At 40.6% G+C, this 72,089-nt stretch overlaps 2 long non-coding RNA genes across 2 annotated transcripts in view; one reads left to right on the forward strand and one right to left on the reverse strand.

Moving 5' to 3' along the window:
* Window positions 1–30,568: 30,568 nt before the first annotated feature.
* LOC148325913 (uncharacterized) lies at window positions 30,569–39,894 on the forward strand. The gene is made up of 3 exons (XR_015846100.1): window positions 30,569–30,704; window positions 31,587–31,642; window positions 39,771–39,894. It is a non-coding gene; the product is annotated as an uncharacterized LOC148325913 (long non-coding RNA).
* A 20,109-nt stretch (window positions 39,895–60,003) lies between these two features.
* The window catches only part of LOC148325914 (uncharacterized), a 29,842-nt gene continuing 17,756 nt past the window's right edge, over window positions 60,004–72,089 (reverse strand). Inside the window, exon 3 of the long non-coding RNA XR_015846075.1 lies at window positions 60,004–60,335. This is a non-coding gene — a long non-coding RNA (uncharacterized LOC148325914). The remainder of the gene's footprint in view (window positions 60,336–72,089) is intronic.

Raw genomic sequence — 72,089 nt, forward strand, 5'->3', positions numbered from 1 at the left:
GAGCACAATATGTTTTTTCCACTCATTCCGTCCGTGAAGGAATCTTTTGAACAATTCTTTTTGATGAACTGATTCTAATTCTGATTCAGTTCACTTAAAAGAACTGTCAGGCCCATGCCCATCCATCATCCTGGTCTCCATGGACACCGTCCACCGTGTAGCCAACAGGCTCCAAATACAGTGTTCCACAGGGAGTTTCACACTGACAGGTACGCCGTGACCATGCAAATCAGACACGTAGAAGACAGATTCTTGCATCCATTTGCAGAACCAGATTCTTCTCACTGGCTCGGTGGTGTAAGATTTAATCAGGATTGATGCTACAGCACGTTGCCGCTAAATTTAGTCGGGCCAAGCACATTCGCCGTTGCTGCGAGGTTGCGCCCCCACCCCCACCCCTTTCCTCGGTGGCGGTCACGCACAGGACGGAAGGCAGTGGAGCTGAAACGCACGTCTGAGTCACGCTCGGAATATACACCCGCGATGCCTCGCTGCCGTTTTCATTTCTCTCCCTTCTCCGCACAGGAATCATGTGAAGCGCTTAGTGAGGAAAAACCTCCCACGGTAAACAGAATTTCATATGCAAGGCTCCAGCCACATTGTGAGATTTCCAGGTAGGTCATGAAGCAGACATATATGGGGAGTAGTTTATTTTTTATTTTTTTAATGACTCTTGAGTGCTTGCTGACCCATCAAGTGCGAAATTACGCAACCAGGTGCATTGTTGTGAGATGCCTGTCAGAATGTGGAACTAGTATTACATCACAGCCACAAACTGAGCAGCGCTACATTGTTGTTGGATGCAAGGATCATCTTAAGACAAGTTGAAGTTGTCACCAGGCAGACGTTTGCAATAATGTCGCCGAGCAAGCCGGCTGCTTCATTTTGGAGTCAGCCAGTCCTCCCTCAAGCGCCTCCTGGTGGTGCAGAATGCTACTGCTTGTCTTTTAACTGGAGCTCGGAAGACGGCCTCTCTTCACTGGCTGTTCGTCTTCAAATCTGTAAATGGCCTCGTCCCGGCGTTCCTCTCTGAGCTCCTTCACCCTGACGCACCTGTCCGCTGTGTGAGGTCTGTGGAATAAATGCGGCTGGTTGTGCTGATGATTTTTATTTTTCAGCTTTCCACTCAATATGAGTCGCTGTTCTGCTGGTCTCAATTGTTTATGTGTTTTAATTTGTGTTCTAATTTCCCGCTAATTTATATAAACACCATATGGAAAGCGCTTTGTTAAAGCTGCAGCTGTTGTGAAACGTGCTATATAAATAAAGTTGTATAGTTCGGTATCGTGTGGTATTAATGATGATTACAAAGTGAAACGGTTGCACTAAACCATTTAGAATCTTATTATGATTTGACTTGGAAATTTTGACAAACAACCCGCCATTTTGTCAATAATGCTGCGCAAAATCTGCACAGGTTGTGACAAAGATAAACCAGTTGCAGAAATATTCACTCTCTGGGCCGCTAAATATGTTCATTTGTTTTTGTTTTGCACTGGCGCAGCGCATGTTGCGTCAAAGAGGAGCCACCTACAGAGATACTGAATATCGTTTAGGGACGATAATTACCATTTGAAACGGCGGTACTGTAAAACTCACTGTTTGAAATGTTATCACATGCGGACTTGGGGATATTTAAGACAACCTGCTGTTTTGTCACTGAGCGCATATTGCATCAAAGAGGAGCCGGGGCCCAGACATGTTTTCCTCTCTGATATGCTAAATGCGGTCTCACCAGATCCAATGGCACTATGAACCATATATTGACACCCTCTTAAAATAATCGCGACAACAATATCATTTTTCTGTTTGTTTTTTTTACCTTAAATATCTCTTCTGCTGAAATCAAGTACATTCTGGTCCAAAATCAGAGGCTGACCATTTTCTTGCAGCGCTTCGTTTGATTGACTTTTGCATTATTTCAACAAACATTGTACGGCATCATAATGGGTTGAATGTTGCCCAGTCTGCATCCATTGCAGCCTGGACATCTCGGAAGGGGTATTGACGACCTAGCGTTTCGTCAGTAAAGTTATAATTGAGCACACATTGCTTCCAAACGCTACAGAAATGTTTACTTTTCTGAGTAAACTAACCATATATAATACCGTAGTAACCATCTGAACTCTTATCCAAAGTTGACTTTATTTGTAATTTAGTAGCGTTAACACATTGCATCAAATAGGACCTCTGGTCAGAGCAGTTTTTATCACAGAGAGTTTAAATACAGAATTAATGATAATTACAATTTGAAATGGTCGGACTAACTTTTATGTAATCAGTTTCACTTGAGGATGATTTTGCTAGTAATGTTGCGAAATCTGAGTTTATAAGAGAACCCGACTACAGACACATTCTCTCTCTGAGAAGCTTAATATGCTATTAACGATAATTCAAATAAGAATTGATAGCTCAACTAACAGTTTGGAAAGCTATCAAGGTTTGACTTGGGAATTCATTCCGACGACTCGCTGTTTTGTCAGTGGACGGCTGCTGTTCCCTCTTCCACTAAGTGATTTGCGCGCGACCCCCGCGTCTGATTGATGGAGTCACCGCAAGGTAGGTAGGTGTGAACCAAAGCGGGGACGGCGGCGCAACCTCCCCCAAGGACACCGCAAACGCTGTCGTGCCGTAAAACTGTGGCAGCGTCACATATCTCAATCAAAAACTCGCCGCACACACTCAACGAATTCCATATTGTGTACATTTCACAGAGAAGCGAATAAAACAGTAAATCTCCTTGGGAGTGTTCTCCGGGTTAAACATTAATCTCCCTCATGGTCCCGGCCGATAAAGCTTTTTGTATCAAAGGCGGGAAAATGGCGGTTAAGAGGCGGAGCCAAGTAGGCAGCGGGTCATTTTTTTTTTCATGCAACGGGAGGGATTCCCGCATGGCGCGCTCTGTGATGCGAGGCCCGCGTGGCAAGTCCAGATGGAGCTGTCAGGACGAGCATCCGTGTCGTCTTTAGGAGCCTTTGCTCAAGGCTAAATTAGCGACGCGGCCAAAAAAAAAAAAAAAAAGGCAACATAACCTTGAGTCAAATGATTTGCTCACAGTGAAGGATGACGAAGGAAAGTGTCCTTGACAAATGTGGAAATGAGCACAGTCTGTATCATCCCTCACATATTCTCTTTCGAAATGACCTCATTACAACCGTACCTCGACTTACTACTTTCATTCGTTCTGCGACCAAGCTCGTAACTCAATTGACTTCAATATAGATCAAATCAATTTCCCACAGCAAAATGAAATGAAATGCCACTAATGCATTCCGGCCCTCGAAAAACCGGACCAGTCATGCCCAACCACTGTGCACGTTCCGTTCTTGTGCTGTTAGGTGGGTGTCATGAGGTGAGAAGAAGGAAATTGTGCAATTTCACTTTTTCTTTGAAAACTAGAAAATGTTTGGCATTTCAATGTTGGGATACTGAATGATGTGGAATTATGTTGGTGAAAAATGTGCAATATTTCCATTGGAGGTTGATGGGGAACTTAAAAAATGCGCAAAAACTGGATTGTTGGAATGAGAAAAATAGCAGCCAGCATTGCATACATTTTTGAGAAACAGTTTTGAAAAATAAAATATGATAAAGTTAAATGAAATAGAATGTACCCCCCCAAAAATATTTATTTACTTCAAGTAATGTATATTTGTTCATATAGCAACTGAGTGATGGATAATGACAGCCAGATTGCCCAAATGTCAACTTCCGTTGGGATTCGCAGCAATTGAAATAAATTGAATTGAACGGCCGAAGGTACAATTAACCTGCGTCTCCATCTGCTATCGTTCATACAACAAAAAATGTTTTGTGTTCAACTTAACTGATCCAAATATCTCATCGAGTAAATTAATTTGTAAGTAAATTGAGACATGATCATTATTTTAGGATCATTTTTTTTTCTTGCAGCTTTGATTAGTTTTCAATTGGCTAACTTTTAGATGACTAATGATGAATATTTTTGTTGTGCCAAATAAAAGATGCAGCAGGAGGATAACAGGCGGACTCGCAATTACAAAAGGACGCATTTACGGGTTATCAGCGTTTGGCCTTTGGATAGAGGCAAATAACTTTTCCTGCTTGATTTCAAAATGAATTCTCCTCACTTCCGCAAGCACTTATGTGACTGCGTGTGTTGTTCGCCGCGTGTATCGATCTCTCGGTGATTCACCGCGTGAATGTTTTATGGCGGGGAAAAATGCAACCTGTCAGCCATGGCGGGCTCACTGTGGTCCCATTAACATATTAGTCGACCCGCCTTTGTCTTGTGACCTTGACTTGACAAAGTGGAACCCCAGATGAGCTAACTCAGCATTCCTTTTGGGAAGGGATTGAAGTCTGAAATTAAACAAGCAAGTAAAGCATCTGCCTATTTCCAAAAATGTGTTTGTGAGCCAGCCATTATTCAATCCCACTTTGTTACGAAACAGTTGGGCTAATTACGTATTACAACCATGAGTGTTTCTGCGCCATTGACTTAACAGCTAAGGTGAATCACTTTGACGTAACGGTCAAAGCACTGCCATGTCAATGCCGAAACATAAGCGGAGCTTCGGAGTTTCAGGTTATAGTGTTACAAGCATTACATTGTTATAAACATATTATAACAGTATTTGACTAAGTTGTTGAGTGGGGTGGGGGATATTTGCATCCGAAAATGTCAAGTGCCCCACCGCTACATTATGTAATTAGTGCAGTGCTTCTCAATCATTACGTTAACACTCGCTGTGCACAATAGGCAAGGAGAGCGCCACTGCCAACTACTGGAGTGGATGTGCAATTACACTTTATCGTAGTACGGTGGGAAAAAAAAACATGTTCCCCATGGTCACACGGGCACCCCTCAGCATCGCACAACCAAGATCTTTGACTCCCATTATAAGTTTGATGTGCCGTATCTCCCGTTCAAAGCATTGAATCGACACAAGGTGAGGTGTTACATCCCTGCAGCCTGAAGTCAATGACGTCACATTCGACTGTTGCAGCTCAGGCAACGGCCCAAAAATCAGTGGCTGTCTTGAGGACTGCCACAATGCATGACACTGAAGTATACCCTAAAACGTCATTCGACTTCAATATTTTGAAAGTGTCTCACAGATATTTAATAAGACGCACTCCTTTTAATGAGCTAACAACAGTAATCCATCATTTTTATGGACTAACGCGAGTACATAGCTTGCCTTGATGCAGACAATGGTTTTCCTGCCCGGTTGATGTTTGAAGGTCGAAAATAACGATGCCCACGACTGCATAGCCTTGTTCGTATAGTAACTAGGTGACTAAATCAATTAAAGAGCTAGCATCAGTTAGCCCTTATTTTTACGGATTATATAAGTGCATTGCTTCCTTAGGTGCAGCAGACGCCAATATGGTTGTTTATTAATTTTTTTGACTGATTAAAATGACTATGCGGACAACCACATAGTCTATAAAGGCCACTATTTTGCGGCTACCCAGTGGCACAATTCTGGTTCCATCGACAGTCACTGTAGGGAAACCGTAATGAAACCATAAATCACTGCATCACTGGGCATCTTCCTGACTCTGATATTTCCCCGAGGAATGTTCTCACTGTCTGTTTACGGCATCAAACAGTGACCACGGAGGACAGGGCACAAAATATGACTTTGTACCAGGCATTAGACGAAAAAGGTGAGCGGGGACAACTTGATTTACTTCCATGAGTGTGCATTTGTTGTTGTTGTCGGGCGGCAAGCAAGGTGAATATGGTTTGGAGCTCCAACTTATATTTTACCGCCCACCCAGGTGCTAACAAGTTGGCAAAAAAAAAAAAAAAAAGAAAGATAGAATGTTTGGCGTTATGGGTATTTCCCCCCGACGGTGTAGAAGATGGCAAACTTGGCACATCCCGGGTAATTACCAGTGGGATGCGGTCGGCTGCAGGCCGTGGTGAAAGTCGTTTATCACCTCAGAGACAACGACTTCATAAGAAATGCCAAACAAAGCTGTGCTGAATGTTCGGAAATTACTCTCCTAGGTGTCATGGCGACAACTCTGAGAGGGGTTTTTTTCACTTAGAAAAAAGAATGATATTCCCTTTTGGATATTTTTGTATAATTGATCATTTTTAGATGCACAACGTGTGCCTGTATCACACGCAGACAATGGGTGGTGGGAGCTGACGTTAAATGGAGTTGCACAGTGCATTCGCAAGAATTTGTTAATAGAAAAGACAGTTTGGTATCCAACTGTTAAAGTAATCAGAATGTTATGTTTTCCATCATAATTGCAATGATTGATCTTATTTTTGTGGTTAAGTAGTTGTGGTGTTATTTACAGTACATGGTTATTTCTGATATGAATTCCAATTATGGACCTGACAGTTCAAAACAGAGATGGGCGGAATCAGGGGTGGGCAAACGTTTTGATTGGCGGGCCACAATAGGTTCTAAAATGTGACAGAGGGTCCGGACAAGTAGCAGATGGATGAAGTGTTTTGGTAACCTCACCTCATCTGAGAAAAAAAATACATTTAAATTTAAATGAAAGTGAACAAATGCATTACAACAAAATACATGTCTTTGACACACTACAGTATTTAGAAAATAAAACATTAATAAGGTTTATTCATATCATTTTATTCAAGTTTGGCAGGCCGGATTAAAACGTTTAACGGGCTGTGTGTGGCCCCCGGGGCGTAGTTTGCCCACACCTGGGCTAAATTATGGCAGTGCTCTGGTGTTAATCCTTTACACAACGGATATTTGAACACAAACAGTGAGGCAACACATGTAGACAGCCAATAGGCACAGGCACTTTTTTTTCTATACTCTCCGAAAAACAGCCAATTGTGGCATCTTTCTGAGGCACTGTGACAGACTCCCCGTATAGTCTGTAATATACTGCCCTCGGGGGGCCAAGAACAGAAGGAGCAGCCTAACTAGACTTTACTAGCGCAAAAGATGTGTCAAAACTGTTCAATTATGTAAGAACAAACAATCTTTAGTCGTTCAACCTCTAATACAGTGGCACCTTGACTGACAACAGTTGTTTTGTGACCAAGCTCGCTTCAATTTTTGTCAAATCACATGATCAAATTGAAACGGACCATTCAGCTATAATCCACCAAAACACTTCTAGTCACTTTTTGGTCACATTTCCATTCAATAAATATGCGTAAATGAACAATAAAACACAGTAGTCCTTGTGTGTGCCTTTAAGGGGCGTGGCTTATTGCGTGACACCGCAAGTTGCAGTCAGCCAATCGGGTATCTCAAGTTCAGTACAGTTGATTTTCTTGACTGTTCAATGCACCTTCCAAGTGGGTTACGGTTAACCTAACTTCCAAACCTTTGGGACAGGGTTCCTCAATCCTATTCCTCGAGGTCCTGCCTGTTTTTTATCTCGCCCTGCTGCAACACACCTGGTACAAATGATCAGATAATCGGCATGGTCTGCAGAAGCTCAATAACAATCCGGCTGGAAAACAGGCAGCTTTCGAGGAACAGGATTGAAGAGCCCTGCTTTGGAAGGTGTTTGACTGTTTGTCCTGTTCCATTATCAACTTTTTTTTTTTCGCTGCATATCCAGTACCGATAGTAAATTGGAAAACTCAAAAGACTAGTGTTAGAATAATATTAAGAGGTTATTATACATTTGCAAACCTGACAACTAGGTACGATTATGTGATCACATTTTTTTAATTTTTAACGAGAACGAGAGGGCATTTACGGTGTAGCATGATGTCAAAGCTTTTTTTAGTGTAGGTCAATACCCACTGAGCGTACATGCATGTATGCGCCTCCTTGTTGACTGTACAGAAAAGACATTTAAAGCGAGACAGAAGGCCCGTTTTCCACTGGTTGATCAAGTGTGTGTGATTTATGACCGCCATCCTCTGACCCGCGTGGTCGGGGTCAAACGGTTTCAAGTCCCCTCAGGGTGGGACGCTTAACCTTTAGACGCGGTGCGGGCACATTCCATTTTGGCATCCCTCCACGGACCTTCGCTTCCGGGTGCTCTGTACCCATCGGTGCGATAAAAATTCCAGTGGGGGGGGAAATGGAATGATTTCGGCCCTCAACCTCTTCGAATCGTGCACAGCGACTGTTGTCAATTACCGCTGTCGACTGTAATCTGTGGGAAATATTTCACTTTTTTTCTCCTGAATCCTGCGCAGCAACTTGTCAGTTACTGTTGTCAATTGACCTTCAACTGTAATATGATGGATTTGTCTTTCAAAAAAAAGAATCTTGCACGCAGACTCTTGAAAATTGCTGATGTCAAATTACCATCAACTGTAATCAGAAACCTTTTTTTCCCAAATCCTACAAAGTGACTTTTGTCGATTCTTTTTTCATCTGTCCCCCTTTTCCCTCCAAAATGTGCACAGTGACTATTGTCAAGTGCTGTGAAATATAATCTGTCATAAATCTTGCAGGCCAACAGTTGTCAATGACCATTGTCATTTGACTCCAATAAGCAAAAAAATAATAAAGAATATTAGAAATAAATAAATAAATAAATAAATATTCAGTCACATATCAAATTCAAATTCAATCAGGTGAAAGTTGGAGGAAGGCAACCAAATTCAGTGGCAGGGGGAAAAAATTATTCCCGCCCTCTCTTTGTAATCGAAAGGAATCTGCTACGTTTGATCCCTGATCTTGAATTGCACGTCGACTCTTGTCAATTACTGTTCAACTAAAGAAAAGCTTTTCCAGTCCGCCTGCCCCGGAAAATGTGTCTCTTGTTTGGCAGTGACAGTGAAGGTAAGAAGGCACAACAATTTAATTATAAATCGCCCAGCTGCTACTAATCTCAGCGTGCTTGCCTGACATAGACTTTCCAGTCCTTTAATACACTCGGGCACGTACGACAGCAGCCACCTTTTGTCCATGCCCTGCGGCTATGCAAGAAGAAGTCAAATGAGGACTTATCCAAGTGTTGTGTCACTGATTTAGTCATTCACCCCCCTAACTGCCACCCCGATAGCTGCGGTTTAATTAAAGATAAAACGCAAAACATCTTTGAGGTGAAGATGTGTCAGCGCTGTCAGATGACACGTGTTGTGCTTGCTGCTTAAATAATGCACGACCGGCTCCAGCATAATCTGGGTGATCCTCATCTATAACACCTTTTTTCGATTACTACTTTTTTTTTAAACAAAAGCTGCAAATTATTATATAAATAAACTGTAAAAGCATTGATTTTGCTTTTTTTTTTTTTTTACACGTACAATAAGTATTGATGTACAATGAGTCGGGAATCATATTTGCATTGACCAATCTTTCTGTATAAGAGAATTTCCTTATGTAGGAAACGACCACGGTAAATGTCCTGTATGAATGTGCAAGTATGTTAACAATATATATATATATATATATATATATATTTATTTTTTTATTTATTTATTTTTTTTTTTAGCTTTTTCTCCCACTTCACCCTCCCACACCACACAAGACGGCATTGCTCAACTGATGTTGTGCAACTTTTGAAGCCAGCCGCGGGCCACTTTGAAGTCCTCTATGCGCATTTCAGCTAGGCTTCTCTCTAATTAGCGATCCAATTTTTAGCACGACAAAAGTTAACTCATTCACTACCAGCCGAGTAAAAATAAATAAATAAATAAATAAATGGATGTTTGACATCTTTAGCCGTCAATGGTAGTTAACGCATTCCAGGACACGTTCATTTATGTCGCTGTACTTTGTCCGTCAAGCCACAAGCAATTTCCTTTGAGCAGGTAAACTGAGCCTTGTTTTTTTTTTTTGTTTTTTTTTACTTTGTATCCCGCTTTGCTTAATCGGATGCATTTCACTCTCTCTTCCACGGTCATTACCGTTCTTCTTCGTTTGGATGCCATGATCCACAGACGACAAAACTCTTGCCAAAGAACTACTACGGGCTTCACTACAGCTTCCACATTACAGATATCAGAATTTCCGTTGTGAGGAATCGATCATTAATGTAATATAGTAGTAGAAAAATTAATGCATACGTTTTTTTTTCCGGGTGAAGGAATTTCCGGACCGTAGGAGGGAATACTTACTGTATTAAACTTCCAATTATGACCCATTCATTGGTTGATGGTGTCACATAGTCGCCACTGCTCAGTCATGACATTTTTATTAAATCACTCACTCTTGTTGTTGTCTTTACCTGGAACACTCGTGGTAGGTTGATTAGGTAAATCTTCCTTCAGTGACCCATGGGACCGTTTCAGATCATTTTTATTGTCTAGGAAGGTCCCGGTCCTATCCAAGCGAGATGACCTGCAGTAGTTGGAGGATAGAAAGAGAAAAGTGTTCAGGAAAGGAGACTCAATGCAACCATTAGAACCTTAGCTGGGCACCCAAAGTGTGTCTTGTCTTCCTTCTTCATTGGTCAGTCTACATGCAAGTCAATACCAGTCGTTGGCTCTTTGTCAACCAAGCGCGATCAATGAAAAGTGACTCTCAACTTTATATCGGCGGGTGTTGTGAGGGACACAATATTTAACTGGTGCCAATCCCTAATCCGTCTGAGGCTTGTTTCAGCATTGAACAAGAAAAAAAATGTGCTGCCGAGCTGATGTCATGAACTTCACTTTCCTTGAGGAGGCACAAACAAATCTTTCTAAATCAGGATAGAAACCTGGGAAAAAAATGATCTGACTACATGCTTAATGGTCGCACTGTTATCAAGCGCTAGAGACGAGCACAAACTGTTTGAAGAGTTTTGTGAGCGCCCTTCCTGCACCACCACCTCTGCTCATTCACATCTGCTGCTTAGTAATTGACGGGACATGAATTATACCTTATAGGGTTGCAATGAGTTCAAAGCGGCCATGTTGGGGAAAACACGGCGTTGTTACAAATGCCAGCCGACACCTTGAACGTCTCTGGTTGGCGTTCGAGTTGCTGCCGACCGTGTTATTTGTTGCGCCTTTTATTCAGCGTGGAGCATAAATACAATTATCTTATAATGGGATCCCCCTTTGATAAAAAGCAGCCTTCTGTCATCGGGAAGGTGCCAGAGTGTTGGCTGGTGAGAAAGTCCAGGTTAAGTACTTTCTTTTATCACTCCGCCTTTTTAAATGCAAATCATCCTCCCCGCCCATCTATTTACTGTTGCAGGTATTCAGACAGGACGTCAAATCGGGCCGGGCGGCGCTGGCATGGGACTGGAAAATGATTTGATTAGGTTTCAGACGTACGTCTTTGATCTTGGATTTGTTTGGAGGCTGTTGGGGATGGGATGCTAGGGAAGTTTCTGCTAGCATTTCGAAAAGAATCGCAAGCCGTATTTGGTCTAACATTAAAAATAAATAAATAAAATCTGTTGTGATTGCAGGTAAACTCGTATGCATGTAAGCCAAACCAATGTGATTTCTCAAACATGGAGTGGAGTTGACGGCAAAGATTGACACGAAAACAGCAGCAGTGGGTTGGTCAAGGATGGCCGAGTGGTCTAAGGCGCCGCGTTCAGGACCCAGTCTCCCCAGGAGACCTGGGTTTGAATCTCGAATTTCCCCATTGTGGGACTAATAAAGGGCATATTATTATTATTATTATTAATTATTTCAATTACTTGTTTTTGGTCATTTTATAAATCAGTCATTACTGACGCCACCACCACCCTTGTTGCATAACGTTAGAATGTTTTTTCTTTGTAATTGGTCTGTTTACGTGGCAGCCATTACCTGGAGCACCAGTGGTTGATTGATTACATCACTGGTGTCAATCATTACCAACAACACCAGTCTTTCAATAGTAAAATTGCATTGGTCAGTCATCAGTGGTTGGTTGATTATAGATTCCGTATTTCATTGGTCAGCCTACATGCCAGCCACAAGACGCCACATCAAGAGTTAGTTAACTCATTCACTGCCAGCCCAGGTAAAATTAATACAATGCAATACAATACAATTTTATTTATATCGCGCATAATGTAATTTTTGGCTTCTATATTCGTCAATGGCAGTGAATGAGTTAATTACCAGTGGCAGATTCTGTATTTTGGACCTCCTATAACCACCACTATCCAAAATAATCTGCAAAAATGTAATGTGTGGCATTACATTGAAACAAGATATAAAAGTTGAGGATGAACACAATTATTATTAAAGCAACATAAATAGTCGCATTAGTTGCGAATCGGAAATCTGATTTGATTTTTTTTTTTTCTTAAATGCCGTTTCCTAATAGTTTGTATGTGTTATTGGCCAGCACGAATGGCATCGAAGACCCTGAGCAGAATACATTGGACAAAAAAATGAATATAATGGAAAAATCCTATTTGTCGGATTGGTTAATCAAATGTGGTTAGTTGACTACAGATCACACATTTCATTGGTCAGTCTAAACATCAATCATTACCAAAGTTGCATGTCCTTGTTCCATAATGTTAAATCGGCCTATTTAAATGTCATTTATTTACTGCAACACCAAATATTCAGTTGTCCATCATTTTCTTTTCATCAGCCCATCTACATGTCAGTCGCTACAACCGCAACGCCCCCCCCTTACTTTGTTTTCAATAAACCCAAGTCGTCTTCCCTCCGAACAAGCTACGGTTGCGAATGCTAAAACTTCCCCCACCTTCCCTACGATAGCAAGTAAAGCCGCCTCACTGTGACCTCCTTGCTCTCGTTCAACAGATGACCAGTATGAGCATCATCAGCGCGCCAGGGCCAACATCTTGAGGCAACTTTCAATGTCAAAGCCGACTCATGCCCACTCGAGGGACACGAGGGACATCTGTCCCGCTCTGAAGGGCGACCCGAAGAGCAACATCACGTCCTTGAGGGCTTTCGAGTTTGTCGTCGAGAAACCGAGACCTCAGATGACTCCGTGGGCCTCGTCATCATCTGTAAAAACGTGAGTATTTTATTCCCCCTTATTGCAGTGGTCCTGCAGTCGGCACCTCCTTGGGGTCCGTCTGATGCGATGAGTCATCTCAGCGGCCGGGCGACCTTGACATCCCGAGACGACGACTTGGGTGAGTCAGAGTCCAAATCCCTTTGGGGGGTCGTTGGTCCAGATAGGAGGCCCATCAGTCAAAGCAGCCATTGATCGGCGAGTCGGACTGCTTGATTTCCTTGTGTAGTAATCGGCCCGATGTAGACACGCTGCCCGAATGCGTGAACGGAGAGTGGGAAACAAATGACTTGTGAAGGACACATGACATCCTCGGCATCCGATGCAGAATTCATTAGTGATCTATTTAGTCCGCAACCCTTAAGTACGTTAAACAGTCGTGTGTTCTCGCTAAAATGTCAACAGGATCATCTGATTAATCCATTCAGGATTGGAATATGATGTCTTCCTTCCGCAGAAGAGGACAATCTCATGCGAGTGTTACAAATGCCAAGCAATTGTTTTGAGATCCATTCAGAGGCGGCGGTGGATTAGCGTGTTTGGGTCAGTGTGCTACCGGGACAGTGAGAGGCAGGCTGACATGTGTTTGCCATTGATAATGACTCTGAGAATCACAATGGAGAAAATAAAAGCGCACAAGCTGTATCAGGGCCGAGCACGGTGGCGGCCGGCCTGCAAACAAAGCGTAGCGCTAAGCTGCTGGGTGTCTTTATGCTAATAATAAAAACAGGGAGGAAGAGCAACAGCGTTTGCCTATCTGGAGCGACCATGGACCCGCTTGTGATATTACAGGATGCAGGATGCCTCAATGGAACAAGTTTCCATCATTTTAAAAGCATCTTTGTCGATCCAGAAATTGTTATTAGCTTGATTTTCAACCCTTTATACGACATAAGAACCGGAAAAACAAAAACAAGTAAAAATGGCAATGGAATCTGAGGCTATTTGATGTAAAAAAAAAAATAATAATAATTCACTATCAAAATAGTGTGTTCCCATAAATCATAGGTGTCAAACTCTGGCCCGCGGGCCAAATTTGATCCGCAGTGTAATTATATTTGGCCCGCGAGGCTGTACCAAATGACTACGATACCATTTTACATTCTATTAGATAATAGAAACTTTCAAAACGATAATAGTAATTTGAAAAACTAAACATTTTATTGCATTAATAAAACCGCTTATAATAAAAATTTTAATTAAAAAAAAAAAAAAAAAAATCAGCATTTATATTGCTTTCAAAAAATTAAATACTGGCTTACTTTTCCCCTACTGTGTATTTGAGTTTGACACCACAGCCATAAATTCACTAATGTAGTGAACTGACAACAAGAAGCTCGCTCCGGAAGTATTTAGGTATCATCTTATGATTTGCCTGGTAGCTAACAATTTTACCAAGAAGTTGTGTGTGCCGATGATACGCTTCAGCTGACACAAAAGTTTTCCACCGTTCGTTGTCTTGAACGTATGTTAGGGTGTGTTCTGCCGAGGTCAAACACACAAATGTAGCCTGACTTTGACGTGTTACAGACAAACTTTCACTGGACGTGGCCGATTTGCGGTTGTACTTGACTCGTGGTAGAGCGACATGCGCAACAGTTGGTCGTCAGGCATCTGGGACGCTACACGGCCACGATGCAGAAAGTCTAGCATGTCCGAATTTTGCTTCATCCTGCTGCATCGTGTGACATGTCCTCCGCGGCCCAATGAATTGGTCAGCAGTGAGATTTCGTGAAACGCCCGTCTCTCCCTGACTGCAATGCCATTGCTCCTTTTTCTCCCCGAGATTGAGCGGTACGTAAATGTGGGTCCGCGCAAGGGCCCGGATCCACTAGAACACTGAGCGCAATGGCGCGGGCCAGGGGACCGGACCATGCGCTCGCCGAAAAAGGCAATGTCATAAATTGTGTTAATTCCTGTTGCTCCTGACACACAGCTGACGTAATCCTGCTGTTATAAACTACCCCTCCATCTGTCCCTGTAAATGTTTAGAGTCTGCTGCTGTTGTGTTCCGCTGCATAGAGTGCTTCGGCACCTCTTATAAAGTCTAGTCTACTTTCAGTCACCAAATTGTCAGAAAAAAAACAAACATGAATGGCTAGCATGGAGCAGAGCCAAATACCCAAACATGGTAAACTAGATTTGCCACTGCACGAAAATCAAGATGCATCGGTTTTTACGCCGAGCGTACGAGCAGTTTGTCTCTCAGGCTTCGGGAAGCCACTGATTAATCACAGGTGAGCCAAACATCCACTCTGGGCCCTCCGGGTCGTCACATCGATGAATCAATGCTGTGAGAGTCAATCCGTTGAAATGAGAAGCAGCTCAACCTCAATCTCAGGGAAACAAAAAGAAATCGCTCGTGTCATTCAGAGGCTTTACTCTCTGATATCTCATTTTTTTCATCTCCTTCTGTGATGCTTTACACTCAAAATGTATGAAATCAAATTATACAAATAAGCTTGCCTTGTGGATCTCATTAAGATGTTATTGCGTGATTTCCTTTCCTGCTGTCGCCAGAGCATCATGAAGGCCCAAATGGGTGTGACTGGCATGTGACAATCTTTTCGTTTTTCTTATGGAGTAGCTATGCTTGAGCATCATGAAGTTAGGCTAAGAACAAGTGGACAAGTACAACCAGGCATTCGTCCACCCAGCGCATCAAGTATGACATCCATCTTTTGTCCATCCAGTCGTCCACCCAACCATACAACCAAAGCAACCCACCTACTCTTATCTATCTCACAGTCCAGCCACCCATTTATTCGCTATTCCATCTACTCATCCATAAATCCATCCACTGACCCAATACCAAATTCGTCCATCTATTCATCCGTCCACTGATCCAATACCCAATCCATCCACCCATCCGTCTACCCATCCATCCACTGATGCAATAACCAACCATTTCATCATCATCCATCCATCCATCCACTGACCCAATCCATCCATTTTTTAAACAATCCACTGATCCAATACTGAATCCATCCATCCATCCATTCATTCATTCACCCACTGATCCGATACCCAATTCATCCATCTATCCATCCATCCATCCACTGACCCAATACCCAATTCATCCATCCATTCATCCACCCACTGATCGAATACCCAATTCATTCATCTATTCACCCATCCACTGATCTAATACTTAATCCATCCATCCACTGATCCAATACCCAATCCATCATCCATCCGTCCATCTATCCATCCACGGACCCAATACCTGATTCATCCATCTATTCATCCATCCACCGATCCAGTATTTAATCCATCCATCCACTGACTCAATACCTTATCAATCCATCATCCATCCATCCACTGATACATTAACTATATCCATCCATCCATCCACAGACCCAATACCTACACCAGGGTGTAGAGGTGAATACTGAGTGAAGTGGTGAAATCATAGAATTTTAATATCCATTTTTTTGTTGATTCCAAACATTGAACTTGAAGACCTGTTCCTATGTTGGCATCCACGCTAAAATCTAGAGTCCATTCAAATGGCTTGGTGGCTATTTTTCTACTAAACACGTGAACGTTATTTGAAATTGATGCACTACATTGTTGTAAGTGTATTAAAGTGTGTCACAGACAAGGCCTTTGGGGAGCTCATTAAGTTGCTAACGCTGACCGATCACTTTCTTGCTCAGAAATAGTGCATTCCAGGGAGTGACAATGAAGTAAAACAATAATGCACAGGCAGAGCATTTGAACGGGAGCTTGTTTGTTCCACGTCAGCCTCCAAATAGGAAACGGACACACTAATCAACATCATTGTCCTTTGGAGAGTCTTTTCATGTTATGGCTCCCTGCAATGTATTTAAATGTTTAAATTTGAGCACCCAAAGCGCAATAATACCGGCCTGAAGATGGGAACAGACTGATACTAAGGCAATCCAAGCCGTCGACTTTGAATTGTGATTGATTAGGATTTGTCTTCACAGTACTACCGCTTGTCCTTAGCGTGCCTGACTTCATGTTCCTGCTGCTGCTAGAGCGCGGTAAGCTAGTGAGCGTGACTGGCATAGGACAGTCTTTTTCATCCTCTTATTGGGAAATTCCCAGTCTGCCTAACAACAGGTCATGGGGAGGACCAGGGAAAAAAATGCCCTTTTTGTACAATTCATGAAATAGCTGTACATAGTCGTTTGAATTTTTCATGTTGCGCTGGACAGTGTGTTCAAGAAAAAACAAGTCTTTATCTGCTTAATTGTGAGTGTAGTTGGGATTTGTTTTCTCCGACAACTGGAACCATGAGAGGGCCTTTGGGGTAGTACAAATGTTTTAATTAGTACAAATGCAAATGTTCAGGGTCAGAAATCATGGCTATATAAACAAGCGCAAATGTTGATTAGTGTGTTTCTACCCATGTTCACGTCCTTGCTGCTGCTGGCCTCTATTGACTGGCACGTGAAATTATTTCCCATTCCCTTGCGGAGCGTTTTTTGCAAGACATAACCAGTCTTTATCTTTTTATCAGGAACAATTAGATCCATCCTTTTGAATGGGAATAGAAGGATACTGAGTAATTAGGAGATGAATAGAGGAGCTTCAGGGAAGGTGTAGTTGTTCGGATTTATTTATTTTTGTCAAATCCAGAGGCAAGGTTAGAAAACATGGCTAATTAACAAGCGTTTATGTTGTATTATTTTTTTTGGTCCAATTCCTTAGTGTGATTCTGCCCGAGTTCATGTTCATCCTTCAGAGGCTGAAGTGCGTAAAGCCCCTACAGAGCTTGACTGGCATATGACCTTTTTCTATGCCTTTAAAGCATAAAGTTGTATGAATTCTGCTAGAAACGAATGACAAAATGAAATAAGGGTCAGTGAGATTAATTAGTCAGTCAATATTCTTTTTTTTCATGTTACATTTAAAAACCTGTAAACTGACAATAATCAGGCTTTAAAAGGTTTTTTTGACTGCATTGTCGAGGTTTTTTTTCTCATTTTTCGATTTAATTCGTTTTTATTTATTTGTATTAGTAATTACGTTTTTAAAAATGCTTCACTTTAGTTTAGTTTGTTATACGTAGTTGTTGTGTTGGTTTTAGTTTAAAAAAAATCTACAATATGAGCTACAATAAACAAAGACTAAAAAAAATAAATGTCTTGGTTTTTAGTTAGTTTTATAAACGTAAAATGGACTTTCAGTTTTTGTTTGTAAAAGAATTTTTTTTTCGCTTACTGAAAATGTATTTTCAGTTATTTTGTTAATTTTTGTGAACTAAAATCAACTATCAACATCATTGTTTTTTTATGTATTTACACAAACACCATCCATAATATTCTGCAGTTTTATTATTATTTATTTATTTTAACTAAAGACCATTTTTCCAAGAGACGAGCAATCTTTATATGCTCGAAAGTGACAAATAACTTGTCGTCCATTTTAATGATGAGGTTCCGGCTGCTGCTTCTCCTCAAGCCTGCCACTGCTTGAGCGCTGTCAATGACAATATTACCCGTTCCCCTCTGGCGCGGTTATGATTCAGCCACCAAGTGACCGGGAAAAATAATCCCAGCGAACCTGTTCTTGTGTGTGCCGCTGCATCCAATGCATCGCAAAAATATTCCTGCTGCTGCTCAAGCACCATAAAGCTCTTATTGGGACCATCTGTTCCATTCAGACTAAAAACAGCATTTTGACTGAATTCTAACCCACAATCAATGCAAACCAAAGCTCACCAGAGTGTAATTAGGGTTACGTTTTTCTTGTTTTTGATCAGCGGCGGGTGGGAAACTCCCGGTGTGGCTCTCGGGCCTCCTTCAAGGAGCGTTGCAATTACAAGGCAGCAAAAGTGGCGGGTCAGCGAAAGGACACGAGTTCCTGTCATCACTTGAATATTAATCATCCTCTCACATAACGGCCGAGACCAATCATGGCGACGAGCCAGCAATCCCGTCCCTGCCGTTTTAACACATCCGGCGATATTGAGATGCTTTTGAACATTGTCAAGGATCCGTTATTAGATGCTATAAGTGTTGCTCCAATCAATGCAGAGGTTTTGGGGGATGGGGAGGGGGTCACTTAAATGCATTTATCTTCTTGCCACTGCTGTTTAGTCAACCAATGAGAAGGATCAGGTTAGAACCGGGGGGTGTTCCCAACATGACGCAGTGCCCCACAGTGGGCCTTGGTGATATTATCTGCCAGTATATTATAGCATTAGATTTATGCCGCATTTTCGTAAGCGTAATGTAAAACCGCGTACGAAAATGTGTTTTGACCCTTCGAGTGTACGCACAAAATAGGTTTTAAGCTTATTGCTTCTCTTCTCTACGCGTGCAAAATGCAGGCGTGACAATTGTGAAACAATTCTTAACCAATCAGGAGTCGGACAACAGGGCTCATTCTGATTGGCTGTTTACTGTCCAATCATAACTCAGAGGTGGGGTCAAAGAATGGAATAGAATGGTGCGACGCTATTGCATAACAACTTCCATGGCGACATATAATGCGCAACTCCGAGAGGTGATTTTTGATGATTAAAAAATTCTTCAAACTGCGCCTTTTAACACGGCAACAACTTTGCTAATTAAAACAGAACAGACCCAAGGAAAAAAAAAATGTTGATTTATTTAGCGTATTTTCTGAACTATAAAGCGCCCCGGCCGGTGAAAGTAAAATCCACATAAAAATCGCATTGTTTTATTAGCCGCGTGGTTCAAAATCGGTACTGAGATATCCAAAATATAAAATAAAATATATAATACACTTCGAAAAAGGACTTGAGGAAAGGAAAGGAAGCAGGGAACTGAATACAAACAAATTGATGAGACAACGCGGAAAACCTGGACTAGCCACAAAGTCTTGGGATGGGAATGGGATGACGAGCACAGGTGGACGCAATCAGCTTTAACAAGAGACCAAAGGAACACAAGGAAAATGTATCACCAAATTCATTGCGAACCCAACTTGTCAATTCGGCACTCGGGCAGTCACCCAAGCTAGAGGACGTCCCAGTCAACGTTGTTGGCCCCACTTGTTGATTTATTGATCGGTGATTGATCAAGAGATGTGACCCCAATACTTTTGTCTCCAAGTGTGATTGGTGCAGCTGCTGCTCAATTCCCAGCGCAAACAAAGCAAGAGCAAAGTGGCACAATGTATCGATTTTTTTTTTTTTTCTCTCTGGCAAAGACGAGCTTGTCGCTTTGGCCAGCCAGTAGAAGAACCTTTTGTGCTCCTTTCGACATGCGGACAAAGACGACGCCACAAAGCGCTTTTACTTGCTTTTGCTTTCTTTCTTTCTCAATCGCTCCCATTTCGTCAATAACGCCGCCGCCACTTGTGAAAAGGTGATGCTTGGGATGAAGGAGAAAAAAATAAAACTTTTTCCTCCAACCTGGTCCCAGCCTTGAAAAGGAAATGTGTTTTTGTTCTGTTGAGCTTCTAAATGATTAATAGACACCCAAAACAAACAAAGGCAAACTCTTCGGGATCATCCCAATATCGCCCGCAGCGATTGTCTGAACAAAAAACTACACGTGCTAAAAACAACACACTGTTGTTGTTATCGGTGTCTGCCAGCAGGTTGGAAAAAGATCCCCGCAGAGATAAAACCTTTTATTTTTTTTTTTGTTTACCTTTCAACGTCGGACGCTGCCGGCCTCTTGATTATTGTTTTCAACATTAATCCACCTCACTTTGCTCACATGTCGGCAAAGCAAAGCAAAGAAGAAAAATAAATTCCACCTCTTAGGACATTAAAGCAACTTTTTGTCGGACAGTTTGAAAAGCATTTGCATGCTGCTCTGAAAACAACCTCCTTCTATCGTTCCTTCTTTTGGTTGCTCCATCCTCAGATCACCCCTTCAATAATTCCTGCCCGTCCTTCTTTCAAAATTTTCATCCTTCCTTCTTTCATTAGTCCTAGCTTCCTTCCATCTCTTCCACCTTCCTTCGTTTCAACCTTCTATATTTCCAGTCATCCTTCCTTGCTTCCTTCCTTCCCTTCATACTCTCCTTTCTACCATGCTTCCTTATTTTCTTTCATTTTCTTCCTTTCTCCCTTTGTTCTATTTTTGTTTCATTCTTGCATCATTCCTTCCACCTCGCATTTTACTTCCTTTCATCCTTCCATCTTTACAACCTGCTGTCCATCCGTGTTTCCTTCTTGTGAAGATTAACCTTCCTATGTTCCTTCCTTTTATTCTGTTCTTTTTTTGTTAAATCCTTCCATCCTTTTAATCTGCTTCCTTAGATCTCTCCATCTTCATCCTTCTTTCAATCATTACACCTTCCTGCCATCGATGGTCACTTCCTTCTGTGCTTTCATACTTCCTTCCTCACTTGCTGCAATGATGCTTTTTCTGCCTTCTTCTTTTTTTCCTCGCCTCCTTCCTCCCTTAATTAATCCCTTGGGTTTTTCTTCCTTCCGTAATTCCTATTTATCCTATCTTGTTTTCCTTCATCTTTTCCTCCTACCTGCACAAAACCTTCTATTCCTTTCATCTTTCATTTGTTTCAAACTTGCTTCCTTCCATTCTTTGTTCTATCCTTCCATTTTTCTTTTCTTAATTCTTTCCTTTCATCATCATTCCTACCTCTAGTTCTTCCTTCGTTTATTTGAACACTTACTTTACAGCACGCAAGTAGGCTGGTTGTGATCCTCTGCACTTGGAAAAGGTGAGTGCGAAGTGTCGAAAGGTGCAGTGCAACATGATGTCTCCGTTTGGGAGGGGCTGGGGGAGCTTTGTTGGTCAACAGCTGGCGAGCGTTTAGCAAGGCACGAGTCCCACCTGAGCATCGGCGCTGCCTCGCAGATGCTGAAGAAGTGCAGGCAGGGGAAGGCAAGCAAGCAGATGTTTGCATATTAATGCGGGCTGCCTCATGCCTGTGCTTTTTATCTGCCGAGTGTTTTGATATGGATGCTTTAACACGCCGCCCCCGCGCAATGCTTTCAATACAAAGCTGTTTTACTAGAGTTCTTCTACGTACAACTTTTATTTCGGTCTCTTTGTCGGGCTTGACTACAGCGCGACTTTGATAGTCTGTGTGAGTCAGCATGCCACAGGGTGTGACTTTGTGTTTGTCTGTGTCGTTATACAGTGGATATAAAAAGTATAAACATACTCGTTCAAATGCCAGATTTTTATGACAGAGAAAAAAAAATAACACTAATGTCGTTTGCCTCCTAGAAAAAATTTTTGAAATCTCATTTTCCACCTATAACATGCCCTGCAAACTGAACAGCTCAAATTATGATTATATTTTTTATATATTTAAATATTTTCATAGAGAAAATTAAAACAATGTTGTTGCAAAAGTTCAGGCACCCTCTGAAATTGGGATTTGGCTGTGTTCGGTCTTAATATATCGCATTCAAAATCATGTTGAATATGAGGACACGACTACAAAATTTAAAAAGCTCCTGTATTTAACCTAGAATACTCTTTATATGTTCTAGTAGGCAAGAAGGAAGGAAGGAAATATCTGCTCTTTTGAGCAGGATTTTTTTTCATTGGTAACATTGAAAGTATATGATGTGCACTGTTCAACAGGGAATCGGGTCAATAACAGGTGCAGTGTATGACGTCATAGAAGGAGATCCTTCCCAAGTAAATGACTTCATACCCTTTTAAACTCTTTAATAATAATGTCTTATGTGTTTAAAATTGATAGTCTAATTCATAGAAAAATATTGAGTTTTGTCATCTTTTTTTGTGGCTCAGATAATGGATGGATGGATGGTTATTGAAATTGTAAATAAAATAATTTTAAAAAATCTGTATTTGGGGGACAAATCTCACAAAAACAGCAATGTGCATTTATTCTTTATACTTTTAAGGAGTAACAAATTATAAAAATCATTGAGAATGAAATAAATATGTAGAAAATATGCAACCATATGAATCGTCAAAATACACAATAATTGCACATGTGTAAACCTCATAAAATCGGTCATTTTAATATACATTTTATAATATATTTTTAAATCAAATTGCTATTTTTTTTTTTTTTTTATTAAAACAATTATTTTGTACATCCATACGAACTTTCCATCCCAACTCCAATCACATAAATATATATATTGATTTTTTTTTTAATTAATGCCTTATAAATTTCTTTCAAAATACCCACTACTGATTAAACAATAAACTTGGAAAAAATTGACGGGAAAAAAAAAAAAGTTAAACATGTTGTTGTGTTAAATGAAATGCAACAAACTACGTCAGACCTCAGTGTGTTAATTTGCACGTCGGACAGCTTCAACTTCACTAGCCGACTCGCACGCAATCAGGCTCGGCCTCTGATTGCGTGAAAATGCAATACGCAATTTGCCCTACAGTAAGATGAATTTTTGTACAAATATAATGCTCATTTCAGCCGCAATCAACTGCCACTAAACACAGTTGGGCTCAAAATCAGCAACAATCAAAGTGTTGTGTGATCTAAAAAACTTGGCTCAAGAGAGGAAAATAAGCCACTACGGGCCAATAGATTGTGTTCAGGCTGTTTTTCCTTGCTGTAAAAAAAAAAAAAAAAATCTCAATTGCCTATTTTTATTTTTCCAAATAGTGGTGGGTTGAGAGTGAGCTGTTGCGCCGTCAGAATGCACAAAATTGTGACCACCTGCGTTTAGTGTTTTGTTTAAAGCGCAACTCCCCGTGGTCCACGCATAGTTCTCACCGAGCCACAAATGTTTGTTACTTTTGACAAAAACAACCATGTAGGTTAGGATCGACTTTATTGTCCCTGTGGGGGAATTTGTCCTGAGCCGCTTTCATGCTGCTTGTACAAGATAATATTTTCCCTTTTTTTTTTCCCAGTGTCACATTAAGCACTGACAAAATAGAGGGGTTAGGAAGGACTCCAAAATAGGAGTAATATGGCTAGCTGTGCCTCCACCCGGAAATCTGGCAAGGCCACTTTAGTGTGCCTCAGTGTCAGTCATGAGTGCATGCACATCTTTCTGAGAAACATACTGAAAAGGAGTGGCGGGCCTTCACTTGTAAGCCTTCAGTGAAGTCCTACTTAGTTGTACTTGAATGAATCCCCCTCATAATACTGTCATTTATGACATCCCGGCTGAACAAATAATATACAGAAACACACTTACACAGTACTGAGTGTGTGTTGGACTCTTGAAAGGTCCGTCTTGAAAATGGTCTCGCAAGTGTATCTGCAATTAAATCCATTTAGTTAAAAAAAAAAAAAAAGGAGTAAAAAATATATTTTACATTTTCGAACGGCTGCCAGTTAAGAATTTCTGGTGTGTTGATTCTGCATAGCGCTGCCCCCTCACGAGTGAGTATCCAATCACAAAACGTTTTCATCACTTTCAGCGTAAGGCCAGCCAGAAGGTTCACTGTAAGCAACTTGTGATTTGATTGGCTATCGCAACTGTCTATCAAATCTGAAAGACCATTGACGTTGACAGAAGAGTTACCCGCACAATTGTATCTGAAGGCCTCGGACGAATAGTTCGCGCAACTGGTCTTGTTAAATCTGCCTGGCAACGTGAGCTAGCTGACTTCTGATTGGATTAAAAACCCTCACCTAAAAATATAACGCAAGAATATAATATGACATCAATGTGAAGAATATGATCATGATTTCTTGATTATGTTAGGCCAGCAGAGAAGGCCTTGAATGTCCACCACTGACAAAAAGTCTGATGTGACAGCCAGTGGATGGAACGGGCCTTGGTGTTGGTGTGGTTGCGTTAGAGTGCCTTGTAGTTAAGACATGGAAGAGCCCTGCGATATATATATATATTTCAGTCACTGGAGGCTTTAAGTGGATGTGACTTCGCAGTTCAGACATGGAGATATGGGTAGGTATAAGAAGGATGTGAGACAAAGGACATTTTTCCGGATGGTAGCGCTCGTATTTGATTGACAGTTAAGAGTGGCGATATTTAAAACTTGACAATTTTTGGTCAGATTATTCAAATTTGGCAGGGTCTATTTCACTGGCCTAGAACCCAGTTGGTGACCTGATGCAGACTCAAGTCTCCGCTGGTTGCGAGGACACAATTATTGTCATTTTATTTATTTTTTTTATGGACTTTAAACGTATTAGTTTAGAGCCCCATTTACCAGTATTAAGCACATTTGCCGCACAGTTCTGAGGTTGGGAACTTTGAATCCAGTCTTTGGCTTTCCTGCGCGGATTTAGAAAATAAAACATTAACAAGGTTTATTCATTTTTTTTCAAATTTGGCGGGCCGGATTAAAACGTTTAACGGGCCGCATGTGGCCCCCGGGCCGTAGTTTGCCCACGCCTGTTCAAGATTGTCTACAGGCGGGAATGTCCGTGTCGAGAGTTGTTTGTCTATACGTGCCCTGCAATTGGCAGTCAACCAATTCAGGTTGTACTGCACCTCTCGCCTGAAGTCTACTGGGATAGACTCCAGCTCACCCGCGACCCTCGTCAGGATAAGCGGAACAGAAAATGAACAAATGGATGATATTACTTTAGGTCAGTGCATCTGATAGCGTCTGGGCCAGCAGAGACCACCGGTTGTTTAAAAAGTTTGCCAAAAGCTTTTTCACTTTAGCAAAAGGAGAGAAGGAGCGCTGGCCCGGAGCCTCACTGCTTCCTCTCGATTGAAGGACGGGAAAGCGTGAGAACAGTCACGGCGGCTGCTCGGAGAACATTGTATCTGTCTGTGGCGTGAAAAGAATGGAGCGATGAGAGAGGCCCTTTTACCCTGCGAGAGGGCTGGAGGAAGAGGAGGCTGGGAGTAAAAGCAAAAGAGTTCACCACTTCCCTCTAAATTAGATTAAGTTGGGTATTGATTGGGTAATAAATGCCAGGAGTTCTCCGCTACAGTGTACACCATCTACAACTGAGTCTTTCTCAGCACGGACAAGTAATGGAAGCGGTAATGAAAGTACAGGCTCGCTATCTTCTTACACTACATTAACAGATGGAAGCGGAATCGCCACATGTTGAAATTTGCGCGAGCCAAGAAGTCTCAGCGTGATTATAACAACAGTAAGAATTAAAGCTACGAGCCGGGAAGATTGGTCATTGCTCGCCTCCGTTTTATGGCCAACTCATCAAACTTTTGACGCCACACTGTGCTCATTTCAGATGGCGTAGGCAAAAAAAAAAATAATAATTGCAATTTAGTTTCACCCATCTGTTTAGGACAGTGATTCCAAACCACTGCGATTCCTCAAACTATGCGATTGTACTTCAGTGATCTGCAAATTATTAAATATTGACTACAAACAATTGTGTCTTACTTTATCTATCTACGCCAGGAATAAATAGTGACAGGCAGAATAATAAAATGTTCCTCAATGAGATAGCAGAAGGCACAATTAACCGGTTGTATCCACTTCTTGTCATTCATACGGCAAAACTGTTTTTAATCAGTCCCAGATTTGACGCCAAGTTGACAAATCTGTGAGTAAATTTTTCTTTTATGGTGAGCCATAATATTTTTCTAATTTCAAACGAGTGCCTTGGCTGAAAGATTGGGGAACATTGGCAAGAACTAGTTTGCAATAGACTGCATCTCACTAGCATTCGGCAAACAGCTAATTGGCTAAAGTCATTTGCTGATCACAGGCGAGACTGGAAGTAGATCACGGACCTGGTTCACGTCGTCCATTGGGTTACGGTCGTGTCGAAACCGTAGAGGTGAAAAGTGGACTCAAGTAGTGATGGGCACTCCGAAACCGAAGCTCCGGCGCACGTTTCAAACCCGGAAATAAAACTGACTCGGAACTCTGTTCCGACGCTCCGTTCAGGCTGCAGAAAACACGTGACCTGTGACGTCAGAAGCTTTAACCGTTTCATTATCGAAATGAACTCAAGTAAACCCTAAAAAGAAACAGTCTAAATGCAAAGATTGAGGATTAAAAAATAATAATGTTTGATTTTTTTTTATTTACTCAAAATCTTTCACAAGACACAAAAACATATTTTTTATTTAAAAGAATTAGGCAGCCAATCATTGTTTCCGTGTGTTTTACGAATGTTTAACTGTCTAAAAGCCTCTATAGTATGGACTGCAGTTCTATTTTTTTGCCAGCAGATGTCCTTATCACTGAAGCTTTGAAGCTTCAAATCATTTTCAACCGATTCCTTCAAATGGTTCAGTGGTTCATAAAAGCTCAATTTGTCCATCATTAGACCCGAGAGCAAGGGGAGACAGAAGTAACATGAACGAGGGGTTTATTGTGGAGAAGGTATTGACAGCAGCTAAAAATGTACACCAGTTCAAATTTTACAGAACTTTTCACGTGTCCTGTTATGATAAACACGTCAACTAAATTTCATTGTTGGTCAAACTGGTGTTAGGGACGGGGGGTATTTTTTTTTTTCAAATTTTACAGATGGTGCAGTTTTCGAGTGCCATGTTATATTTTTGTCAAAAAAGGAGCATTTTCTTTCTTGATGACAATGAGACCCTTCCAAAGAGGCTCGATTCGTCTGAAAACGCATAAAAAATCCAATTCCAAGACGGCATGCCTGGTGTGAAGGCCCCTGATCAAAGATGCACACAGCCTCTCTTTTGTGATGACTCCTCAAAACCATCATGAATATGTGAGGTCACGCTCTTCCCACTTTAGTTTTACCGAGTTGTGACCGGAATTGCTATAACAGCCCCAAAATGACTTCTTCCAACCAAAATGGTCAGCTTCCTGTTTAATATCATGCATCGGTGCTTGAGACTTATTCCTGTGTTCTATTATGATGGACACCCAATTTTTTTTGTAACGTGAAAGTGCTTTCCCGGGATAATTGTCTTCGCCGCCTCTTCATGGTCAATCCTCAAAATGATCATTAAACTTTGATGGCCTTCACCGCCCACATTAGACCGCGGAGGCAAAAAGCTTTGCAATCTCACGTCATCCCTCTGTCTTGCTTTTAATTCAAACTCATTGGAATGAATTATCCAGTAGGAGTTCAACAAAGTAGATGGGAGTCTTGAATTCACCCCAAAATGGCCGACTTCCTGCTTAATTTCATGCAAAGAACCTTGAGACTCAATTACCTGTCAAATGGTGACAGAGAATTTTCCTTTTCAACATTCTAAACGGTGCTATCGACTGACTTGCGGGAGTTGTGTGGTTTAAAAAGAAAAATTAAAATATAAACAGTGCTTTTAAATTCCGATCGAAATGAGAGGCTGTTAACAGCCCATTTCCCAAGAATGATTTCTCCTTTCCCGCTGTCTTGATTAAGCACCCGCATTTAATCGATGGCTGTTTCTCACATCCAAATTTGGTTATTGTCACCAGCTGCGTGCAGCACGGCGACGCGTCATGTGACATATCATGATGCATCAGCAACAGCTGGCGCTCTAACCAGATTGCTTTGCAGTATCATTCGGAATAAAAAGCCGCCGAACAATTCCATCTCAGACACTTAGTAATTGTGTTGGAGCCAGAAGACGCTAATGTGCACGTCTGTTAAAATAAAGACTTTAATGGCATACTGAGATATTGTTTTGAATGAATTTCACATTCTGAAATCATTTCTTTCTTACCAACGAGATGTTACCAAAAATGGTTCCGTTTTTGGTAGAGAGCTATCGTAGCCTACATCTGGACGCCAACAATCAGCAGTAGAAAACTCCCGACCACAACGCGACTATTTATGGCCAATGGAAAGGAAGCATGGGATCAATTTTTAAGTTAAGTTAAGTCCACTTGCAAAAATTGTTCAATGTACCTTCAACTGTGCACACTCCCAAAGGAGTGGCTGCAAGCTAAAAAGGACAGAGTGAAATGCATATATTTTGATCTTACACTACGAAGGATGGTGCCATGTTTAAGAACTGATATTAATTGAACCACACTTAAGACCAATCAAATTGCTTCAAACTACAGACTAAACAATATTTAGAGAGAAAAGTGCACATACTCCATTTACAATTAAATTTTGGGGCTTTCTGTTCAAGTTTAAATTGTGCAACAGCCTGTCTGAATGGTTACTAGAATGTAAAACATTTAAACGCTAAAGTAAAGGGTCTGAAGTCGAAATTATACTTAGTCTACCAAATATGGTTCCATGCCTTAAAGGGCTGCCTGTGAATTTCAATGACTATTAGTCAAAACCAGGTGTGGGCAAAGTACGGCACGGGGGCTACATGCGGCCCGTTAAACATTTTAATACGACCCACCGGACTTAAATGAATAAAGCTTGTTCATGTTTTATTTTCTAAATACTGTGGTTTTTCAAAGACATATATATTGTTGTAATGTTTTTGTTCACTTTCATTTAAAATTTTTTTTTTTTTTCTCCATCCATCTGGCCCCTCTATCAAATTTTAGAGCCCATTGTGGCCCGCCAATCAAAAGGTTTGCCCACCCCTGGTATAATCCAAAGTGAGCACGAGTAAAATGGCTGCAGATCAGAAAGTAAACAATATCCCAGAGTCAACGAGGGGCATGTTGAGTGTATTGAAAAAGAAAAATTCAGTAACAAAAAATGGTTCCACACCCACTAAAGGGTGACCTGTTTATTGTAAACAATCAGCAAACGGGTAAACTCAGCAACCCAACAGCAAAAAGACTGCATAGAACATAATCAACATTTCACAGTGTTGCATTTACAGTCCATTTTGAACATTTGCCTTAAAAAAAAATACTTCCATGCCTGCAAGTCGTGACAGCACATTGTAAAGTAAAGAACAACATTTATAGGCCAAAGAATGGCGCATGTGGTCCATTTTGTGACCAAAAACTAGTTCCATGCAAGCGAAAGCTTGCCGAAGTGTGACTGCATGGCTGCGCACTAAGAAGTAAAGAACACTTCAAGGTCAAAGGAGTTTTTTTTTTCCGAGATACAGATTAGTTGTAAATTATTGAATCCTGTCGGTGGAAAAGGGGCTTCTAATCTGCGCAGAGGAAAAGGCAATCTGTGCGGATCATGTGATAACACCGCGGGTCATATGACACATGTAACAGGCCTAATCAATAGCAAGCGTTTTCCCTTGGGTGTGCGGTTAATAATTCAGCAGACGTATATATCTGCATATGCTGCACATCCAGCTCGATCTCATGTCTTGATGTGCTGCCTCTTGAATTGAAACCATTCAAAAGCCTCTTTTGGTTTTCTTTATCGTCAGGTTGGATTTCCAGCTGGTGTGGATTGTGCATCACCCCCCTGTTATTGTAAGCATTTGCATTTTATGCCCCCCCCCCTCCCCTCACTTTTCCTTTCTCCTTTAGTCATCAGTATCCCGTCTCCTGCTTAATGGTGCGAGACAGCATCCGTGATAAGCGGCCTGCTCGCCGCGCCGGTATTCAACAATATGTCTCCCTGTGCCCGCGTGCCGCTGTTGCGCCGGTGACTCGGCCCGTTTAATAAACACTGAATAAAAAATGACGGGCGGTCACAATGCTGCAGGCGGAGACTCTAAATCCCGTCTAAAGCATATTCAAATCGGCCTGCGCGGCCACCCCCCCCTCCCCCTCTTTCTCGCCCGCCTTATCGCGAAAACAACATTATGTCCGCCCGTTGAATTTTATGATTAGGCATAACAAAGTCCCGCAGATAGGAATGTGCGGCAACAGACAGCAAACCCTATTACCGCAAGTGGACGGCTAAGTTTGTTTGCCGTAATTTATTAGCCTGTCTGAAAGGATTGCCTTCCAGTGACACGAGAGGCTATAAGCTGATTTATGTAATCATGTTTTGTAGGAGTGGGCAGCACTGGAGTTTAGTGTTGAGCACGGTTGCCTCGCAGCGAGGAAATTTGAGCTCGAATCTGGCATTGTTGTCAAATCGTTGCCGTTTAAAGATGTTGACGTTTTTTTTTTTTTTACTGTGCTATTGAGTCGTGGGAGGATTTTAAATGTTTTACTTTTCAAGAGGGTTATGGCTGCACTGATTGTCCTTTTCAGACTTGCTGTACTTATTTTTGTGGAATAGAATTTGTCGCTTCAAAATGTTCGAAATGTAAGCATTCGTGTGATGGTTTTTGAAATAGTTCATGTTTCTAATGCTTAAATGCATGAAAAATATCTCGTTAGCATATTTATGGAGATTTCCATGTTGAATTAAGATCATGCTAATTCTCATTTCCATGTTGAGTTCACTCACATCAATTCTCATTGCTGACTTTTTGGCCATTCAGACGTGACTTATGTGCGTATATTTTACTGGGGGTGCATCTCATTTTGTGTTATATGCAAAAATGTTCAACAAAATAGCACTGCGCCAATCTCACTAACTTGTCCTTTTATGTTAGCATTATGCTAATTGTCATTGCCGCACCAATGATCCATGCAGACCTGCTGTGGTTATTTTTACTTAGAAGAGCTCTTTGCGTTTTCGCAGCTAAACCTTGAATGCCACACGTTTGTGTTAAGTTTACGTTTGATGGTTATTAGGTATAAATAGTTCTCGTTTTTATGCTAAAATCTCTTGATAACATGTCAGTGGCGATATCCATATACATCAGCATTTCCAGAATAGTTTTTTTATTTTTGTATTGCTATATAACTTGTGAATATTTTAGCTGTTTGGGAATTTATTCAAAACCGATGCCGCATTTGACGGCACAAAAACAAAACTCTAGAAGTCTTTTTAACTTGGAAGGTAGAGAAATATTTCTGTGGGTTTTCACCTCTCAGTTAGGAAGAGCAGAGGACGTATTTTTGGCACTTTTTTCCAGGTAAAAGATTGCAAGCCTTTACCTCGGCGCCAACATTATTCAACCTCTTAGATAAGAGTCCCTTGCAGCTGCCTAATCTCGTGTCTTGTCACAGCGAGTTGAACTTGAACCACCTTAGGACAGACGGGCTTTAACCTTCTTTCATATTGTGACTCTCATTTCAGAATTCTGAGTTAAACTTCCAGAGGAGGACATCATTATTTGATCTCCTGCTGAATTTGTAAGTTTGTTCACTTTAGAAATGATCAGTCTTATTTAGTTTATTATTATTATTATTAATATTATTATTATTATTATTTATTTTTATTAATAATAATAATAATAATAATGATAAAATCTCTTTATTATTATTATTATTCTTGCTGTTAATTAATTAAAAATTAATTTTAATAATAATTATTATTATTGATCAAATTTATTAATTTCCGCTGAAACACAGAATGTCAGTCAAAAGTGCATAAACACACATACACGAACACACATACACGCACAATATAGAAGCTATAAAATGTAGCAAAAATGTTGTATTTTATTGACAGAAATTAGTATTTGATCCCATACAACTCTGTCCGAATTGTGGCTCACATTCTGGCTGGTGCCCACGTGACGCACGGCCACACACACAATGAACCTATTTCCAATACTCCTGATTTCATCTCAAGCGTATAAAGCACACCTGTTCAAGGAATTGTTTTCTTACCTTGCAATCTCTATACCACCATGGGCAAGATTCAGACCCAACACACACCGAGCAATGCGGCCGCAACTTACTGAACTATCACAGTGGTCACGGTTCTGCTGACGATCAGGCACTTTTTTTTTCTTGCTATTCGAACTTCAATGAAAATGCTGTCAAAATTGTGTATGTCAGGGACAAAATTGTAGACATGCACAAGGCTGGAACGGGCTACATCAATAGTTCCATCAGGAAAAGTCTTGGTGAGAAGGTGACAGCTACCAGTGTCATTATTCCAAAGTGGAAGATAAACAAAATGGCCGTCAATTGCTCATGCTCTGGAGAGCTCGCTTAGATCTTGGAGGGAGGATGACCACAAGAAAGGTAAGGGAGCAGACTCTAAGTACACAGCAGGAATTTGGAGGACGGCAACTGGGGATGGATGCTATTTAATTCGTTGAATGTCAGTCATTTTCAGAAAAAAAGAATGCCAACCTTTTTAGAGCATTTCGACTGATTTTTCAAGAACCATAGCACATTTTCTTTTATGATTATTTTTACATCAACTCTACTGAATTTAAGAATATTCGCTCCTCTTTCACCAAGAAAAAAAAACGCTTTAGTCTAAATTTTCCATTCTTTAGTAATAAGCAGTGGAATATATAGCCTCTTGTTACATAATCCGGAAGAAAAATATCTTCCTGTCTCTTAGAGTGTCACAGAGTCTCATCAGCAGGTTGCAAGAGAAATAAGAGAATCTGGAAGACTCAGAAAAGCAGAGACGTGGATGTCTTTAAAAATTAAAAATAAAATAAACGTGATTTTTTGTCATTCAGCCCCTTATCAGCGAACATCAAGTCATGGAAGTACTGAAACATTGACCAACTGGACACGTGCATTCAGAATGGAGTGGCTTAGTCAGTCTCCAGACCTCAACCCAATAGAACACCTGTGGAGTTTTCTGAGCAGCAGCCAAGATTCTTAATGGATTTTTGTATGCATTTTTGACTAATATTACGCCAATTAACGTAAAAATAAAAAATCACTCATAACTGTTCAGTTCTTCGTATGGTTGTAAAGTGGCAAATTCAACAGTGGATCAAATCATTCTTCCCCCCCACTATACTGCAAGTCAGACACTTACTTGTAAGAGCAGCTTTTGCTCTCACTCCTGAGACCGCCTGGAGGGCGAGGGGCCGCGATGCCGCTTTGGGAGACGGTTCAAAGTTGTTCAGGAGTGGTGAACCGGAATCCCGGCCCGTCATACGAAAGGCCACCCAGGCGTGCAGAGAACACACATGAAGCTTCCAGAGGAATGTTGGACCTTTAACCCATGATTCTTGCAGACAGTAATTACAGGCCTGGCAGTAGATTACAAGACAGCATGCAGCAGTTGGTCAATAGTAAAAGGTTATGCGAGTGTATGGGGAGGAGTTGGGTAAAGGGGTGGGGTTCGGCGATGAGGGTGCCACAGAGGAGATCAGCAACTGCAAACATCTTGGGTACTTGGACACACCATCCGTCCATTTTATGAAGAGCCTGTGCAAAGTATGTCGTGTGAACCTCAACACTAAACGAGACTATTCGAAACTGTGTCAGACTTGGCGATGTTTCCCCTTTCCCTCTCCTAGTTTGGACTTACATGGCTTCTTTTGGTGTGTCATGACTAATTAATACAATATTGGATTACTGCACTTCTGTTAGAATTGAAGAAAAAGTAATTTGTTGAACAGCGCAGTGAGTTTGCAAATTCCGGCATTGTGAATGTACCCTGAATGCAGCATATTGTTTGCGCAGCAAACGGAGTGATTTCGTCGATGATTAACAGCGATCACCCAAAGTATGATACGACATACTGATTGCGTGAACGTGACCAAGCGCTCCATGGTCCTTTTTTGATTCAAGAATATTAATAGTAAATCGTTTTTTATTTCTACTGTGCAAAATGTTAATTATCATTAATAACTAATAATCGGAGTCCACACATCCCGAGCATGCCTTGAGTTTTTTTGTTTTATTTTCAGTCAAGTTTATTTTATTAGCTTTATGCTATTTTATTTTGTTGCCTTCATTTCTTTTGTGATGGTAACCACGAGTAACTGGCAAGACGGGCCATCATTAAAAATTGCAGTTCGGTTCGAAATGGAATTTGCGCGTGACTACCTGCGGGGAGAGATACTGTCTTGTACAAGACTCCCATTACAATCGGCTGGATCTATCTCAATTGGCAGAAGGAGCGCTAATGTCCGGCCTCGAATAACACGCATCGAAGCTGTCAACAAAGCTCTTTAATCAATTCCATTTCCTTTTTTTTGTGCTCAGGAATGCAGCAGTGCTGAAGTGCATTCACTCTATTATTGTGCCAGCAAAGAGGCAGATAATAAGCGGACAAAGCGGGATGCTTCCGTATCAGATTGAAAAAAAAACAATGTGCCTCATTAATGCACGAGCAGACCGTTAAAGCGCTTCATGGCTCTTTTGACTCACCAAAATTATTAAAACTCACAGGTGTGGCGTTTTATCATCTACAGAGGACAATACAGACCAGGCCCGCCAGAGAGTTTGGAGTTGAGTTTTGACTCCGGCTGCAGATTTAGAGGATTAGAAGCAGGCTTGACAATCTTTGAGGGACCGAGATAAGCATATGGTGAAAATAGATGGCGCCTCACTTGGACTGACTGACGGACTGATGAGAGACGCAGATATGCTCTTAGAAATGGTCTGAATAGAAAAATGAAGTACAACGGCTCTGAAGAATCAATCACGTCATTTAAGATGTTAATATGATCCCTTATCGAATATAACATTTGCATTTCCAGTCACAGTAGCAAAAAGACATAATATTAAGAGTAGAAAAGTCATATTTATGAGAGAATGAAGTTGTAATATTACAATTCTTAAAAAGTCAGAATATTACCAGAAAGACATGATTTTACAAGACAGATTACCATAAAAAAGTGTTTTTTGAGAAAAAGGCAGAGTAAATGAGATTTTTTTTCAAGTTGTAATTTTGCTGAAAAAAAAACATAATAAGACAAGAATTCAGTGATCATAATATCAGTAAAATTGATTATTGTGCAGGAGAAAAATCACAATTTTGAAAGATTTCATACATGAGAAAAAAATTGTAATTGCACAAGATTGAAGTTGTAATATTACAAAAAAAATGAAAATAAAAGTCTGAATTTGAGCAATTAATTTATAAGATCTTTTTTATTATATTATAAAAAGTTGTTTAGTCGAGTTGTGGCCAAATTTTACTGGCCTTAAGTCGCGATCAGACAATAATTCAGATCTAGATAAAGTTTTAGAGAAAATATAGCCATTATATGCGTGCAAAAGTCATCATTTACAAGCAAAAAATAAACATTACAATAAAAAAAAGTGCTCAAAAATGCAATTCATAGAAAATAGTCCCGAATTTACAAGAGTAACATCGTAATGTGACAATGAACAAAAAATCCTGCCAGTTGATGCCTCACAGCTGCACGTTGAGCAATGTGATCAGCCGACGCACTGCGACGGAAAACTGCGACCCTGTATCAGGTTTGGCGGCTCCGTATAGAGTGCAGCACTTTTATTAAACCATAAAAGTGTGATGGTCAAGGAAGAACCAAGTTGCCGCAAAGAGAGCAAGTAGGCGACAATAAAGGAGGGTGTGTTTATTCACTGACTGTACACAGAGATTCTCCACTGTTTCATTCACCAGTAATTATGGAATTATTAATATCGTTAAGTACTGTTGTAAAACAATATATGTATACTGTATAAACTGTATCTCGCTATCTTAAAAGCATTTATTTGTTGCTGGCTGTGACCCTGAAATTTGCTACCTGGTAACGGGCTCACGCTCCAGAGTTCTCCCTGGCACCGAGCTCCTTCCTCCCTGCACCTTGCCGACTTGTTTTGACGCCGTTCGTCACGCTCGCTTCATTTGGCTCATTTAAAGAATCAATTAGAAATTGGCAGCGTGGGCGGCGACGCTCTCTGGGAAGTCAAGATGATGCAGTTTCTCGACCTTCACACCTGCTGGCGGCCTCGTCGATGATCAAGAACGTTACTACACCAGCCTCAAGCCGCACCAGTATCCCCGACCCCCTCCCTCCAAGGATGCCCAACATGTTGGCCCCTCAGGTGTAATCCACAGAAGTGCTGCGCTTCATTAACATTTCAAAAACGACACCATCACCTGTCAAGAGCTTGCCGTTGCCACAGTAACAAAGGCTGCTGCCCCGCAACACATAGATTGTCATTAAACCCAACCGGAGTGATTTGTAGGTCCATTAATTACACCCCTTTCACACACCACTTCCCATCCCTGGGAACAAAGGGAAGGTGAAGCAGGACGTCCATTTTTCTTTTTTTTTTTTTTGCTGGAACATCAATGTCAGATTACACTGTCCCGCATTCAGCTTTTGCCCCCGCCGTCTCGCTATCTCCGCGCCCTAGAGATATACGATTAATTACAGCTGAGGGGGGAATTGGGTTGGGGAGGATGGGGTTGACATTGATGGCGGCGTGTGTGTACACTGTCGCCTCAAACTTTATGCAAGAGTCACGGCCGTGAAATTGGCGGAACGTAACACGGGGGACGACTGATGCCAGTCAAAAGAAGCCCATTTTCTCCCGCACTGTTCCATTGCGATTAGCTCATCGAGTATAATGACTAACTGGAAGAGATCTGCTTGTTTGTTGCAACGTGATACTCACTTGGATGCTGAGCACTCACACTCCATAATAACAAAGTGCAGGAGTACAATGGGAATGTGAGTGCTAAAGATGCTAATGCTAATGGTTTAAAAAAAAAGCAGAACAGCCAAAAACAGCATATTTAGCACTGCTGAGTACGAATACCGTCATGTTTTGCTTGTTTGTTTGTTAGTCGGTGATGAGCCACTGAATATAGTCCATGGACTCAATAGACTAAATAAATACAAAAGGTACCAAATATGGTTCGCCATCTTTAAGTTGGCAAGTAAGGTCACTGATGAATAATATACCTGAAATTCCTGATAACAAAAGTAGCGAATATGTTTCCCGATACATACTGTAACGTCTTTAAAAGACACGTCAGACTTCCATTCAGTCCTTGACTCTTTATTCTCACAAAAACGGCTCTGTTGTCCGTAACCGATCAAAACACGGGAAACTCACTCCGTCATTTTCAACGGATCACACACTCTCTCTCTCTCTCTCTCTCTCTCTCTCTCTCTCTCTATCTCTCTCTCTCTCGCGCTCTCTCTCGCTCGCTCGCTCGCACCTCCCGTCCAGTGAGTCGCGCGATGCATTCATAGAAATCGGACTTAACACAACTCAGAGAAACACAAATGTCAAAACAGGAACAGACAACAGACAACCCAATTCGTTACAATACTGTAAGTGCCCTAATATGGTTTCTGGGTCAATATGGTCCTTAATATACAGTATAATGTATCAAAATATTAAATATACCTTATTATATTACTCTTACTATGGATAAGGTACCAAATATTGTTTCTGATAAATCAATCAGGTTGTCACACGCAGTGTACAAAAGTACAAACAACAACAAATTGTCTTGGGAGAGGTATGCTCGCTCCAAAGTACCAATTTTATTCGACTGCATTATTCCAAATGGCTAGCATTACAAATGACACGAAGATCACACGCTCAATGTAATAATTAGTATACAATTATGCACGTTTTGAGTAATGTCCATCCCTGTGCGGGCCCGTCGAAGAACATGGATGTCTATGAGTAATGTGTGCTTTTGATCAGCATGTAATTGCTGTGACTAATCTGTCACATTGTGCAACTTAATTAAGGGAATAAATCATAATATCCGCATGTCACACACCACCGGTATTTGCCTTTCATTAGCCAAAAAGGCAAATGAAAGTTCACCAAATCTACATCCGCCCGTTGAACAAGACAAATTTGATCGGGTCTCGTTTAACTCGGCACAGCTGACTAAACAGTGTACAAAGCAGCAGCCTTTTTTTTCGAGGAAGTCAGAAATTGCAAGAACAATTGAAAACTTTCATTTAATGGCTTCATGAAAGTCCGAACTCTGCGGCTTCTATTTGTTTATTGCCTTGGATGATGTATTGTGTTTACTTTTCTGATATTACATGTCGCAATTATGACTTCTGAAAGATAGGTTGCTAAATCGGGTTCCTTTATACATGCTTCAGTTACCAAAGAATGTAGCAGTGTTCCTTTCCTAAACAACAGGTGGATCTATTTCTGAAATATCATGGCCATAAATTACAACAGAGTACAACGCAGACATGGTGAATCAGCATTTAGCTGTTCTGCTTCATGCTCATGAAATAAATAAGTAAGTAAGTAAGCTCCAATTGTGAATGCTTTTAAATCTAGATGTTATTGAGATTTTAAAGAGCTCACCTGCTGACATTTTACCCGCACCCTGTGATTTTATTCAACCTGGCCAATTTAAACAGGAATTTAAAATCAACATTTAACTAAAACTGTAAAAATCAAGACTATACCCCTGTGGAGAAATGATTAATTCTAGAAATCAAAAAGAAAATACAGATTGCAGAAGGAGGTAGAGAAAAAGTAAACTTACAGTTCCATGAGATACTTTGTGAACAACTCAAATCCTACAATAAAATAGTCCAACAGGCAAGAGCTTCTTATTTTCAAAATCACTTCACAGTTAATGAAAACAACTCCAGATATCTCTTCTCCACCTTCGATTTTTTAAATAGTTCTAATTTTAAAACGTCCTTAAAGACATCAACCGACACCCTCGGCGAGGACTCATTCAGTGCCATTGACGGATACAGAAGTCAAAAAGTACAATCATTCTACCTGGGATGGTAGCGAATGAGTTAAAGACAATTTATGGATTCTTCTTGGAACAGATTTTGAATATTGTTAATTGCTCTCATCCGACGGTTTTAAATAAGTACTGAAGCCCCCTTCTGAGGAAGAGCAGTTTGGACCTCAGCGTTTTTAAATACCCTTTAGGTATCCTTTTTTAACATATTTATTTATAAATAGTTATCAGTTTTTTGTAAAAGTGTGTTTGCGGGTGTGTGTGTGAGCGCAGGCGTGTGTGTGCGTGCACACATAAATCTGTTTGTCGTATTTTGGCTGTTTTTATTGCACAGCACTTTGAGTTGCATTTTTATGTATGAAAAGTGCTATTTGAATAAAAATGTGATTTGATCCAATATCAAATATGGTTCCTTCCCTAATCCATAATTTATCAAATAATGGACAGATATGATATAGTACTGATCAAATATGGTTCCTCTCCAGATAGAAGTCTCTCCGTGCCCCGTGTCGCTGTCATGTCATTCTCTCCAGAGTGACATGTGCTCGGACATTTATTTTCAACTCTTGATGGTTGCGATGCGGCCGGTCTCTTGCAGGTGGTGGCGGCAATATCACAGAGCGACATAGCTCCGTCGTCACATTCACCAAGTCTCACTGATATGCGAGAGCACGACCAGACAGTCATGACCAGGTGTGGGAAAACTACGGCTCGGGGGCCACATGCGGCCCGTTAAACGTTTTTATCCGGCCCGCCAAACTTGGAAAAAACATTCAATGAATAAACCTTGTTAATGTTTTCTTTTCTAAATGTGGTTTTTCCGAGACATATATATTGTTTTTGTTCACTTTCATTTAAAATTAAATGATTATTTTTTTCTCCGATGAGGTGAGGTGACCAAAACACTCCATACATCTGCTGCTGGTCCGGCCCCTCTGTCAAATGGTGTGGACTAATAAGACGGACGAATCTACCCGAAGAATGGTTATCTCCTACAGGCCGGCATCTAAGAACATCAAGAAATGGCTTGTAAGCGCACTAAAAGCTTTTCTATTTTAAGAGCTACAATTAAAAGTGTCCAGCACCACATTTCTCTAATTGCTTCCACTGGTGTTTATGTCTCTCTCTCCGTCTCTTCTCAGATGAGATTTAGGAGTCCACCTTGATTTAATGAGGCCTAAACAATCGCCGCAGCACCTTTTTATCGTCTAAAACAAACTCATTACATCTTTGTTGGCCTCCTTCCTCTCTAATCTTCCGTTGAGCCTCTCTCTCAAAGTTCTCGCTGAAGAATTCACATGCGTGATTTGTCATGTAAAATGGAGATGTATGGGCTTCTGCGATGGAGCATTGACGCATTGCAGGGTCTCAGGTGTCACTGGCCATTTCCCGGCCAGGGACCCCGCCACAACGAGATTAGGTCCATTTATCTGATTCCGCATTGCTTCTAAACCTATTTCGACTGTCATTTAAGTCCGTGAGCGGGTCATTAGTCCAACATCTGTTTTGTTTTGCAGCAAACGGCTGCTGCTGTTTGATCGGATGGCAGGACGGAACGTTACGCGCCAGACTCATTTTCTTGTCACATTCTCAGAGAGCCAGGCCAAGACGGATGTTAATTGTGGCGAGGTCTCACAGTTAGATACCATTAAACCATCAAGTTTGAAAAGCCTTTCGAAAACAACATGCCAACTGTCTGCTATGTAACCATTATCACCTTAAAAATTCAGATTCGACAGGTTTACATGAGGTAATGCTTGGCAGTCGATGGCGGAACAGTTAGAAAACGTTCTCATAGAAAAGTGTTTGGTCCCTGCACGTCAAGGATCTTGAATCAGTTATACCAGGTGTGGGCAAACTACGGCCCGGGGGCCACATGCGGCCCGTTAAACGATTTAATCCGGCCCGCTGAACTTGAAAAAAATCTAATGAATAAACCTTGTTAATGTTTTATTTTGTAAATACTGTGATTTTTCAAAGACATATATATATTGTTGTAATGCTTTTGTTCACTTATTTTTTTTCTCCGATGAGATGAGGTTACCAAAACACTCCATCCATCTGCTCCTGGTCCGGCCCCTCTGTCAAATTTTAGAACCCATTGTGGCCTGCCAATCGAAATGTTTGCCCACCCCTGGGTTATACTGTCAATACACTTATTTTCTTTGGGTACCAAAAAAGTTTCATTTGTCATAGCAAAATTCTTGTACTACATAATATACTGAAATACGTGTCGTCTTCTGATACTTAAGATACCAAATCTAGTATTTATTTCTAATTGTCAGGTTACTGGAAAAATGATCATCGGGTACTAGAAATTTATCTGCCACCAAATGTGGTTTCTTTCATGATTCTTCTGGTGTCCAATACGGTTCCTCTCTTAAGGTAGCATGTAAGATCTGCGGAAAAGAATGACATCAGATAATGTACTTGATACAGAAAAACGGTTTCTCATTTTTAGGGGACTAAATGTAACAGACCCTTCCATCCATTAGCTGAGCCGCTTCTCCTCACAAGGGTCGCGGAGGGAGCCTACCCAGCTGTCTTCAGGCAGTAGGCGGGGGACACCCTGAACTGGTTGCCAGCCAATTGCAGGGCACACAGAGATGAACAACCATCCGCGCTCTCAATTTAGAGTGTTCAATCAACCAACCATGCATGTCTTTGCAATGTAAGAGGAAACCGGAGTACCCGGAAAAAACCCACGCTGGCACGCCGAGAACATGCAAACTCCAAACAGGAAGGCCGGAAGAATCGAACCCTGCACCTCTGCACTGTGCCATCGTGCTAATCAGTGCCCCCTTGATGTTTCCAAAATGAAAAGGATCAATTCCGTTTGAGACGATTATTCTGAAACCAGATGTACTTAAGCGTTTTCGTTTGTTTGTTTTTTTTGTTTTGTTTTTTAAATCACGAGGAGGCAAACTTTTATAGATACCTGCGGGGGCCATCGAGCGCCTTTATTTACTCTGTCATATCCTGTCAGAGTGAATAAGCCCCTCAGTTGATGTCAGGTTTCAAACGCGTAAACAGCCATTGTTGTTGTTTTTTTGTTTTTTTTTTCAGACTGCCGGGTAACATTCTGATTAGTCTGACAGGACTCCCCCAGTGGGACATGAGCAGACTACCTCTGAAAAGATGACGCCATTGACGACTTTGACCGATAATTACCTCGCCGTGTCACCCCACCCGCCCGTTCCGCCGGAGGAATCATCCTGCATTCAAAGCAGGCTGCACATGTGCCCTGGCAAAATGCCTGACAAGGAGCAAACAAGACAGTCGAGCGCCGAGGCGGGTCGGAAGGATCAAAGTCACCGGGATGAAGGGGAGCGGGAGGTTGAGCGGCAGCAGGGGTGGGATCGGGATACAACCGGTGCTGAAGCTGTTGCTCTTAATAAAGACCACTGAAATATGTTGAATATGGATCTCACACGTGTCATCATGAAGCTCCTTGTGGGTCGTGCATCAACTGTATTTGCTGCCATGATGCATTATGTGATTTGTTAGCCAGCACTTTGGCTGTTTTTACACTGCAAGCATGAATGTTAAAATGTATCTTTGCGTGTCGCAACTCCGGGCAATCAGACTTTATTAGATTAGATGTGACTGCACAACACCAACACTTCGCTTCATCCCCCAATTAGCTGCATGCACATGGAATGAAATATGATTGCTGATTCCAAAGGAAGGATTTAACCGATACTACAGGCACAAATTATGGTTCCTCTCATTATACTTCGGAACTGAAAATGGTCATCAAGGCTTACGGTACAGTAAAAAGGTCTCTGATACTTAAGATACAGATATCAATCCTCTCCGGATCCCCAGGCTTCAAAAATGGTTAATTTTTGTTACTTGAGGCACCAAATATAGTTCCTTTCATGGTACTTACTAAATCAGGGGTGGGCAAACTACGGCCCGGGGGCCACAGGCGGCCCATTAAACATTTTAATCCGGCCCGCCGAACTTGAAAAGATTTAAATAAATAAACCTTGTTAATGTTTTATTTTCTAAATACTGTTGTTTTTTAAAGACATATATATTGTTGTAATACTTTTGTTCACTTTCATTTAAAATTAAATGTATTTTTCTTCTCCGATGAGGTGAGGTTACCAAACACTCCCTCCATCTGCTCCTGGTCCGGCCCCTCTGTCAAATTTTAGAACCCATTGTGGCACAACAATCAAAAAGTTTGCCCACCCCCTATACTAAATGGTCCCTAATATTAAAGGTACAAAATGTGGTTTTCTCCTGATCCCTAAGGCAACAACTGGTTTCTTTCCTCTTACATGAGGTAATAAATTCTGGTCATTTCCAGACGTTTAAGTTACAAAAATTTATACTTGAAGTAACAAACGGGGATTCTCTCCTTAAACGTACCCCAAAAATTCAGATCAGTTAAGAATTAGGCTTTCTCTAATGCTACTTTAGGTACCAAATTGTGTCGTGCCAAAATTGTGTCACTGATAATTAAGGGACCAAAAATGCTCCCAGATATTTAACAATCCAAGAAAGTTCTTCAGATCTATACATATGTTAACAAACATGATCCCTGACACACAATAAACCAAATTTGAGCTGTTATAGTTATGGTAACAAATATGCTTCCTTTGCTGGTCGCAAAATGATTCCTTCTTATGGATTGATTGTCTTTTATCCTGTTGGCTCTCGCTGACTCGTTTACAGAACTTCCTGGAAGCTGAGGCTGTTTGATGGACTTTTCTCCCTGCCTGCTACTTCTTTTGTGCTGATGATGCCGATAGCCTTTTACTGCTTCCAGCTTCGCAATTAAAGACATTTCCCTTGCACATTCAATTTCCAATTTTCCTGCTTCCAGTGGTCCAGTAAGGTCACATCATGATTTCCCAACCCCAGCCTGCCAACTGGGAAAGTTCGCCTGTGGCCTTTTTTTTTTTTTGGGCACAGTGGAAAGACCCCCCCCACCCCCATGCCTCAATACCTCTCTGTCCCATTATCTCAATGTGATTGCAAATGTGCCACTGCTGGTTTTGGTGCAGATAAGAGCCTTGAAGACAAAATGCTTGCTTCCCAGTCAGGTAGGTCCTCAAGCGCTATTGTCTCCTCAAGGAAAACCACAGTAGGGTTAGTTTAGGCGAAATGATGAATGAGAAAATGTGAATTACATTTTCTAAAATCATCCTTTGAATTGAACTTAATGTTTGGATGTGGCGTTCATGGGTCTTGAAAATGTCGCAAACAAAATAAGCCTCATCTACATAATTACTTTGGAAATCTTTGTTACAAATTTCACAAATTTACAATTTGTCATTTTTGCATAAGGGAGAGCGAGCATGACATGTTTTTGTACCTACTGTCCTGTAAACGTTGAGGAGGCTGAGCTATGTGTTCTGAATCTGTGCAGGGAACAATGCAATCCCAAGAGTATTAAGGCATTCTGAAGTGAAATGTTCTGCGCGGTGTCAGAAGGCTCAGCCGTGGCAGCCGCAGAACAAGACCGAGACTCCATGCAGATTTATTTTATACTATACAAGCAAAATTGTTTCAACTGTTACATTAACGAAAGAAAACCCGAAATGGTCATTAGATAACCCGAAACTGGTGAGACTGGAATTTGTTAAAATTCAAATTAGCGCTTTTTGGCAAGTCACGTCATCTCTGTCTACAGATGCAAATATATGAAGCACGCAAAGAAAGGAACATTCTACTTTCTGGGGCAATGTACAACGTAAAATCAAGACTATTGGCATGTTTCAGTGCAGGTGTGGGCAAACTATGGCCCGGGGGCCATATGCGGCCCGTTAAACGATTTAACCCGGTCCGCCGGACTTGAAAAAAAATTAAATGAAATTTATTTTCTAAATACTGTCGTGTGTCAAAGACAGATATTTTGTTGGAATGCTTTTGTTCATTATCATTTAAAATTAAATGTATTTTTTTTTCTCCGATGAGGTGAGGTGACCAAAAACTCCATCCATCTGCTCCTGGTCCGACACCTCTGGAAAATTTTAGAACTTATTGTGACCCGCCAATCAATTTTATTTATTTTTTTTATATTTAAAAAAAAAAAATAAACACCTAAGAATGACCAAAAACATGGGACTTAAAGGAAAGAGCTAAACAAAAAGCTAAGGGAATGAACCATAGAAGCTATTTTTACAGTTTTGTAACAGGAAACCTCCTCCGCCATAAAAGTGTCATATCAAGAACCAGGCCATTTAACATTTTCCGGTGAATAATCGTTTCCATCTGCAGACCTGTTGGTTGCAATCACAGTCTTGCTCCACTAAATGCATAAATGGCCACCTATTTCACAGGCCCTCGTACTGTAAATCTCTCCTTGACGTTCCTCTCATGGGCAACTATTGCTCCGTGTCAGGTTTAAATGACTGATAACTATCTCCAATTTCTGCGGGAATCCTCGCTTGGTTTGCTTGTGATTGGATAAGTGGTGGAGCGCATGATCAACAGGCTCTCTTACACCGATAATTCCCAGCAGCGAAATAAAAGAATTCCAGATGGAGGGCATCACTCCTCGGTGATGGAAGCGGGGCCACCGAAAGCCTCTGTCATTGGTTAGTTCATCTAGCAGGGCGCTAAGATTTCACACAAGTGCTTACACTCCAAAGAAACAAATCTGAGAGAGTTTACTGACTTCAGCACTTCTGCGACAGAAGCGAGAAGCCGAGACGGCTGCAATAAAGAGCGAGAACTGACATGGTTCAGTGCGGAAGATGGGAAATGAGTATTTTTGCTGACCCGAAAGCTTTGCTCTGTGCAGGAGAAAAATGTTTTAACGATTCTCCTCTCGTCTCCAGTCGTTGAACCAAAGTTTGCAGAGCGACGAACATTTTCTTTGCCTTTTCATGCATTATTCACACGCAAGGTGAAGAGAAAAGTGTAAAACGGCCACTCCTTTTGCAATAACATTCTCCCCCAACCTTGTTTTCACGCTCTCACACTTCTTCCATCACCTCCGCCTGACCTCGGGTTCAATCGGCCTCATCTGGAGGCACGCCGCAATGTGGCATTTCACCATCACTTAAGCGTTCTCGCCCGCTTTCAATGCCAAGACATTCTTTGGACACATCTTCACTTTGGAACAAACCACCTGACCAAGTCCTCATTTCACCTCTGTTTGGAAACTGCAGCAACCTGCCTCAGAATGAGACAAGCGGACAAAATGTCCCTTTGCACTTAAGAAGTACAGATTCAAAAAAGTCTCTGGGAGTATTGATTGAACTGCTTCATCCAAATAAACTGCGGAAAAAAAGCTGACTGAGCTGTACTTAAAGTGAAAACAGCGTATATAAAATCAAGCTCGTCTCCACTCTCAACTGATGTGGGCGTGTCATGCGATCAAACCACACCGTGCTGTAGAGTCAACTGCAAAACACACAACCAGGAAAAATGGAGGCTACTTGGTCCGGCGTCTTTCTTATGCTTACATTATGTCCACTTAAAACCTCAGGTGGCTGGAATATATCTCACCAGCTCGTCGGGAGACTTTTGTACTCCACGACGAGGCGCTCTAAAGCCGTCACGCCTTTAAGTCTCTGCCCACAATTTGTCTGTCACTTTTTTTACCGTCTTTCCGTGATGTGTGCACACTCACGGCCAACAACAGGGCACTTTAAAAGAGCCAATCCAGCCTGAACCTCAAGACAGACTCCCCCCCGGCACCCCTTTCGGTATTTTGATTTTCTCTGGGTGGCGTGCATGCACTCACAGGCTAGACTGAGGCACTCAAAAGCAGCCATGCTAGCGGAATATTCTTACGGTAGAAGAGTTATTAGTTCTAAGATGGAGCTAACTGCATGTTACGATTGAACCGGAGAACAACTGAACAGGAAAGGGCCATTCCAAATGCATCACTCGATTCTGTTTTCGCTACTACCAAACAATAAAAGTGAAATGGTGAAAAACAGTTTAATGCCAAATGGTTTATTTTCATTACCCGTGCAAATTTGGGGCAGCGAGTAACGTAAAACTCCGCGGAGATGAGTTGGACTAGATGGTAATTTCACATACGCACTGAACTTGCTGTATTTAAAATACAAAGAAAGAGATTCGAACCCAGGTCTCCTGGGGAGACTGGGTCCTGAACGCGGCGCCTTAGACCACTCGGCCATCCTGGCAACTCGGCCATCCTGGCAACTCGGCCATCCTGGCAACTCGGCCATCCTGGCAATTATTTGAATTATTTGTATAATACAGAATTTGCTGGTGATAACAGCTCGAGATTTAAATATGATCAATGTAATTATCCTCACTTCCAAGTGTTCGGGTGCCTCTCCACTTATTTTTGATTGAATACACGTCTCAAACAAGAGAAAAGAAACATTCATGAAGCACCAAACTAGTGATTTTCTGTCCATATTTTAGCTACCAGATTACTTGTTGATTGGCTGAGGATGACGCAAAATGACAAGATGTACCATTTTCTTGGGGCTAGAGGAACACTGTTGTGACTCAATTTACAAGAGGAGTAAACAAACACCTCTTTGTATTTGTCTCTGTACGTTAGCCAACGGGCTACTTCTTGGTTCACAGACTATGACATAAGATGACGGGACGGAGACTTTTTTTTTTTTTTTTTTTAATTCTGCGGTCGGGCATGATTCAAATGGCAATAAGAGTAAACATTTAAACTCGTCCAACAAATGGAACAAGCCGCAACACGGCACAAGCGGTGTTTGGGTTAGCTAGCTAACACAACAAAAGCTAAAGTAGGTCGTACAGGATTGCTTAGTACAAATCTGTGTAGCATCGCATTCATATTGTTGGAAGAAACAGGAGACGACATGGATTAAAAGGGAGCAGAAAAGACTTGCTTGCACTTGTGCTCCCAGGACATCACATTCCAGCTAATACAGCACAAAATTGGGCAGGCTTCCCGCCGAGGAGAACCTATCCATCTCACGCTATCAAATATTCATTTGGTTCTCTCTCTCTCTCTCTTTCGCTGGTGCGGTAACAAGGCAAGAAAAGCTTCTTCTTTTTTGTCCCTCGGAAATATGGGAAAAGTTCAGTAAACGACGTGACATTTGAGTAGAGTACACGGCTACAAGGAGGTTGTTAACACGGAAAGTCAAAAAAAGGGCATCCCAAATGCTTCATACAGCAGTGTAATTGTAAAAAAAAAAAAAAAAAAGGAATAAAATAGAAGCTCAAGCTAAAATTTCAGTGAAAATATTGTCGATAAGAAGTCGCCTGACGTGTGATCGATATCATATGATGAGAGAAGATGGATGGATGGATGGCTGGATGGAATTCTTGTGTTAGAAAAAAATTATTTAAATTTGAAACTGCCTCCTAGTGAGGGTCTTATGTGCATAAAATTTCTACTGGCCATTTTCTATTGACCATTGTGATTCAGTGGCTACAGACATAATTAGCTCTGTCTCGCTGGCTAATCCATGATTATACGACGGCAAATTAGACAATACTCACTCATTGTTTTTTTGTTTTTTTTGTCTTTTGTTATGCCACCAATCCCAGGATCAAGACCTGGCTGATAATAAAGTCTGTCCGACGGAAAATAAATAAAGTTAATGCCTAATTTAATTGGCATGTCCTGTAAAGAGAGGAGAGAATTAATCCACATTAAGTCGGAGGAAACTTTGCGAAGGTTATTCACGGTCACCGTGCGCCTCCAGGGTTGCTCTTGTAGCATGCCTCAGACTTGCTTTCATATCCTTAACGCCGCTTTCCGGGAGAAAATCCCCCTCGTTAAGCCGATTGGCTGTTTATGCTCAGTGCGAAGGAAAATTCTGGCCTCTGTTTGCTGGACCTTAAAATTAGTCACTGCAAGTTTTGGCCATTAGATCATTTGAAGATAATTGCTCTAATAATAATGTAAAAAAAAAAAAAAAAGCCCATTAACAAAGCAGCTGAGTTTTATTGCTCTATAATCATATAATAGCATTTTTATTATAACCATTAATGTTACTTTTTAGCATTCGGACAAAGCATCCTAGGTACAATTTGTGTCATTTAGGTTTTTTTCTTCTTTTCAAGCTATTTTGGCAGTGTTGAATGAATATAAAGTAGGCTGAATTCACTAGAGGATAATTAATTTTCATAATAGTTGTTCATTTCCAGCATGTACTGTTTGCCCTGAAATTGACTGGCCACCAGTCCAGGCTGCACACCATCATTCAGAGTGAGCCAGGATAGGCACCAGCCCACACAGGACCATTATACAAATATGCACACTTATATACACGCGTATATAAGTGTCTATGCTGTATAGAATTTATTTGTGTTTTTCAATAATACTTGACTATATTTATAATTGCATATGTAACTGTGACTAAAAAAAGTGTAGTGTGGTGAGTCTCTGTCTCCAAACTGCAAAAGATATTTTCAGGTGTAACGTGACATTCTGCCAGCTGTCATCCAGCCCTAGCAGTACAGTATATACAGTGCAGTATCTTTCTTGTTTTACTATCATACTTAATTGTGTTTATAATTTCATTTGTAACTGTGGATAAAAAAGTAAAGCGTGGAGAGTCTATGTTGTCAAACTGCACAACTTCGATTAATAACTTTGGTCAGTAAAATATTGAGTGTTTCTCTTCGAAAAGCGGCTTTTCAGGGTAAAATGTCCTCATGGGTCAAAAAAATGTAAAATGAGATATTCACACACTACTCTTTAATTCTCTTTAAAATGATTTTTAATACATGGAAATACCATAAAGATGAGCAAAGTAACAGATATTTTAATGTTGTCAGGTCAAAATCGCCTACTTGCCAGGACAAAACACATTTAAAGTTTTGAAGCATGAATATTTCAGAGATCCATCGCAACCAGTAATTTAGGAAAAAGATATTGTCTTCAAACGTTCTGGAACTGTTGACGACTGGAATATAAATTCCAATAGCAGGCAAGGACATCATTCGAGATTTTAGAACTGGAAAAGCGGACAAAGTTTGAACATTCTCTTGAAAATGTTTTTTTTTTTTTAGCTAAGCGACAGGAAGTGAAGATGCTTTGTGCATTAACAAAAACAGTGCTGCTCATCCTCTGGCTGGCCACCAACATACTTAAAGCAGTTCATCAAAAATAAATAAATACACTAGACTTGTTTCCAGATGCTATTTTGAAGCAAAACATTCTTTATTGTTCTACACAAATGGGTCGCAACTTTGCAAAAATAGAAAAATGAGGGTCCTGGTGTGACAATTATTGACAACCTCAGAAAAAGGCTGCTGCATTCTTTTACCCATTTGATTGTTTTCTGCTTCGGTGCCTCACCACTGAAATGGCAAGCATCATTCCTGTTATTATGAAGGGTTTCCCCTGCACATGCAGCAAGGTGACCATTCAAATCCTGCTTGGACATAAATTTGTGAAGGTTTAAAAAAGATTTTGTATGTGGTAGACAGGGTGACAATGAACAGCTAGCTCACCCGTATTGTGTCAGACAGTTTTCATTTAAATGGCAGCAAAGACGGAATAATAAGCGTGATTGGCCATTGTCTCCATGGGGCGCCGACAAACTTCGGCTAGGACGATGAGCCGAGACGGCGCGACGTGCTTTTACGCCTGAATGTAAACGTCCTAGCAACAGGGAGGCGCTTAACGAGGATGGCAGGCTGCTAATTGTGTGCTTCCATGGTAGACGGACTTTTTATTTGGAAATTGTGGACATTTTGAAAATCGTTACTCCTTCTTTAATTTTATTGTAATAATAATAAAGAAAATAAAATGTGACTTTTCAGTCAAACTTGCACTTTTTTTTTTTTTGCATTGATATTCAGAATTCTTTTTTGGACTCAAATCCACTGTGACCTTTTTATCACGTTTATTTGTAAATTACCGTAATTTTGCTGCTATAAGTAGATTAGAGTCGCATTACAGTGAACCCTTGCTCATTCGAGATTCAGCATTAATTGTGCATTTATTTAGGGGGAACATATCTGTTACTTGCTGAAAACTCACCTATTTGCTGTTGTGTGCTGAGGCCAAAACCGCTGCGGCCGAGGGCTTATAAATTCAAGTAAGGGGAGGAGCTTCATTTAATCAGGTCATAGCCTTGCCGAAAAGAAAAAGTTTTTTTGATAAGATAAGATAAGATAAGATAAGATGTCCTTTATTAGTCCCACAATGGGGAAATTTGAGGTGTTACAGCAGCAAAGATATAGATCACACAGAGTCGGCGGCGTAATGTAGCCGTTAATGTATAACATTAGCAGCAGACATTCAGAAAAAGCATGCAAATATACACAGTATAAACGTATCTAAGTGTAAGGAAACACTCCTAATGTTTGTCCATTATACGGAGGGGGAAACGCTGTAATGATAAAAACTACTGAATGATTGAAAATACTGCAATCATAAAAATATTGCAATGATAAAAGTACTGTAATGGTAAGAGTACTGAAATGATAGAAAAGTACTGCATGATAGAAAATACTGCAATGGTAAAAGTACTGTAATAGTAAAAGTACTGCAACGATAGAAAAATACTGCAATGATGAAAGTACTGCAATGGTAAAAGTACTGCAATGGTAAAAGTACTGTAATAGTAAAAGTACCGCAATGATAGAAAAATACTGCAATGATAAAAGTACTGCAATAGTGAACATCCTGCAGCGGTAGAAATACTACAGTGATAGAAGTATTGTAATAAGAATACTGTAATGGTAAACAAAATACATCATTGGTCAATATTTAAGTACACCCTTGGCTGAAAGTACAGTAGTAGTTAATATTGCATCCTAGGACTGCACAATTGCACTAATGCCCTCCCGTTTGTAGGCCTGACCCAATGTTCTTGTTAAAAAGTCTGACAGCAGTTGGCAGGAAGGAGCGGCGAAATCTCTCTTTGGTACAGCGAGGGTGTAAAAGTCTGTCACTGAAGGAGCTGTAAAGTGTTCTCAGAGTGTCATTGAATGGGTGGGCTGGTTTGTCCAGCATTGATGACAGTTTTGCCGTCATCCTTCTGCCCCCCACTGAGTCCACAGAGTCCAGGGAGCAGCCCAGGACAGAGCTGGCCCTCCTCACCAGTTTGTCCAGTCTCTTTTTGTCTCGGCCCGAGATGCCTCCTGCCCAGGAGACCACTCCATAGAAGATGACTGATGAAACCACCGAGTCATAGAAGTTCCTGAGGAGTGTTCCCCGAACGCCAAAGGACCTCAGCCGCCTGAGTAGGAAGAGTCTGCTCTGACCCTTCCTATAGAGAGCGTCTGTGTTGTCGCTCCAGTCCAGTTTATTGTTCAGATGAACACCCAGGTACTTGTAAGTTGAGACCCTCTCAACGTCTGTTCCCTGGATATTCACTGGTGCAGGTGGAGAGTGCCGACGCTTGCGGAAATCCACCACCAGCTCTTTGGATTTCCCAGCGTTGATTTGGAGGCGGTTCTGCTGACACCAGTCCACGAACCCCTGCGTAACCCCTCTGTACTCCCGATCGTCATCGTCAGTGATGAGGCCGACAATCGCAGAGTCATCAGAGAACTTCTGCAGGTGACAGGTTGTGGAATTGTATTTGTAGTCCGAGGTGTAGAGGGTGAACAGGAAGGGAGCCAGCACAGTTCCCTGCGGCGCTCCCGTGCTGCAGAGGAGCACGTCAGACACACAGTCCTGTGTTCTCACGTACTGTGGCCGGTTTGTGAGGTAGTTGTGAATCCATGTGATGAGGTGGTGGGCCACTCCCGCCTGCTCCAGCTTGTCTCCCAATAAGGCGGGCTGGATGGTGTTGAAAGCACTTGAGAAATCAAAGAACATGATCCTCACCGTGCCCCCCGCCTTCTCCAGGTGGAAGAGTGAAGTGTGGAGCAGGTAGATGATGGCATCATCCACACTGATGCCAGGCTGGTATGCAAACTGGAGTGGGTCCATTGAGGAGCTGACCAGGGGGCGCAGATGGACGAGGACCAGTCTCTCCAGGGTCTTCATCAGATGAGACGTCAGCGCCACTGGTCTGAAGTTGTTGAGCTCCTTCGGATGGGGTGTCTTTGGAACCGGAACCAGGCAGGATGTTTTCCACAGCTGGGGGACTCTGCCCAGCTTCAAGCTCAGGTTGAACATGTGCTGGACGATTCCACACAGCTGGTCTGCGCAGGATTTGAGGAGCTGGGAGCTGATCCCATCTGGGCCTGCCGCCTTCCTCGCCTTCATCTTCCTCAGCTGGTTCTTCACCTGAGATGTTGTGAGGAACAAGGCTGAGCAGGAGGAAGTGGTGGTTGTCTGATGAGGCTGGGAACTGGAGCCTGTGGAGAGAGAGAGGGGCGAGAGAGGGGGAGAGGGGGTCTTGTTCGCAGTGGCAGGAGGGGTGGGTGGGGGCTGCATCAGGGAAGCCTGAGCGGGGTCAGACATTTGATCAAACCTATTGAAAAATAGGTTCAACTCATTTGCCCACTGAAGCCCCCCCCCCTTCTGGGTCTTACCTGCTTGTCCGTGGCCTGAGATGGTCTTCAGGCCCCTCCAGACATCCCTGGCATTGTTCCGCTGCAGTTGTTCTTCCATCCGCATCCTGTAGGACTTTTTCCCCTCTCGGATCCTCCTTCTCAGCTGACGCTGCACTCTCTTCAGCTCGTCCTTGTCGCCTGAAACAAAAGCCCTCTTTTTCTCCTTCAGGAGAGCTTTAATGTCCGGTGTGATCCAGGGTTTGTTGTTGGAGAAACATCTTACAGTCCTGGTGGGAATGGTGTTCTCCATGCAGAAGTTAATATAGTCTGTAACTGTGTCTGTTAGACCATTAATGTCCTCACCGTGAGCTTCGCTGAATACCTCCCACACAGTTGTGTTGAAACAGTCCTTCAAGGCCTCCTCGGCTTCTCCGGACCATCGCTGAACTGTGCGTGTCACAGCTGGCTGCCTGCGGACGAGAGGTTTGTACACAGGCAGGAGAGCAACCAAGTTGTGGTCAGCTTTGCCCAGCGGGGGGAGGGGCAGTGACGTGTACGCCTCCTTGGTGTTGGCATAGAAGAGGTCCAATATTTTATTGTCTCTGGTTTGGCATGTTACATATTGTGTGAATGAAGGCAGAGAGGAGGAAGGAGAAGCATGATTGAAGTCACCAGAGATAAGGAACAAGGCATTTGGGTGCTGTGTTTGTAGCCTGCTCACAGCTGCATTCAGTACATCACAGGCTGTCTCACCGTTAGCAGAGGGAGGCACGTACGCCGCCACCGCGATCACATGACTGAACTCTCGCGGTAAATAGACCGGACGCATGCTAACAGCTATCATCTCAATGTCCCGACTGCAAAGTTGATCCTTAACAGTAATATGCCCAGGGTTACACCATCTATCATTAACAAACACAGCCAGCCCTCCCCCTTTTCTCTTACCGCTCTCCAGTGTCCTGTCCGCGCGTAGTATTTGGAAGCCGTCCAATTCCACGACGGCGTCCGGCGTTAGCTCTGTTAGCCACGACTCCGTGAACACCAGCAAGCTAGCCTCCCGGACAATCCTCTCGTGCCGGGTTAGCGCTGTTAGCTCGTCCATTTTGTTGGAGAGGGATCGAACATTCCCCATAATAACGGACGGGAGGACGGGGTGATATCGTCTCCTCCTTGCCTGGCGTTTAGCCCCCGCACGACATCCCCGTCTCTTCCTCCTCAGCTCGCGGGGAATATCGGGTCTCGCTCCGGGAGCACACGCGGGGTTAGCACGGAGTGCTAACAGCTGATCTCTTGTGTACACGATCGATCCGTAGCTCCGAGTTTCGTCTCCGGACACGATCGCGCAAAAAACAGCCCCCAACAGTAGTAAAACCACCGCAAGTTGGATGTCCATTGCTGAGGTGAGGTAAAAATAAAATAAAAAAGGGTAAAGGGAAAAAACACACGAAAAAGGCTCAATAGTGAGCCACGCTGCTGTAAACAGGCAGCCACTCGCGCGGCGCCGGAACCGGAAATGCCAATCATGTGTTTTGCTGCCATCATGTGGCATTGCAGCGCCAAGGAACTACTGCATGTTGAATTGGGGGAGGAGCTTCATTTAGTCAGGCCATAGCTTTGTCTAAAAAAGTCTATATGAAATTATAGCCTTTTCAGATGGCCGTCAATTACTTGCAGATTATCACAAGTTACAAGATATAGTCATAAAATTTTAAATCAAACTCCTTTCATCCACTTTCACTTGAAATTCATGAAAAAATAGAAGCCGTCCGGTGGGATGCATTCTGGTCATCCATGCGTTTGGAGTTCTCTACTTCTTCTGCTTTGACTTCTACGAACGTTAATTCCTTTGGATTTACGTCCGTCGAGCACTCCGTTTTATGAGACACTCGAACGCACCGTGCCGCTCGTTACAGCGCATTAAGAAAATCCTGCGAGATTGTCGGCTTTTTCAACATGTCAACGGGACTGACGAGTCTCATCCGAGGGTGTCCGCAGACCACCCTCTCGTTTCAATTAGTGACCTCTGCAGGCTTCTCCGCTAAAGTGTTTGGGCTTTTATTCTTCCGAAGCACACAATGGAAATGTATGATTAATGCTTGCTTTCCAACCGTGCGAGGGCTGTCATCCGGCCATTCTCAAAGCCATTAATACTGCTCACAATTATGAGCTGCTTGAAGCATGTTTTTTTTTTAAGGTACCTGATCCAGCTTGTCTTTGTGCTCCATATTCATTAGCACGGAAAGGAGAGGAGGGCTTCAGTAAAGGCGACTTATTATGGAAAATAGACTTTTTAATTGCTTGTATACAAAAAGTTATCCCTCTCGAGGGACTCCCCGCCCATCAAGTGTGAAGTTAAACTACAGAATTAATCTTTGATTTTCTTCCTATTCCTGAAAATTTGCTTCAGTGGCACTTCCAAGAATGCCTTGAAATACGAGTGACTTGACTTGGGAATTTCTCGAGATAAAAGCTGTTATTCCAGTTTGAAACTGGTGGCAGTGAACTCGGTTCAATTCGCTTCACGCCAAGCAGCAATTTGACAAGATTATTCCCAAATAAATAAATAAACAAACGATTTCAAGCTATTTAATGTCACAACTTAGTTGAAATCGAGAGTCAAACTAAATAGAAAACTAACAGAATTACACAATTATTTAAATGGTAACAAGTCCTAATAAAAGGAGTGGTAGGAGTAATTGCTGAGTTGTGAAAATTGTCATCATGTTATGAGATAAAATGAGAATCAGACAATAAAGTTGGAATATTATGAGGTTTTGAAAGAAATTCATAGTATTACGAGAAAGTTTAATATAACTGAATGTTCACAAAAAAGCAGTCAAATTCAGTTTGACAATACAGCAAAATGACCAAAAAATACGTCATAAAATTTCGAAATTTTTGTGGAATATTTACGATAACCCTCCGAGTTCCCGTTGCAAAATTGGAAATATATGAGAAAATATTTAGCATAGTAAAGTCTAGGCTAATAATTTATTTATTTTTTTTGTGTAGCACTGAGCAAAAATTACGAGAATAAAGTTAGAATGTTTTACAAGGAAAAAGTTATTTTGAGTAGTAATCTGACATTAAAAAATGTTAAAAATAATGCTGAAATGCTATGATAAAAAAAAATCAACACTAAAAAAAATATTTTAAAATGTAAGATTCTGAATGATAAAAATGTCATGATTTAGTTTTAGACAGTTATGGGGGAGGCGACAAAGAGATCATTTTAGTTCGCATGGAAGCTAACAGCCCTCAAGCCTGAAGACACTTAGCTTCATAGCAGATTGAAGCAACCAATCAGAAGCATTTGTAAATTAAGAATGACGACTCACAAGATGCCGTTTGTTAGCCTCGTCTCATCTTCTTTCTCAAGGGTCGCTGATTGCGGATGTCCTCGCGCGTGAATGCGGCCTGCCCGACACTCCAGCTAATCACCCATCTGCCGCCATTGTCTGTGGGATCCAAGCGCCCGTTTCTTCCAATGACCATTAAGCGGTGTTTGATTACTTCCTCCCAAGTAGCTCCTTCAACCAAACAATACTCGGCGATGACGAGGAATCATCAGCGCTTTGTTTTTATCTGGCATAGCGACACCCAAAAGAACAAGAAACCTCTGCTTCATCTGCTTCGAGATTAGATAGCTCGATAACGTCATCGCTCGCTTTCTATTTTCTGAGGTGTACAGGCGACATTCTCAGGGGGGAGCTGGGGATACGTTGGCCTTAATGGTTTTTGAAGAAATATTATCGACCGGGCATGTGGCTGAAAGTGCCACTGCTAAAAAAAAAAAAAAATGACCTTGTCGGCACAACACGGAAGGTGTGAAGCTTGCTTCTTGTAAGATGCAGTTGCTAATACAAGCGGGTCCGCGGCTTACTATCGTACGGACATACGAGGCTGTGAAGGGCGTGCAATGAACTAGTTTGTACAGTGCAGCGGTGGAAGAATGTGTGTTCAATTCCTGCAAGAAAGTCCATTAGAAATGGAAGAAGTTGCAATACAGCCAAAGTATGTAACGCTTGGTTATTCAAGCCATAATATTACAATAGTATATTAATAAAATGTGGTTAAGAGAAGAGAAAGAAAAAGTCAGTCCACAGAATTACATGGAACTATTACGATAAAACATGTTAAAGTTAAAAGAATTAAGTTGAAATTGAATGTATTATTATTATTATTATTATTATTATTTTCACAGAAACTGGCTGTTATAAAATTGTAGCTCAAGAAGGTGCACAGTTTCTCAGCTCAACTGTTTTTATAAAGCACTTTAAGACAGCCGCATCCGCAAAGTGCTGTACATGGAGCAAAAGTCAGTCATGGAAAGCGAGGCCCCCTGTGTAGACTGCAGCTTCGGCTGGTGTCACAAGTGCACATCACATTAAAAATGTTATTGTAAAATGATGAAGTGGGAACATGTCATTTTATAAGGCACAATTCCGGAAAAAAAGGCAGATTTTTATTTTTGCATGCATGAAGTCATGATGGTACGTTGAGTTCATAAAGTTACGAGTAGAAAGTCCCAACGTTACTGTATTTTCATGACCATAAGGTGCACATTAGGCATATTATTATTCATTTATAACAACAACAACGTGATTATCAGCTATTAACCCCGATAGCCACATTCTTTTGTCTTCCTAATGTCGGGTCATGTGTGCACTCCATAACGACCTTGTGCCTGGCTGAAAGTGGCGTACGCGGTGGGGGTGGAGGGGGGAGCACTTTGTGGCCTGAAGCCACCGTGTCGCTCTGCTGTGCACACTGGCGAGCGCTGACTTATTATTATTGGCTGACACTGATAAAATGTTGTTTTCATACACTACGTGTCCCCCGTGGGCGCTCCAGCTTTTCAAATCGCTTCAGGCCACAATTCTAGTTCCAAAGCAACACCTGTTTAACACACAGTACCAGCCCCCGCCGCATAACACTTTTTAACACTTTTTTTTTTTTTGCACTGACTTTTGTCAGAAATGTTTAGCTATAAAGGACATGATGACCAAGCTGCGCCCCAAATCTAATCAGTTTAATGTCAGTTACTTATTGACAACGTTCAATGGCGAGAATAGTCCAAATGTCGCTTTGAAATTTTGTATAACAATTACATGATTTTGCATTAATCACAGAATCAAGTTGTAATAACACGATAATAATGTAGTAACAAGAATCCAATCGCAATCTGTGGACATTTGGACCACATTTTGGAAAGGGGATTTTAACCTAGACCGTATTGTGCAGGGGTCACCAACCTTTGTAAAACTGAGCGCTAAATTAGCTCCCTACTGATTAATGCGAATGGCTACCAGTTTGGTACACACTTCTGAAATAATAATTATGCTCAAATCACCTTTAATGATGTTATCATCATGGACAGATTTTAATTTCCTCTATGTGCAGACAATGATTCTTAGAATAATTAGGAAACGGGAAAATTATCGGTCAGCAACACTGCCCACTAGCAGACGGAGGAGGAATAGCATGTGAAAGTTGAGAACAGATTTGTATTTAAAAAAACATGTTAAAAATCCCCCTTATTTTTGTGGTTCTGAAAAGCAAGTGAAAATTGCGTGAATAATTTCAAGACAATTCTCTCATGATAACTAAAGAGCTCGAGTATCCAGGACTGAGTTACTTTCAAATCAAATTAAATTATGTAATGTAAAGCACACATTGATTTTTAAATGATGTTATATTCCATTAGATGACTGAAATACATTGAGGCCTTTCCTCTTTGTTTTGTTTGATGGCGCAAGTCAATTCCCTCTCATTTTATTCACAAATTTTGTGATGACACAGTTATTAAGCGAGACTTCATCATGAAGCCCTCTCTGTAGTTTCCTCTCGTTAAAGAGTCTGCACTTTTGTGCCCCGTGACATGAAAAGCTCCATGTAATAGACCACTGGGACGCACTAGAGAGAGCCAATTATACGCGAGTGAATCAAGTAGTCACTGTACCTACTAGATCTTACTTGCATGTGCGCGTGCATGCATGCGTGTGCGCACACGTCTAGTATGCAGGGCAATGCAAATAAATCAAATAATTAGGAAAATTAAGTCAAGCTGTTGTAATTATTGATGTTGGTGTCCTAATCATGCCACTTCTTTTGTGTAAGTAGTAGTCGTCAAAATATTACAACTTTATTCGAGCAAATAAACAACTTTTTTTTTCCCCTCAGGGTTGAAACTTCAGTCTTCTTTTTTATCTCATGAATGCAACTTTTTTCCTCATATCGGGACTTTGTTATCAAGTCCTTTGTTGAGGTATGTTGGAGGAGGACCCAAATGTAGTCATGTAAAGGGTATTTAATTGAAGAAGTAAAAGCAAACAAGGAAGTTGGAATAAATAAAAATATCAAAGTAAAAAACAACAAGGATCAAAGTTACAAGCAAACTAGACAAGGCACGGAAACAACACCACACAATAAGCACAAGGAAATACCCGAAACAAAATACTAAACCAAAATCAACAAACACAAAACACATTTATACTTTTAACTCAACTTTTTTCTTTTCATAAAAAAACGTTATGGTCATAACTTCTTTCCACTTATAATATATCCCCAGCTGTGTCGCTTTTTAAAATTACAATTTTATTTTGCTCTGATATGCTTTATTCTCAGAACTTATTTACTTTTATGTCACTTTTTCCTTTGAACATTTTTCAGCACTTTATCTCAAAGCTTTACAATGCGTTAATTTTAAACGTAACATGACAACTTTCTTCTCATAACAATGCCACTTTTTAACATTTTAACACAAGATTTGTTTTTCCTCATTCCTTCCTTGTAATTGAACAACCTTTTTCTTGTAACATTATTTTCTTGTATTATTATGACTTTAAATATTATTACCATCATAAATATTCATAAATCTGATCGAATAATGTGGTGATAATGTTGATTGTTCACGGTGATTATAATCGCATTGTATTGTTGTCAGAATTTTATTCTTAATATTATGAACCTCAAAAATCGCAGCACAGGAACATATCCAGTAGTTGTAAAAGTAGTGTGATACTAATGATTGTTGAGTGCTGCCTCCCGCAGAGATCACACAAGCAGATGTAGTCCCTTTGGTCTCGACTCGTTCCACCTTCATCCCCCCCATCACTTGGAAAGAGACATTAAGAAAAAAATATAATCTTTGTGTTCAGTCTGGTCTGACTCCACATTTATCTGTACTGCAAATCGTTACATGGTTTGTCACTTGACAGATTATAGCAACTGAAATGTCTGCCAGAATGTACTCATAGCACAAAGAACTATGTGGAAATAAGTTGAGGAGCGTTTCTAGTGCTTTGCTGCCATCTTGTGGCATCTATAGGCAATTATCCACCATTTTTTTAGTCGTGACTTTTTTTTCACTAACCACAGCATTTTGTGTGTTGTAATGACAATACAATTGCAATATCATGCTCTAAATACCACAGCTAATAATAATAATAATAATAATAATAATAATAATAATAATAATAATAATAATAATAATAATAATAATAATAATAATACAGATGTCTGACTTAAAAGGATGGGGAAATAAGGGCCACAGCTATAAATAAAACAAAAAATCCTTTATTTATTTTCACTAAATCAGTGCACAAAAATAGAGGACATGTACAATCTTAGCTCTGGCCATCATAGTCTTGACCAAATTCAATATGCAAATTTCTGGGAAGAAGCTGGAGAAAATACACTCAAAGCAGGCCTGAGCTGTGAGTCGAACCGTTGTCAGAACGATGAGGCAAATGAGCAAAACATTTGTTCACAATTCTGCCACGAGACTATACGGATGAACGGGGTAAACTATAAAAACTTGTAATACTGAAAATGCTGGGTAGCCATGGATTTTGAACAGATTTGGTCACATTTAAGGTTGGTTTCATTATTTTTGACCCAACAATAGCATTGAAGTCGAAGAATGAACGCTGAAGAGCTCACACTCTTTGCTAGTTTGGACACGTTTTTTTTGTGTCATGAAGTTGAAGTAAATTTAATGGACGGTCATATTCTAAGGAAATGGTGGTGTCTGTGGCGAGCCCCGATGGGATGAAGCTGCTCAGAAAATGTTGGTAATAAGATTAGCATTCATTTTACTATTCTGCTAATCAATTTCTTGGTAGCTTTAAGTCATAAGTATGAGAAGTTTTTACTCCTTGTTGGATTAAAATCTTGACCCAGCTCCGGGTTAGCAATTTTACCCAATTTGCATGACTTTTAACACAGCTTTTTTTTAGAGTGCAGAAAATGATGATGATGATGATGATGATGATGAGCTTTACATGACAGCTTAAAAGTAATTTACATTTCACCCAGTGTGATGTCTAATTGAACACAGCATCCCCGTTGAGTAAAACATGCCAACTTGCTAAAATTTCATCATTGAGATTCAAACAGCGTTACGCTTTTGATGAACAAATCAATCAGCAAAGCGAGTTTGTTGTTCACCATTTAATCTTAAAAGCGTCTTTTCATGTGTTTAGCAACAAATGATGATCATGTTCTTTGCAGGAGAGCTGGCTAAAAGTAACTTTCCCAGTTTCCCGTTTTATGATCACAACAATACCGTCCCGCGGCTGACGTTTCCGCGCTGACGCCAGCTGTTGGTGAACATCACTCGCTTTCGAGGCACTCGTCTCTCTTCTTTTTTTTTTTTCTTTTTTTTTTTGAGGAGCAAACAAAAAAGACGCAAAACGTCTTCTCCCCACTGCGCTAGCAGCGAGCGTCCATCGGCGGCATGAAAGATGTATTTTGATGACGGCTGCGTGAGAATTTAATGAGGCAAGATGGCAGCCAGCCTGAAGCTACGGGTAGCTTTTTAAAGGAGGGGGTTGTGTGGGGGTGATTCCTCCTACTCGGCGCCTTTTATGATTCCTTTTTATGGGATTGTGTTGTTGGAATGCGTGTTCTTGTGTTGAGAATTATAATTCATGATGGGTTGGCATGGATCTGACCTCGACGCGAACCGTTTCATGTCGTAGGTAACAATCATCTAACGGTGCGGTGCTTTTGTCAGGTAATACAGATGCCTTTGTGTTGTACCTTGGTCGCATAATGCAAATTATCTTGAGTTGAAAAGCAAGTGGGATGCCAGGGCCCACCTGGAGCTCCACGCAATCAGGTTCAAGGAAAGAATATCTATCTATCTAGCTATCTAGCGAGCTAGCTATCTAGCTAGCTATCTATCCATGCAGCTAGCTATCTAGCTAGCTATCTAGCTAGCTATCAAGCTAGGTTGCTATCTAGCGCCATAATAAAAGAAGTTAAGCCATACTATTCCAAGAATAAAGTCACAATATTCCAAGAAAAAAGGTCACTAAGTGCCGGCGTGGTAAAATCGAAACAAATGAGATGACATTTTGAATATTCTTTTATGCTGTACTTTCGAAAATTAAGTCATAATGTTATGGGGGCAAAAAGTTGGTTCTGAAAATCAATTTGAATTGCGACTTAAAAAACGTAAGTGATTTAATATGTCGAGAAGCATAATGTTATTTGGAAACAATTCTGACAATAGAAGAAAGAAGTTATAAATTACAATGCTACAAGAATGAACTATTATTCGAAATTCAGTTACCATTATTTTACAGTGGAAAATAGTTTGGAAATGCGAACCAATGGAAACTCAAACCTCTCTGGATTGGGTTTAATCTCAGCACTTCCTCTGTGTTTCTCAGTCAAAAGTAATCTAACATCCAGTGTGTTTGCCAGTTAAAACAGCACCTTAGCATCATTCCGCCGGATACGTGCGACTCATCTCAGACCGCCTGAAGCAACATGAATGTGATCAAAGCAAAATGAGCTCTTCCTGCTCCTCTTTAACACCCAATTCAAGTCTCCCTAGCCTGTAATATTTGATCAGATACTCGCAAAACAATGGACTCGCTAATGGCTAACAAGCTTTTACATCCATTTCCAAACCTTAATGTTTATGTCTGTATACAGGCATCCTCTCTGGCGTTCCAGTAACAGGTCTCTGAGAGGTCAATTAACGGTAATGAGGCAAAAATGCGGTTTTCCTCAGAGCCTAATTAGATTCCGCCTGGCCGCCGGGCTCTCCGATGTCCCGCATTAAGAGACTCCACGATGCTATGTTTCGGTTTTTATTCGGATTCCTAAGTGCTAAGGCCGAGCCATCTGTTCACCATTCAAGATGCTGAGAATGACGTCATTGTTCAAGGGGGGGGGGGGGGGGTCATAATGTGACCGCAGTACAGTCACAAGAATAATCTAACTTGTAAAACTAAGTGACTAAATATTGTTAAAAAAATTACGTTATGATTAGAAAGTCAAAATGGTATGAAAATGACTCTGTAATGTTCTAAAAAAATGTTGAAATAAAAGAATTTAATAAAACTAAAAGAACTAAAGCATATTGTAAGAAAAAGTCATACATTTTTACAAAAAAAATCAGAATTCCGAAGATATAAAGTCGCAATATTACAAGGGGGGAAAAATGGGCAAAAGCTGCAATTTTAAGAAAAGTCATGCTACCAGAATAAAGTTGCAGTATTTTAAGAAGAAAAATGAGTTTATGAGAATAAATCATTATTTTTAAGGAAAAACATTTTTTTTAAATATGACAAAATAACAAAATGAAAAATAACTAAATAAGATTACAGCACATATAAAAAAAAATTAAAAAAAAGTCATAAAAGGTTTCTTGCTTCATAACAAAATAATAGTGGTGATATTATGAGGAAAAAAAATTAATGTCGCAGAATAAAGTCATAATATTTGATGAAAAAGTCAGACGTGGGAGAAAATGATAATTCATGAAAACAAATTTCATTATTTTATCAGACTCAAGTTGTAATATTACAAGAACAAAAACACTTAAAAAAAATAATGCCATGCAAGTGTGAAAAGCCTTAACATTTGAAGAAAAAAGTAATTTTACAAAACAATGTAGCAATGCTACAAGAAAAAAGAAAAGTAAATGTATACTTCCCAAAAATATGCTGAAGAAAAGTCTTAAACAAATAATTTGACAGCATTCCAAGAAAAAAGTAAAGCTAACAAAGATTTAAGTCTGACTTTATGGAAGAAAAGTCATAACTTTACATGAATACATTCGGAAATGACAAGAAAAAGGTCTCGGCTCTCTGTTCGCCTTTGAAGTGGCCGGCGTGTTTCACTTCCTGGCATTGCTCTCAGAACTGCACTAACACCCAATTACTGCCTCCCCCTTTTCCCCCCTCGAAGACATTTTAATACAGATTAATGTTAATGCTGCCTCTTTCCACACGTATGACACGATCAGAGCGCGTGGGCGGCCGGGGAGAGGAGGGGGGGACGTCTCGGGATTGACCGAATTACGACGAAGCAGGTGCGAATGCGTGTTATTATTCAGGATTTGCTCCCCTTTCTTCCACTGATAGGAATAAATGAAGAGGTTTCATGCAAATTCCATCAAGTGAAATATTTTGCACTTGGTTTCTTAAGTGGCCTTTAAGGTCAATTGAGCAGTCGCTCGGGTGAAACGCAAGTGGAGTCTCTACTTTACGCCGCATTCCAAGCGTATCGCACACGGTAGCGATTTAGGGGGGGGGGGGGGGGACGAGGACGCCCCGAGATCACAAAATTCTACTGCATCTACTGTATTCTCATTCTTTCTTCTTCTTTCTCTTTTTTCAGCTTCATGGCACTTTACTGCCGCCAACTCCTTTATATTGTGAGTGTTGTCGCAATTTAGCAGTGGGGTGTTGAAAGCACATTTGTTACAAAAAATTGGAAAGTGTCAATTTCGATCTCAAATAACATTTATTTTAACCAGGGGTGGGCAAATTTTTTGATTGGGGGGCCACAATGGGTTCTAAAATTTGTCAGAGGGGCCGGACCAGGAGCAGATGGATGGAAGTGTTTTGGTAACCTCATCTCATCGGAGGAATAAAAATTAATTTAATTTTAAATGAAAGCAAACAAAAGCATTACAACACTATATATGTCTTTGAAAAAACACATTATTTAGAAAATAAAACATTAACAAGGTTTATTCATTTAATTTTTTTCAAGTTTGGCGGGCCGCATTAAAACGTTTTACGGGCCGCATCTGGCCCCCTAGCCGTAGTTTGCCCACATGTGAGTTTAACCGATATTTTACAAGGGGAAAAAAACCTCACATTGTGTCCGTGCGCTGTGCCTCTCTTCATTTTATTTTCAGGAACGTTCGAGTGTGCTAGCATTAACTAAACATGTCCTGCACTCAACGTTAAATCTTGCATTAGGCCTTTTTGGCCGTTTGTGGTATTTACTTGTGTATTTATTGTTTTACTTAAAATTGGTTTGTCACCACGGTGCTTAGAAAATTATGTATTAAATAATTTGGCAGCAACTATAATAATAATAATAAGAATAATAAAAATAATAATAATAATACAACCCTAATGATAAATGAGACATTTGATCTCATACCATGAAGAAAGAAGAAACATTTTTTTATTAGATATAGGTACTCATTACGGTGCTTTAAAACTAATTTAAATCAGATACTTTCATTGGGCTCATTTATCATAAAATTCAAAAATGTATTAATTCTCACTCTTCTTATATTAGGTTAAAACTATTTTGTTTGTGTCTAAATATTAATCATCAGTCTATTGCATTGAAATGTAAATTCAATGACTTAACTCGACTGGACCACATTAGAATGCATTAGGAGGCAGGCAAATGTCCAATTTTCTGGGGTGTCGTCCCGACTTGACTTGTACAGTGGTCGCTTATTATAAAGGATCCAACACTTTAGTGGTGCTGTTTTTGCGATGTCAAAAAGTATAAATGAAGAGATTGCTGCAGTCACATTGACATGATGGGCTTTAGAGTCACCAATAGCGGCACGGTTTGCGCTGCTGATCACTTAGAGGGCCCACAAATGAAACTTTGCTTGCCCTTGTATCTCAAGTTTGTATTTTTCTCCTCCCTATAGAATTCAATCATCAGACTGTTATGCTTTACCTACACATACAACAATGAAAACAAATTTTCAGCAATTTTGCATCATACATTTGTCTAGTATGTGCGTTCAATTTGATAGCAATGAAGCGATGAAAGGAGCATTTCCATGTTAAGTGGATGTTCCCCCTTTCCCGTCTTCATGATGATTGAGAATGCATCCGAACGACAAAATTAGAACGGACGTTTTCCATTTGCCGACATGATTAAAATTCATAAGTATGTTTTTTTTTGCTTTGTTTTTTTTGGGGGGGGGCAGGGGGGGGTAGGAATTGTTTTGGAGTTCTACGCGAAAAAAGAAAAAAATAAAGCGGGCGAAGCAGATTGAGTGGCGCATCTGTGCATAATTTGATTCTTGTCATATCAACAGTGTGGAGGCACGGAAGCGGGGAACATTTCTCAGACACAGCAAAGCAAAATATATCTGAAATGAAAGTGAGAATGAGATGTTTGTTTGGAAAAAGCACGCTCTATACAAAAGGCTCAACGTTATTCATTTGGAATATCGAGATGGCAACATGTTTCTATTGATCTACATCGTGGCTGCATGATGAGAACATTTTCGGAGAGTGAAAACTCCAAAATTGACTTTTTCCCCCTTAGATACAGTAAAGAATCAAGAAGAAATTAGTGAAACGGTTCAGTTTTACAAAATTACTGATTTGTTTTTATAGACTATATTTTTATTTCTTGTACAAATTTTCATATTCAAAGGAAACTGATCTTGACTTAATTTGTATTTCATGTAGTTTTCATCCTGATCATTTTAGTTGCTTTGAATTATTTTCACTTGATATATTTTTTGTGACTCTATTTTATTAAATGTTTCATTTAATATACATATTTTTTTAATTTTCAATTTTTAGAAATTATGGAAATTGGCTTGTTTTTCTGTTTCATTAATAGTCGTCTTTCACATCGCTTTCAAAGATGACGTGATGTGTTTTCTCTACCAGTGACCTTTGACCAACAAATCTTTTGTCTAAAAGTATAGTTGCCAAAGAAAAAAAACAAGAGTTCAGTCAACTCAATCCAAACTTTGCAGATTACCATGGCATGGACGACAATGAATCTATGCAAACCTAAAGAAAAAAAAAAATTCAGTCGGCACATTATTACCTTTATTGACATTGTTAAATGCCTGAGACAAGTAGCACCATTAGGCTAATAAAATTCCTCGACCCCGCTTACACACGGCAAACTCAGTTTAAACCCGCACCAATGAAGCCGTGAGCGGGTTATAACTCATACAGAGCGAAGCCTGAGCCAAGCAATCAGCCGCCTCTCCGAGGAGCGGCTGTCAATCAGCCTTGCGACTGTTTTATTACACGAACACAGCAAACGCAACGCAAAGTGATCAATGCATCCGAAGCTGCCGTTTGTTTGTTTGTGTCTAGAGCCCCCATGGCGCCGCATTAGGGCGAGATTCGACACGTATTACAAGTGGGGCTGATCATAAATCTGACGGCGTCGCGCATCTCATTAGAAGGGCGACGTCGCTCGATACGCCGCCGCCGAATACTAACAAGTCGAGCACGGGGCGCATGATTGTCAGGGACGTGATACTCCACCAATTAGCTTCACCTCATTACGACGCCAGCGTTTTGCACATGATGAGAATGTTGACACTCTCAGTCTCTGTCATGAATGACGGAGAGACCGCCATATTCATATGAAGGGAGGTATCAAATCAATCATTCCCATAGTAAAATCTTTATTAGGAGTGTTTTATTTCACATTTAAACATGTAGAACTGTCATCTGTTTGTGTGGATAAGTTAACATAATAAAATAAAGTAAAACAGCAGTGAAAATCAATATTAGTCGTGTGCCGGCTCCCTCTAGTGGTACGAGAAAGAATCACTGCCTAATACAGTTGAGTGATAGAGTGGAATGTCACTATTCGCAAGGGATATGGATCGGACCACACCGTAATGGAGCAAAATCTCCAAAAGTGACGGACACTGAAACGAATTGGGGGCAAATTTTTTTTCCAAACCCGAAAATAATCGTGAAAGAAAATGAATCCAAAGATGTCGAACCACAAGTGCACGTGAGGCCAATGTGTAGCCACTTGTAAGCTTTGATTTGCTTTTATTAGAATTTTATGTGCAATGTATTTTAATGATGATTCAAATAAGTGTAATATTTTCTTTTTATTCATTGATTTATTGAAAATATACTCATGTATATTATTTGTTGCGTTTTCTAAAAAAAAAACTCAGGAAAATATGACGTATTAGTAAAATATCAAATGTAATATTTTTAATTACAATAATATTAGAAGTAGATGAAAAAGCTGAATTGATGTAAACATGTTAAATTATTTATTAATGATAATAGCCCTTTAAGTTGTATGCATTTTTTTAATTATTTTATTTCTCTTCATATAGTAAACCACTGAACCCAACCGTGACATGAAATCCTCAATTATTCCGTTTTAGCGGGTACCTGGGTGGTCATGAACCAAAAATCCAAGTTTTAATCCATATTTAAATATCTAATATAAAAAGTGAGGGACCTCATTAAACAAGCGCCAAGCGGAGTGAAGAACCTGCTGAATCTTAATTGTGCCAGCGGTGCGTGCTGACCTTCAAGGATCACCTCGAAAAAAGGTACATAATTTTCCTCGAAGAAACGACTTCGCACCACTGCCATAAATAGTCAACGTGAAAAAAAAAATTGGGATAAGGACCGGTCACCTAGCCGACAAACATTCCCCCCAAAAAACGTCCAGATTTGTCGTCACCTTGTCCCTTTGAAGACGTTTCTGCACAAGAAAGCAGCTCGTTATTTTTAATTGGTTTTAAGTCCGGCTGTAGCAGTCGCCCGGGTCCCCGATGTCAAGAGGGACCTTTGCTGTAGACAAGCTAACAAATAGCATTGGTTTTATGTATTTTAACACATTTAATGGAGCAGCACATGTAGACAAAAGCATGCAGCATTTGCGTCTCTCATTATTTCTTACTAAGGAACATTTTTGTTGGGTTTATTTGTGAGGCTGGAACCGATCAATGGCACTTCCATTGCTTTCAATGGGGGAAGATGATTTGAGTGCCTTAAGCTACGCGCGTGGTCAAGGAAGGAATTAAACTCGTATCTCAAGGTCCCATTTTGTGCAACTGTTTAATGGCATATCATGATTACCATTGTGCTTTTTTTCCATCAGTCATTGTGTATTGGTCTCCATCAACAATAATGGGAAAAAAACAAAGTATAGACCCGGAAATGGGACATTAGCCCCAAGCATGTTTTTTGGTGACCGATTCCACCACAGAAAGGTCTTGTGCCAATATTACTAGGTATTACCCTTCAAATGTCTTCCTCTTCTCTTTCCATGACCATCCCTGTCAAATTGTGAGTAGTTTTACTTTATTTTAGTCGTTACAGTACATGAGTTGGCACGAGGCAGAGTTTAGGTGACGCGTGATCCCCAATCAGACAGCACCCTGCATGTTTATTTGGTTACATGTGCCTGGCATCTGGGCAGAAATTGTCGAGCGGTTCGATGTGGATTAATTTGCAGCCGTTTCTGACAGGCCCAGTGAGTGTGGAAAAGTCTTTTAGCGAGTTGCCAAACATCTGACCCACAATTGTTTGTTTTTTTTCTCTGTATGAATTATAATTGCATCATGCAGAGAACACTCGCTGGTCTGTGTGTGCGTGCATGCACGCGCACGTGCATGTTCTCCCGATTTCTCCCACCAAAGCAGCGCAGCACCAGAAGCCGGGCTGAATTTCTTTCCTTTTGTCTGCTCTGCTTGTCTGTTGTTTGAAACGTGCCGATGAAACTTTTATCTCTGCTTGCAGCAACGTTCTCAAATAAAAAGAAAGCATTTGGCGGCGCCAAAGCAATAATCAGTGATATGCCATATATATATATATATATATATATATATATATATATATATATATATATATATATATATACATATATATATATGGTCGGACACTCATTTTTGGGACGAGGGACGTTGGGTGACAAATTTTAAAAGGGTTCAATTCATAAAGGTGTTGGTTTTAGTCCGAATCGGCTCTCATGTACCTACTCGCGAAACAGGCAAATGACAACAATTGCCTCCGTACACGTCAAAAGCGCCACTACCAACTGAGACGTGTGATGGCAGCGTGCCTGTATTTCCTTTTTTCGAGGCCGAAATCAGACCAAAATAGCGGCCGGAAGGCGGGGGACTGACCGGGAAAAAAGGGTCAAGTGCCCTTGTGAAACTTGTAAGTCAAGGTAGCACTGTGTTCGCTGATCCCGGGCTTACAAATTCTGCTTTGCAAGAAACGTAATACTGAAGAAATAAAATGAAGAAGTGGTTTAAGTGTGTCAGAGTAGGATGATGGCTGTGGTGGCTTTGCTGTATAAAAACGAAATAAATTAATTAATTAAGCTTAAGATGGTCCGTTTTGTAGCAGCCCCCCCCAAAAAAGGTGTATAATGTCTAGTGGGCTTCATCTATAATGTGGACTAAACAAAACGTCCATCTCAGGCTGTGTTTTCCTTTGCTGCGGATATAAAACATAAACTGATAATTATTTTTTATTCTTTTTACGTGGAATGACTAAATGCCAAAATCAAAAGCGATAAAATCATCATCATGTGAGAAATGGAATACTCGCACACCTCTGAGGAGGAAATTAAAACATTTTGTGGGCAGATGCAATGCACTCAGGTATTTATTTTTGTTGTGTTTTTTTTTGTTTTTTACGACCTTATCAGTGTCACATATTGCACAACATGAGACGACACACGAGCACGTTCCATAGCTCGCATTCCTTCAGCAGCAGTAACATGAGTCACACTCAACATGGACGCTTTTATTGGCCAGGTCTGAGCATTTATTTTATTGTCTGTCTCCCAACAAGATGCTGAGAGCCTTCAATAAATATGTCAAGAAAGAAAAGAAAGAGAAAGAGAGGGAGCAGGTGTTAACACGGATAGGCTCATTATGACTTGACTAAAATATAGATTAGTTTATTTTTCAGTTTGTAAAAATAAGGGGAAAATACCAAAATTATACTCCAAAAACTAATTGCGCCAAAATAATAGTTTAAATTAAAAAAAAAATTATAAAATAAATAAAAATCACTGGTCCGTTCTTGACATATAATTTTTTTCACACTAATAATATCAACAATTTCACCGTTAAAATAGCTGAATTTGCATATTTCCTGTTCAAATACATGGTCAATAAAGGAAGAGTGATAAAAAAATATATATATAAATTTCAACCAAAATACAATCAACAATGATACTGTTAATTTGAATAAAAACTTATATTACAAAGACTATATAATAATAATAATATGTATCTTTCACGGATAGATCATTGATCAAACGATAAAATAAAAAAAAAAAAATATATATATATATATATATATATATATATATATAAAATCTACATATACTTTGATTCATTGATTAATAAATAAACTGATTAAAATACCATAAATGAATACATCAAAATAAAAATAGTAATTCCTTGACAGTAAAAAAAATAATAATAATTTAAGAAGAAAAAAAACATCACGTTGCAGATTTAGCAGTATTGTTCCTTTTAAAATGATGTCTTTTTACGTGCTTCCTAATTGAATCTCAGTCACCATCATGACCATTGTTATTCTTCTTCTCCAATCTGTCGGCCACTGCTTTGCTTCCAACAGTAACCATGGCAACCTTAGAAAACCTCACTTTGCAATAGTTTACCCTCCTCCTGATATCTTCACTGTAGTGCTTCTTTCTGACTATATACAGCTTGCATTCCATCCGTTGGCAAGAATTTACACTTGGCTTCGAGCTTTGCTATGTTTGATTTCACTGAATTTCCACTAACACCTTTGAACCCAAAGAGTTTTACGGGAGTCATTTCTTTTTTTTCCTCGTAGCACAAATTTCCACTCCCAGATGTTT

Source organism: Idiotropiscis lumnitzeri, chromosome 12, assembly GCF_059441095.1.
Source record: "Idiotropiscis lumnitzeri isolate Australia: NSW breed Sydney's pygmy pipehorse chromosome 12, RoL_Ilum_1.0, whole genome shotgun sequence".
In the NCBI taxonomy this organism is placed as follows: domain Eukaryota; kingdom Metazoa; phylum Chordata; class Actinopteri; order Syngnathiformes; family Syngnathidae; genus Idiotropiscis; species Idiotropiscis lumnitzeri.